General features: G+C 33.8%; 1 pseudogene; it reads right to left on the reverse strand.

Annotated features, from left to right (window-relative positions):
- Positions 1–14,487: 14,487 nt before the first annotated feature.
- Positions 14,488–50,234, reverse strand: LOC132024111 (small ribosomal subunit protein uS2-like; annotated as a pseudogene).
- Between the last annotated feature and the right edge of the window lie 21,855 nt (positions 50,235–72,089).

A 72,089-nucleotide genomic window follows, 5' to 3' on the forward strand; every position in this document is an offset into this window, starting at 1 on the left:
ATCTCTCCAAATCCCCTGTAAAAGATCAGCTAGATAATTCATGGGGCCCAGGACAAAGTGAAAATGCAGGATTCCTTTGTCAAAAATTATTAATAATTTCAAAAAGTGACAAAAAGACTCTACTATTCACAGGGCTCTGAGTGACTAGACAGGTTGCATGCCCATGTAGTTGGCCCTGTTCTTACATGAAGTTTTCCTTATTAACCAGGTTTTACATTTCCATTACACACAAACACACACACGACTTTCCTTACACATTACCCACCCTATAAAAGAGACATCTTTAGTGTTGGAAGATTGTTCATTTTACTGATGAAAGAAAGCAAAGCTGCATTCAAATTTATCATGTAAAGGGCACAGAATTTCAGAAAGTGATTACAGATCTTTATTCTCTCTTTATTCTAATTCAATCTCACACCTAGGTTCTTTAAGTTGTCATCTTTTTACAACACAGGCACTGAAATTTCCTTCATTTGGATCTATCTTTTCCTTTGTCTAAGGTCACTGTTTTAGTTGTAGAGCTCTTTTAATTCATAGTCAGCAGAAATTACCACTATGTTCAAATCTACTGTTTCTAGGAACACACGTCTTACTAATATCCTCTTCAAGACAGCTTTTCTTTTCAGTGACTGCATTTTTGTGTATTTTTGAGTTAACTTCTTGGGGAAGGAAATTGAAAGGGGCACACATTGATATTAATTACCGTTAATACTTTGTGAAATGGGGCACAGAACTACATGGAATCTGTAATAATCTCTTATGGTTTTCATTTTGATAGCTAATGGATATAGTCAGAGTAAATTATCCTAGTCTTTTAATGGGTTCTAATAAACCTAGAAAAATAAATAGCATATCAAAAGCAAAAAAAGGATTCCACTATCACCCTAGGGTGCAGAGAAAAATTGTTCCCATCATAATACCAAGATAAAGTAAAATTAAAACTATCTCTATTCAGTGCTCGCTTTGGCAGCACATGTACTAAAACTATATTCATCATGACAGTGTGTTCTAAAGAGAAAAATCTCAAAAAATATAAACAGTCCTACTAGAGTGAGTAACTTTATCAAGTTAGTAGGAAAAGTAACTTTTATATTACTGATGAAAAGTTAGTAATTAAAAAAAAGGCAAGATTTACTGTATTCCTAAAAGGCATGAAATAACTAGGTATAAACCCCCAAAATATGTACTATTTATGATGCTAAACTACAAAACACATATGAGTCACAGAAGACTTAAGCAAATGGAAGTACATAATCAGTTTATGGATTGCAGAGGATACCAAGAGTCAAATCTCCTCAAATGGATCTATAAATTCAACTCTGATTTTGTTAATCTTCTCTTCTTTTCTATACACTTTTCATTTATCTTATATATATATAATTTCCTTTTCTCTACTTGCCTTGGGTTCAGTTTGCTCTTTATTTTCTAATTTCTAAGACTGAAAAGACAGGTTATTGATTTGAAATCCTTCTTTTTTAATATAAGCATTTAGAGCTATAAATGTCAATTTGTACTCAGGTGTGTATATATATCTATATAATCCAATACTACTTTATACTTTATAATATAATAAATATAATAAGTATTATAATATAATAAGTATAATTATTATACTATATAATCCAATAAAACTTTATTTTGTCTCTTAAGAAGTTGTTTAAGGAAGGGGCACCTGGGTGGCTCAGTTGGTTACGCAATCGTCTTTGGCTCAGATTATGATCCCAGAGTCCTAAAATTGAGCCCCTTGTCTCCCCACTCAGCATGCAGTCTGCGTCTCCCTCTGTTCTTCACCTCTCTTGTGCTCCCTCTCTTTCATAATAAATATATATTTTTTAAAGTTGTAAAAGGCTCTTACAGTAACAACACAGTATTGCCCATGTACATGAGGAAAACCAGAATCAATTGAAACTGTTCTTGTAGAAACCCACAAATTGAATTTATTAAACAAAAAGCTTAAATGAGCTCTTATAAATATGCTCAAATAAGTAAGAAAATATATAAATGATGTCTTATGAAATAGAGAATATCAACAAAGAGATATAAACTATAAAAATAGAAATCCCAGAGCTGGAAAGTGTAATAACAAGAATGAAATATTAACTAGAGAAGCATAGAAATGGTTAAAACAGAAGACAGAATCAGTGAACTTGAAAACTGGTTAACTGTGATTATTCAATCTGAGGAAGAGGGGAAAGGAAGGAAGAAAACTGAATCGAACCTCAAGGATCTGTGGGACACCATCAAGTGTCTGATCACATGCAGAACAGGACCTTCATATGGAAAGGAGAAAGAGAAAGGGAAAGAATATTTTGAGAAGTCATGCCTGAAAACTTCACAAATTTGAAGAAGATACAATCAACTACCCATCCATGAACTTGAATAAGATAATCCAAAGAGATCCACACTTAGACATATCATAATCAAATGGTTAAAAACTAAAGGCAAAGATACTATCTTTTTTCCATTGGACATTCTTTCCTGCTTTATCAAAGACCAGTTGACCAGGGGGTTGAGGGTCCATTTCTGGGTTCTCTATTCTGTTACACTGATCTATGTGTCTGTTTTTGTGCCAGTACCATACTGTCTTCATGATTACAACTCTGTAATTAATACACCATGAAGTCCAGAATCATGATGCCTCCAGCTTTTTCTTTTTCAACATTACTTTGGTTATTAGGAGTCCTTTCTGGTTTCACACAAATTTTAGGATTATTTGTTCCAGCTCTGTAATTCAAAGGAGCACATACACCCCAATAATTATTGCAGCAATGTCCACAATCACCAAAATATGGAAAGAGCCCAGATGTCTTTCAACAGATGAATGGATAAAGAAGATGTGGTATATACATTCAATGGAATATTACTCAGCCATCAAAAAGAATGGAATCTTGCCATTTGTAATAGTGTGGATAGAACAAAAGGGTATTATATTAAGTGAAATACGTCAGTTAGAGAAAGAGAAATACTGTATGATTTCACTTTTATGTGGAATTAAAAAAATAAAACAAATGAACTTAGGGGAAGGGAGAAAAAAAATAAGATGAAAATAGAGAGGGAAGCAAAACACAAGAAATTCTTAACTCTAGGAAACAAATTGAGGATTGCTGGAGGAAAGGTGGGTGCGGCATGGGGTAACTGGGTAACAGGCATTAAGGAGGGCACTTGATGTAATGAGCACTGGGTGTTATATGCAACTGATAAATCACTAAATTCTACCCTGAAACTAATAATACAGTGTATGTTAACTAAATTGAATTCAAATTAAAAATTTTTTAAAAACCCCTAAAGGCAAAGAGAGAATCTTGAAAGTAGAGATAAGTGACTCCTCATCTCACACATACAAATGAGTCTTAATAACATTAACAGCTAATTTGTCATCAGAAATCTCTGATAATTTGTAGGACAGAAGCAGTGGGATGACATATGTAGAGTGTTGAGAGAAAAAGATGAACAATTCTATATCTGGCTGAACTCTCCTTCAAGGAGATATCAAGGCATTCCTAAATAACCAAAACTGAGAGAGTTCACTGCTATCATACCTGTCCTATAAGAAACAATAAAAGAAGTCCTTCAGGATGAAAGATAAATAAGTTAGACAAGGGCACCTGGGTAGTTCAGTCAGTTAAGCATCTGACTCTTGATTTTTGGCTTAGGTCATGATCTTGCAGTTGTGGGATGGAGCCCTGGCTCAGCTCTGTGCTCAGTGTGGAGCCTGCTTGAGATTCATTCTCCTTGTCCCTCTACCCTGCCTACTTGTGTACTTTTCTCTCTCTAAAGCAAATAAATAAAATCTTTAAATTGTATATATACATATATATATATACACACACATACATATACATACACATATATAATTATATATATATATATATATATATATATATATATATATATATATAATCTATATTAGATAGAGGCACCTGGGTGGCTCAGTCAGTTAAGCCTCTCTGACTCTTGATTTTGACTCAGGTCATGATCTCAGGCCTGTGAGGTCCAGCCCCATGTCAGGCTCCATGCTTAGTGTGGTTTGCTTGTTCTTCTCCCTACATTCCTTTCCTGCTCATGTGTGCTCTCTTGCTCTCATTTTCTCTCTCAAATAAATAAATAAATAGATAAAATCTTTTAAAAAAACTTTCTAAAAATATAGTAGATAGTACCTTGAATCCACTTAAAAAACTAAAGAATAATAGTAAAGGTAAAACAGCAAATAGTAATAGGCAAATATAAAATATAGCATAAATTATTTTTGTGTGTAAATTTTTTTCAATCTGATTTAAAAGACAACAGCATGAAGCAATAATTACATATCTACATTGATGGACACACAATGTATAAAGGTGTAATTTGTGATCATATCAGCAGCATAAGGGAAGGGGGAATATGGAGCTATATAGGAGCAAAGATTTTACATACTATTGAAGTTAGGTTGGCATTAATCCTAACTAGAGTATCATAAATTAGGATGGTAATTTTATTCCCTAGGGAAATGACTAAGCATAAAAAAAAACCCTCAATAATATATAATAAAATGAGGGAATTAAAAAGTACATTTAAAAATCTATTACAAAATAAGGAGGCAATGAAAGAAATGAACAAAAGTACATAGGATATATAGAAAAAGGGGGCACCTACATGGCTCAGTCAGTTTAGTGTCTGCCTTCAGCTCAGGTCATAATCCCAGGGTCCTAGAATCAAGCCCCGCATCAGGCTTCCTGCCCAGAGGGGGAGTCTGCTTCTCCCTCTCCATTTGCTCCTGCTCATGTGCTCTCTCTCACTCACTCTATCTTAATAAATCTTTATATATATATATATATATATATATATATATATAATACAGTTTTATTTCAAAATGTCTATATTTTTCCATAAGGTCACACTGGCCTTGATCATTTATGAAAATATTAATGTAGTTTAAACCCAGAATCTAGATTTTGAAGTGAGAACCTGATAGAAACTTTAAAAAGGAAGGGACAGCTAGATGGCTCCGTCAATTAAACATCCAACTCTTGATTTCAGAATTGGTCATGATCTCAGGGTAGTGAGACTGAGCCTCACATTGGGTTCTGAGCTCGTCATGGAGCCTGCTTTGGGTTATCTCTCTCCCTCTCCCTTTCCTCCATGCCTTAAAAATAAATAAATAAGAAACTTTAAAAGAGAAAAAGAAACAAGAGATAGTCTCTCTTTATAGGGCAGATGCTTGATAAGCTACGTACCTCAAGGTTCATTACATCTCATAAATACCAGAAGTAGTTTCAATTTTATTGGAAGTTTGGGGAAAACAGTTGAGGATAACAATTGGTCAACTGCAAGGGGCACACAAGAAATAGCAGGAATATTTAAGGAAAACAACTTATCTATTATGGTAAGTAAGAGTCTATTCATTATCTTTCCATACATGTGGTCTACCATGACAAATTCATCATAAACTATCGTTGCCTTAGGAACAAAATGAAATCAATATTATTGATTTAGAAGGACTCAGTTTGAACTGTGGAACTGTGAAGCTTCTGGTGAGTTTCTTCCTACGTTGAGCCTTCTCAACGTAGCCTACATTGGTGGCAGTGAGGTTATTAAAGCAGGTGAGTAAATGCTCATCTTATTTAATAACTTGGCACTCAAAATGCTGCTTTATTAACATTTTCCTTCTCAAATCTGAGATATATCTTCAGGTCTCAGCTTATTTTGGAATCCCAAGGCTGAGATCCATAGTAATTTTAATTTTCTAATTCATGACGGTGCATGGACACAGAACAACATAAGCTTCTTCCTCAATACTGTGGATTCATAACCTGTCCTCTACTCATTTTCACCCTAAATGTACTCTTCCTAAAACATAATACTATACATTGTGCCTTTCACTTTTCCTAGTTCAGGAGTGACACTTCAGTAATTGTCTGTCATCCACCACAATTTATTTTTGACCATTGACATAAGGGCCACTTTAAAGACTGATCTCAGCAATTATTTATTGAGGATGTTCTATATGCCAGTCATGCTAGATACTGAAAAGTTTGAGCAGACATGACCTCCACAGTTCCCAAGCAATTACAATTTAGACAGAGATACAAGTACGTGCACTGGTAAGTTTAATGTGGTCAATAAATGCACCTGATATAGATAATACAGGGAGCACACAGAAAAGGCATTTAACTGAAACTACTGGGTGGGGTTGGAGAAATCTCAGCAGTTATGAAAGCTTCCTAGAGGAAATGCCATCTAAGTTGAAGCTTGAAGTATGAATTGCAATTAACCAGATGGAATAAGTTATAAAAAATGCATAAACACAGGAAATAACATGCCTGAATGCCTGGAAGTAAGAGAAAATGTTAGATGTTAGAGGAACTGAATATAATTTTATGTGATATAGCATGGTGTGTGTGTGTGTGTGTGTGTGTGTTTCATGTCTAGTCTGGGAAGTATAAAGGTAAATAGAGACCAAGTCAAAATCATTGTTTTATTAAAAAAATCACTGTTGAACATTGCAACAAAATGTCTTATTATTGCTCAGAGACTTCCTTATGCTACACATCCCAAAAGTTTTTTTTATCAAATTTTAAGTACCACATTTAGTCTTGTTCCTTAACAACAGGATTCTAACACAGTCCCAGTCTCACCCTCTACAGGAAGCAAAACTTGAAAAAGGAAACACCCAGATGTTCATGTAAAAATAAAACAAAGAAAAGCAGAAAATTGGCAAGTACCTTCTGTTAACATACTATCTGCTCCTTACACATTACTAACTTGGCTTCTCTGAATACAGTATATTAAGAATAGAAAATGTTTTTGAAGGGTTTACTGTCAATTCAAATCATAGATTCAATTTCCAACAAGTTCAAGGACTAGAAAGTTCTGCTTAGTAGAAAAAGTTTAGTAAAACATATATACCTATATACATAATACATTATGAAATTATATGTGACATCTCTTATTTATTTTTTAAAAATCATTTTTAAGTACTATTATACTGTCAATTGGGTTATGGAACTAAATAAATGCTTGGATACACTTTTCTGGGTCCCCTTTATAAATCATTGTTTAAATGTCCCAACTTGCTTTTGGTGGGAAGAGTTACACTAATTTATTTGGATCTTTGTCTTCCTAAGAGGACTATGTCATTTTGACTTTATATATTCAAATAAGTATTTTTCTACTTTTTGCAATCTGGGAAAAGTCACATTTCAAATCTTTTTGTGATTTATCAGCACTTTGGGATTTTCATTTATTTATTTATAGAGAGAGAGAGAGAAAGAGAGAGCACAGAGTGAGAGTGCGAGGGAGAAGTAGACTCCACACTAAGCAGAGAGTCTAATGCAGAATTTGATCCCAGGACCCTGGAATCATGACGGGAGCCGAAGGCAGACAGTTAACTGACTGAGCCATCCAGGCACCCCAGGTTATTGCTGTTTCTTAAGGAAAACAAATCAACTATTTAGTAAACCTCTTAAAATGATAATACAGCTTTCAAAAAAGAGTCTAGCTATTCAATTTTGTAATTTAAGTTTATATTATAGAGGAATGTGGTAGGGACTAATAAAGTTGACTTATATTGTTTATTTAGTTCCCCAGACAAATTCAAGGTATAGGTTTACGGATATAAATTTTTTCTTTTTGCTCTATAGGATTGTTAGGAACTTAAATATGGGCTATTCTATTTTTAAACACTTCACTAAATATTTAATTATTATGGGTGGTTAAAAATGAAAGGATTTTTTTTTTGCCAATTTCTAGCTTCTGTAGTAGAGAAATACATAGAGAATTAAAACCAAAACCAAAATCAAAACCAAAAAACAAATACTGTCAAAGCCCATAAGGTAATGCCCCTTACCTTAAAATCTTTAATAATTTATGGTCAACGTGGACCTACCTTTTATAGTTGCCCTTCTTCCTCTGAATCCTTCATTTCTCACATTCTCTTTATTGCAATCACTTTTACACAGGAAAAAAAAAAAAAGTCTGTACTCTAAAACAGTGCTCAGTATTTCAAGTCCTTTCCCTGAAGACTTAGAAGTACTCATGATTTCAGAAAAAGAGATCAGAGATCACTTCCCAAAGTATTCACTAGGCCAGTAATTTAAGTAGAACACATTTCTCCCCTAAAATAGCTGGGAGGCAGTGCACTTCAGTAGGAAAACACCAGGCTAGTTGGTCAAGGCACATGAGATCTTATTTCAGGTCAAGAATAATAGAATTTGTATCTTTGTTTCAACACTTTTTTTTTTTCTATTTTTACTCTCATGGGCTTTATTGGTGGAAGAGTATATTTCTAGCTTGTTAAAATGATTTGAAAATGGTTTAGTAGAAGTATCTATAAATATTATAGTTTTCTTATAGATGAATTTGAACACATAGATGCTGAGAGTTTTATTCTTGTCCTGATTAATCTTTGGGCTTCCAGAATAACTATTTTCTACTGTTCTGAAGCATTCATTTCAGGCTTAGACTTTCTAACTTAATCAGTCATGAATATATGAGGGCTGTGGTTGACAAATGCATAGGCATTTTTATTTGCAAAGCACCAAAATGCATTCTTTCTTCATTAAGAAGGAATGTATTAATAGGACATTTAGAAAATCACTCAACTGATGGAGATATGGAAGTAAAGCTCAGAAGAAGGGCACTAGTACAGGGATGTAAAATTCATGCCATGAAATCAGTTCACCTAGGAAACCAGTGCCGCCAGTGGAGACTAAAACCAAGGGTTGTCTATTGTCACTGCTTTGCCTGGAAACTAGATGTGGCCACCACTGCTGCATCCTCCTGAATCCATTCTTTCTGCCTCTCTCATTACTGCCTCCTAATTTAGAGTCCTAGACAGTATAGACAAGTACTTGAGTCTGAGTGATGCTTGAAGACCTCTTGCTGAATTATGATGCCTGAAAATGAGGAAGCTGACATTTTTTCTCAATTAAGCAGCAGTCCTATTGCATAATTACAATTTAAAAACACATTGTGTCTTTAATTGTGGGCTGCTACTGACACGTTAGGGTACAAACTATGAAGGTATTGAAATGACAGTAGTTTGTAAGGCACTGAATGGCCTTTACATATGTCTATTGTATAATTTATATAATTAATATCAAGAAAATATGCAAATATGTAAGTTGTGTAAAGCAATGTGTTATAGAATATAAAATAGGAATGATATAATTTTAGCTCAATTAAGGTAACAAGTCCATAAGCTATAACACCTTTAGAAGAGAAAACACTGTTCATCCATTTTCCATGTTAAATTGATAAGCATGGTATTCTTTCTCCTTCATTAATATTTGCCTTAATAACAAATCATTTTAATAGATATGATGGTTAAATATAAAAATAGATGTCTTAGTCTATGTCCTATGAATATAATTCTACCCTTTCACTTAGATGGTGAAATATCTAACTTTTAGTCAAAATTTATCTACTGCTGGTAGCTTTTAATCATTAGATCATGATATATGTTGAACGTAAGTAAAAATTAAGGTGTGACATGCAGTTAACGGTACTTCTCTAATAAAGAATATGGCATCTTTTCTACAGCAAAATACTAACGAAAGAAATGGAGAGCTGAGAGACAGGGAGGGCACTGAAAGATTCAGTAAGGATGAAAGGGATTTTTCTGTTTTCCCATACACAAGAGAATGGAAAGAGATACAGAAAAGAATTATGGACAAAGAAACTGAATTCCTTTCCTGCTGATTTAAAAAAGACAGTGTGAGTGAGGATTGTGCCTGAGTCAGAAACAGGCTAGATGAGTAATTGTAATCTGTGTTTTCCAAGATATATAAGTAAGGAAAACCAGCCAAAGACAGATCACCATCACCTGGAGGAGGAAAATGGAAGATAATGGTTCCTCAAGCACTGAGAAGAAAAAGAAGTCCCGATCATTTGATTTTTATCTATAGATTTCTAGGAAAGATAAGACACTATAAAGAGGAATAAGTTCTCATTGAGGTTATTTTTGCCCCTCTATGGAAATAAAGTCCTAACAGATTAGATAAATGGATTCTGTGGGATGGAGTTACTTAAAATTTTTGAATGTCCAGATACACAGTTGACTCTACCTTAAATACTTATTATACAAACTTTCTGTTACTTAGAATTTTAATATGTTTTTACAAACAAACAAACAGACAAACAAACAAACAGCACATTGCATTTTCAGCCCTTCCCAGAAAGGCCCAGAAAAAGGAAAAAGAAACCTAAGGCAACAGGAATTCCACAAAATTAATTTACTAGATCATTTATCAGAACTTTTAAGTATGATGTTGTGACCATACTTTGTGGGTTAAGAGGATACCTCAAACTGAAGTTACAGCTCATTCACAACCTAAGAATCGCGAATGAAAGGCAATCAAACATGACATATGTTATCAAAGACCAGGACTTCCCCCAAGTAGGAAAGCAGGGATAGTGAAAACAGAACAGGTGAACTACTGGAACCAGAATTAGGCCTTAACAAAATACTTGCTATGCCCTAACCTGCTGAGGTCTATTTTCTTGTAGTCTGCAGTAAGCAACAGTTCTATGTTTTTCCCTAGTATTCTTTGGCAGCCCTTATGGCTGGTATTCAAGCTGTGATTACCAATAGGTACGTACTAGCAAAGTTTTTGCCTTGAGGAAGCTCGCAGTAAAAACCAGATCAGATGAAAGATATATTATGTGATGTGAATTTCTTTTTTCTTTTCTATTCGTGTTTCTGTTAGACTCCATCCACTAACATTTTGGTTACTAAATAGCTTAAAACTACTCAGATATGAACCCCTCACAGTCTCATCATCAGGAGCTTTTCTTTGCCCCTTTGAAGTATGTTGCTATTAGCAGGTATTACCTTTGACTAAGGAGTGAGATGATACTCTCATTCAGCATTTTGAGTCCCAGGCCATACTTGGAATCTTCAACCATTAACAAACCAGAGAATTTTATTTTATCTAAAATTGTTTTATCTTGTACCCTTTTCTCGCACTTGAAAAAAAAAATTAAAAACAAGAACAGACTTGAACTCCAAACAAAATCAGATGGCCAAACTGAACTGCTGCATTTTAGAGGGGACCACAATTTTACAAAAGTATGGCATGTAAAAGAAAGTTTAGAGTTCATATAACGTGTTTCAAAATGACCACAGCTATGTAATCCCCATTTAGGTCAAGATACAGAACACGAGTAGCATCCCAGAAGTATTAAAGATGGATCATACCAATATCAACCATGCTTTGATTTCTACCATCATAAATTAGTTTTGACTAATCTTGAACTTATACCAAATGTTCACTTTGATATCGGTTTCTTTCACTTAAAGTTATAACTTTAAGCTTTGAAGTTATTCATTTATGTTTTATTTGTTGCAACAATTTGTTTTTGCCATTACATAGTATTTCAGTGAATGAATATGTGAATATGCCACATTTTAATTATCCTTTTTACTAGTGAAGAACATTTGGGTATGAATTACTACAGGAAATTATTCAATTAACATTCTATTTTTTTTAAGATTTTATTTATTTATTTGACAGAGATCACAAATAGGAAGAGAGGCAGATGAGGGGGCAGGAAGCAGGCTCCCTGCTGAGCTGATTGCCGGATGTGGGGCTCAATCTCAGGACCCTGGGATCATGACCTGAGCCGAAGGCAGAGGCTTTAATCCACCAAGCCACCCAGGTGCCCCTCAATTAACATTTTTGTATATGTCTTTTGCTGCACATATGTAATTCACACAAAGTATGCAGATGTCAGTTTTAGTTGGCTTTGATAAACAGGTTTCCCAAGTAACTGCATTGATCATGCCAGAACAAGATGAGAGATCAGTTGTTTTCATTTTTATGTAAATTCTACTATTCTAATATTTTTTGTACTGCCCACTTTTACCAAACTTTTTTAAATAAAAGACATTTTTAAACAAACTGCACAGTTTGAATGTGTATGAGTGGATTACCAAAGGAAAAGTCTTTTAGATAAGACTGAACAAAAATAGAGTAATTGTCGAACAGTAAATAAGTACTGTCAATCTTTGATGAACTTTGTAGCCAGAAATAGCCCTAGCTGAAAAGTAGGAAAAAACTCAGAGAGAAGAAGACAGCCCTGATATAAGTCACAGTGTATTCTCCTTGTCTTATAGAAAACAATGGTCAGTAAGGGATTTAACATTTCATATGAAACTTAAGATAGTAATTATGGCCTTGGTTGCTGTTTGTAGTACAATGAGATGCCCAGAAATATAATCTATAATTCTACATTTACTCTATGACAGATATAAAAAATAGTTTCCTGTTATGTTTTTCCACGAAGCCTGACTATTGTCCTTCTAAGAAAAGACAAACAATGCCTATTCTATATTATCAATGAACATTCTGACTGTTTTAAATTATCAAAAGTGAGAAATAATTGAGAAAAGAGAAAATTTGAATTTATCTCAAATTTACAGAAGATGAACAGATGTTATAATAAAACTATAATAACAGGGAAAATCCTTGATATATTAAGAAATATTAGCGTTTAATATTACATTACACTTTGGCAGTATATAACTAGGATTTATAAGAAATAAATCAACTATTGGTTTATAAAAAACTATTTTGAATATACATTAATATTTGTAAATATATATTTTTATTTGAAATCTATATAAAATTTTTACTTTTCTACATACAAAATTGAGATATCATATAACACCTCCTATTTAAGATATGACTAAGCTGAGAAAAAAGAGAAGATCCTCCATTTTTTTTAATTTTTTATTTTTTATAAACATATATTTTTATCCCCAGGGGTACAGGTCTGTGAATCACCAGGTTTACACACTTCACAGCACTCACCAAAGCACATACCCAAGATCCTCCATTTTAAAGAGAATATATTTATGTTCTACTTAAGGATATTATTGATGCAACATAATAGCATAACAAGACTCTCCTTTGAGAGAACAGCAGTTATGAATAGTGAGAATAGTTAAAGGTTACAGTTTTATTAAAGGGGGTGCACATTAGGTAGACAAGTCTCTGGGCTGGGATTTGAAGCACTGACTTCTATTTGTATGTTAGAAATTATTTTATTTTGTGACCTTGAACAAGCTGCTTAAATTCACTGTCTCATAATTTTCCATAAGCATATTGAGTTTAGTAGTACTTGTTCTTCCATTCTGAAGATTGATTGCAATGCTCTTTCAGAAGAGTGATTGTATATTAATCTCATTAGTGATATTTTTCATATTTCATGTCTTTTCCATGGAATACTTACATGAAAATAGTTCAAGAAGGCTTTTAAGGATAGATCTAATACTAATGTTCTTTGGTTATCATAAATGATAAGAGTTGATGTTCACCTTAGAACTTGTATAACTAATAATCGGATCAGCTATGAATGATTTAAATAGCAATTCTGCTCATTAAATTAAACAGTTCATTTCTCAAATTTTATGCTTCATAGTAATTGTTTTTCTGCCTAATCAATCCTGTCATCAACTGAGCAATTAACTTGCCTGTGGATATTTTGGGTGTTGATCTGACATGAGCATTAGGTTTCCTTCTAAAAGATTAAATATTATAGTTTTTTAAAAAATAATTTATATTTCTGCAATTATGATTCTTCATAAGGAATCAATAACAGCAACGACCTGACCACTTATTTGGAGAGATTTCCATAAAGTAGCCTATTTAATGCTATTCTCCTTTATAAAAGAATAAAACATTGCTTCATTAATATTATACTAAGTATCAATCTTAGAATATTCTTTTTTTTTTTAAAGATTTTATTTATTTATTTGACACAGAGAGAGAGAGACAGCGAGAGAGGAAACACAAGCAGAGGGAGTGGGAGAGGGAGAAGCAGGCAGGCTTCTTACTGAGCAGGGAGCCCAATGCAGGGCTGGATCCCAGGACTCTGGGATCAGGACCTGAGCTGAAGGCAGATGCTTAACAACTGAGCCACCCAGGCACCCCTAATCTTAGAATATTCTTAACACAAGTTAAACATTTAGGAAGTCACATGTTTTGCTGTAAAAAAGTGTGAGGCTGAAAGATAACAACCCTGGTTGGCTACAGGTTCAGTTATAATCTTGTTCACTGTTGCTTAAATTTGAAACATCGATAGAAACAGTAATAGAATATTTGAATATGAAATTTGAAACATTAATAGAAACAGTAATAGACTAGTAATAACAGTAACAAACTAATAGTAATAGACAGTTATAGTCTAGACTAACAATAGACTAACAATACTAACAGACTAACTAATAATAATAGACTAACAGTAATAGACGAACAATAATAACAGTAATAGACTAACAATGCTTATTTCTCAGGACTCGACAATATTTATATACAAATTGTCCAAATTGGTCTAAGAGGAGAATGTTTTCTTTACAATTCTAATTTCAAAATTTGAAGAATTATTTATGTAGAAGATAGAGTCTGAAATGAAATTCAGGTCTCTTTCTTTCTTTTTTTTAATTTAAAGAAACTATTTAGTTTCTGTCAACCTATTTCCATTTTGTTGCCTCTGTGGAAGAGAAGCTTAAGACCACTCAGTGGTTGTTTGCACCCATTCAGTGGCCAGAGCAGTGGGAGCTGCCGACCAGTCTTCAGTGGCAGGCTGAGCACTCCAGTCTTCAGGAGGGAACTGCTGAATAGGCATAGAGGTTACATGCATGCCTTCAGACCTGCCTTCAGGTTGGGTAGAATGGAACTCAGGAGCTGGAGCAGTCCATTCATCCTGAAATTCCTCCTTGGTCACAATCTTTTCAGCAGCAGCTTACTCTTCTTTTTCAAACTCTTCATGATTTCTGGTGTGACCGCCCATGGGTGTTCATGGGAAATGGTGCCAGGCATGCTCAGAACTTCTCAGGCCTCCATCAATATCAGATCCATTGAGTGAGCTCTGTTTTTGTTGCAAGGGATGGCAATACCCACACAGCACAGTCCATGTTACACAGAGCGATGGTAGGCAGGTTAACACAAAACACCCCTGTGAGAGGCCGGTGGTCAGCCCTGAGGTCAGTAACCACCAGAAGTCTTGGCTCCCAGACAGCTGTCTAAATCTGGCTAGGGAAGGTTCCAGAAGTGAAGCAGCCAGCAATGGGAGTGGCTCCAGTAGCAGCAGGAAACTTCAGCACAGCTGGCTGGCCAGTATTCCTGGATGATATGACACTGGCATCAGCTGGATTTCCAATGTCAACAATGGCATGAACTTCCAGCAGAAGCATCTCCTGCATTCTCTTTAGATTTATGATGCAGGTACCATCACTTTTCCTTTTGCAGATGCGCTGTTCCATTTGAAAGTCAAGGTTCATGCCACTTAAGTGGGTTCCTGCTGCAAGTAATTTGAGGGCATCCTTCTCCTTCATTTGCAGGACATCAAAGGCTCCCGATATTGTGAAGGCTGTAACTTAAAATTACAACAGGAAATGCAGAGCGCTGCGTGGACCCCTCTCTGGGTAGCACAGAAAGTTCAGGTCTATTATGGATTTTTTGTACATTGTTAATGGTATTTAATCACATTCATTTAACTTTCTTTTGAAGAGGAGTATCACCTAGTTTATTTCTCTAATGTGTTGCACACTATGTGAGAATAAATAACTAAAACTTTTTGAATGGAAAATGAATAGATGGATGTATTTATAGGTTTGCTTACAGCAGATATATTCTCAAGTCACAAAGAACCAACTTTATCATTTATTTCATATTACCATCATATTTTGAATTTTCTAATATGCCTTCAATTAGCATATTCTATTAAATTAAGAAAGAAAAGGAGTCACAATCTTTAAAATAAGATATCCACAGGAGAATTATTTCTTAATTTCCACTTCACACCTCCTAATTTCAGGTACTCATATATTAAGCACTTACTATATTCTACATATTTTAAAAAGTTATTTCATTTAATCCTCAAAGCAACTGAGGATATTATACAAAAGCTTTTTGTTGTTGTTGTTGAGAAGAAAGAGGGAATTAAGCCAAATCACAAATCACATGACAGGCAAGTGGCATAGACCAAATTAAACTTCAAAGTCATTTTATTTCAAAATATGTAAGGCTATTTTTATTTTCCTTAACTATCTTTCTATTTCTTCCCTCTATTTTTTAGGATTGTGAAATAGTCTCCAATTTTGGATTGACAATCTCAGCAAATTTGCTATATCATTTGTCTTTTAAAAATCAGGAGAAAGACAAGAAAGAGACAAGACTGCAAAGGAATATGGATAGAGCTAAATGGAATTATAATAAATTTGCACATTAATCTCAGCACATTGACAAAGGACATTGTTCCCTGTCACTATTCAGGTCTTTGGCTAAATGTTCCATAGAGTCTTTCTGGGTTATTCTATGCAACACATGTCCTCTCACTCTGTCTTGATTAAATATATTTATTCTCTTCATAGTATTACTAATATTTGAAATGTTATTATTGACATGTTTGTTTATTGTCTGTCTTGCCTCCAAAAAGTGGCTCTTGAGGGCTTGATTTTTGTGTCTTTTGTTCACCATTATTTCTCCAGTGCCTTGGACAATATTTGATAGAATTAAGTTGGACCAGTAATACTTGTTTAGTCATATTAAATGAATGATTACTTACTTACTTTCAGAATCAAGCTATGTGTTTTAAGGAAGCTGCATAAGGTCTCTCTGGTGGTTTTCCCTTTTATTAAAAAAGGGAGTAACTACCTCACAGTGAGTTGTAAGGATTACATAAAATATAGTAAACTATTGTGAACTGTAGTATATGTCCCTCAGGAGACCTCAAAAAAATGTTTGTTGCTATGGTCACGTAAAACATTTGATAAAACAATTCAGTGAAATAGATGATTTATTTATGAAAAACATGCATATTTATGCACAAATTTAAATAGTGGAGAATTAAGGACAAAAGAAGGCAAACTAGTTGTTGATAACTATATAGTCAAAAAAGTGATTGCATCTCAGTCTTGAACTCATATTTCTTAACTGAATCTCTCAACATGCTTATTGAGGCATGGGTGTGACTAGAGACTATTTATACACAAACTTTTTGGTAAAGGTAGTAGGTAATACAAATCACTATGGAACTCGGCTAAACTCACCAGTTCATTTCACTTTAAACAGCCAATAGTCATTAAGCAGAATGGATTTAAAGCAATGACCTAGAAATCAAAGGCAGTGTATAACCTATTACAAATCCCTTGAGCTATCCAGCCTGCCAACAATTTTTAAACACTCTTCTGATTTTGAAGTTGCTATGTCATAAAATAACATTTGGAAAATTGAAGAAGAAAATAATGTAGAGTGTATATACACTGTGAAACTTTAAATTTCGCTATTTCACTGTAATTACCAGAGAGGAGCAATGGTAACTTAGTAAAATCCAATTACATTTTTTTCCCCCAGCCAGGAGATTAGAGAGAGAGAAGTTGTAGAGAGAAAATGGTCTGTGTTTTCCCTATGACTAAAATTTTCCTTTTTCTATATCCTATTTAGGTCCTTCTCCTTCTCTATTTTTCAGTGCTACCATGTATCCTTACAGTTGATTATCAATTAACATGTAAGTAATTGTATGATGATGATAACGATACTGCGGCTTTCCCTCTCTTTCTCAGGCAGCCCTTTAGATAAATTATAAGCGATCGATTCTTGCTGAAGTGAATAGATGGCCTAGTTTTGCTGCAATATCCAAGTTTTTTTTTTCCCCTGCAGTCAATTCCCAGTGTCCTAGTGATTTATCTACCTTTGCTAAATTTCGTGTTCATGTTCTTTTTACCAGTGGCATGGAATTTTAATTAGCTTTTGATAAAATATATAAGGATACCTTCTAAACTAGGAATGGAGAAAAACTGCATTTTTTCTACCTCTGTATGTCAAGATTTCTGCAAGCTAGTAGAAGCTAAAAGGCATTAATAGTTTGTGCTTTTTTAACTAACGATATATAGGACTCAATGTATGACAGGGCCTTGGTTATATCGTGGGAAATCCCAAGTCCTGTTAGGTTTCTCAGTGGAATACAATGTGTTCAGGAACAACTGAATGTCTGTTTATCATTATTTTTACCATTTCATTTTAAAATAATTTTAAACTTAGAGAAAATTTATAAAAATTGTAAAAAATAACTGATTTATTTTACAGACTTATTAATTTTCTACACTTGTCCACATTTGCTTTACCTTCTCTGTAGGAAATCATACTGTAGTTTTATAAGCCCACAATACTTCAGCATGCATTTCCTAAGACCAAATTATTTAATCACGTAGCCAAAGCCATAATACAGTAACCAAATTCAAGAAACATAGCATGGACATACCTTTTGCATACTTTGCGTTGTATAGTCTAATTTCATCAATTGTCACAGTGTTTTGCTTTATAGCTATTTATTTTCTAGTATAAGATTTGGTCTAGGATCAGAAACTGTATTTAGCTATCATGTCTATTTAGTTTCCTTCAACCTGGAGCAGTTCATTACGTTTTCTTTCTTTCGTGTCATTAAAGAATATAACCAATAATTTTGTAGAATATTCCTCAACTTAGGTATTACTGTCTTCCTATGAATAGGTTCACCAGTATGTATTATGGGCTGTGACACTACATAAGTGATGTTATATATGTTTCAGAATACCATATCTAGTAGCATATAATCTCTGTTTGTCTTGTATTGATGATGTTAATTTTGATAGTTTGGTGAATTAATCTATTATTGCCTAATGGTGAGGCACAAAATTAGCAGCTTAAAGAATACCCAAATTTACTGTATGATGGTTTCACTAGGTCAGAGAAACAGGGGTGGCTCAGCGGGTGTTCTAGTTCATAACCAAGATGGGAACCACAGTTGAAGCTGTGGTATCATTTCAAGGTTTAACTATAAAAGGATCTGCTTCAAATCTCATATGACTCTAGGCAGAATTCAGACCCTTACAGGCCATAGGACTGTCCCTTCTGCCTATTGGTCTGAAGCTTCCCTCAATTCCATGGGCTTCTCAATAGGGCAGCTCAGAATATAGCTGCTTGCTTCCTCAAAACCAGCAAGGGAGAAAGTCTACTAGCAAGATGGTACAGACTTACATAGTATTATCTTGCAAGGGGCATCTCGTTATCTTTGCTGTATTCTATTGATTTAAGTAACAGTTCCTGCCCATATTCAATGAAATGAGTTTAGAGCAGACCAACTACCAGAAAGAGGAAGCCATCTAAGATTCTGCCCTCCTCACTGCAAGAATTACTATGGTATTTTCTGATTCCTTTACCACTCACTTAGTTACTGGTTTTTATTTTGTTACTTCTACATTTATGGGGGGGGGGGGGTTGAGATGATGTAATATACTATTCCACAACAACCCTTCTACTCCATAGTTCTAGTACCCATCAAGAATTCCTACCAGAATGTAACTTACTACATTAATTCTGAAATAGGAATTTTCTAATTCATAATCCATTCTATATTTATTAGAATTCTATTATCAGGAAAGGACTTATTCTATAACATATTTATTTGTTTGTCTACTATAATCAACATGTGTCATTTTTCTTTAACTGTCGTTAATATTTTCCCTTTATATGATTTTCTGATATTTAATTATGATGTCCCTTTATTTGATTTTCTAAATTCTATATTCACTGTGTTTTCTTGAACTGCTTGAGTTTGTCAGACTTTATTTTATTCAAACTTGGAAAATTCTGGCCATCATTTTACTTCAATGCTTTTTCTGCCCCCACCTCAAGTATCAGTGGCTCTCATTAATTTATTATTTTAGGTTATTGGAATAAAAGGATTAAAGTATGACAGCATATACATAAACATGGTGAAGAGAATAGGTTCAAACTTAAATTATCATCAGCTTAATGTAGACTGTTACATGCAGAAGAGGTTATATAAAAACTTAATGATAACTATATATTGAAAACCATTAACAAGTATGCAAAGAATAAATACAAAGAAATGTATCACTAAAGAAAATCAGCAAACCATGAAAGAAAGAAAAGAAAGGATAAGAAAAATAATCTTCAGAAACCATATAATTCACCATCAACAAATAATAAAATGACAATAAATACATATCTATCAATAATTACTAATAGACTAAATGCTCCAATCAAAAGACAGGGTGACAGAAAATAAAAAAAAAACAAGACCTATCTGTATGCTAGCTTCAGGAGACTCATTTTAGACCTAAAGATACCTGCAGATTGAAAGTGAGGGGCTGGAGAAACATCTAAAATGCTAATGGATATCAAATATAAGCTGGAGTAGCAATACTTCTATCAGAAAAAGTAGACTTTAAAATAAAGACTGTAACAAGAGGCAAAGGAGGACACTATATAATCATAGAGGGGACAATCCAACAGGAAGATATAACAATTGTAACTAAGCACTCAACATGGAAGCATCAAAATACATAAAACAGTTAATAATGGACATATAGTATTTAATCAATAATAATAAAATAACAGTAGGGGACTTTAACACTCCACACGTCAATGGACAGATCACATAAACAGAAAATCAGCAAAGAAACAAAACCTTTGAATGAAACACTGGAACAGATGGACTTAGTTAAGATATAGTCAGAACATTCCATCCTAAAACAACAGAATATGCATTCTTTTCAAGTGCAAACAAAACATTCCCCAGAATAGATCACATATTAAGCCCATAAAAATAAGCCTCAAGCAAATAAGAAGATAAGTGATACTATGCATATTTTCTGACCACAATGCTGAAGTCAACCACACACACACACACACACACACACACACACACACCACAAAAAAAATTTTAAATGAATAATAAAAAGAAAAAAAAAATAAAAACGCCCCCAAATCTGGGAAAACCACAAATACATGAAGGTTAAATAACATGCTATTAAAGAATGAATAGGTCAACCAAGAAATAAGAGAAGAAATTAAGAATTAAAATAAGAGAAGAAATTATGAAAATGAAAACATAACAGTCCAAAACCCCTGGGATACAACAAATGTGGTTCTAAGAAGGGAGTTTATAGCAATACAGACCTACCTCAAGAAGCAGGAAAAATCTCAAATAAACAACCTTACTTTATATCTAAAGGAGCTAGAAAAATAATAACAGAAAAAACCTAAAACCAGCAGAAGAAAGGAAATAATAAAGATTAGAGCAGAAAGAAGTGATATAGAAAGTAAAAAACCCAATAAAACAATGAAACCAGGAACTGGTTCTTAGAAAAAAAAATCACTAAAATTGTTAAACTTCTAGTGAGACTTCTCAAGAAAAAAGAGAAAGGACTCAAATAAATAAAATCACAAAAGAGAGAGGAGAAATAACAACCAAACCCACAGAAATACAATTATAAGAGAATATTCTGAAAAACTACATGCCAACAAATTAGACAGCTTGGAAGAAATGCATAAATTCTTAGAAACATAAACTACCAAAACTGAAACAGAAAGAGATGGAAACTTGAAGAGACCTATAAAAAGAAAAGAAATTGAATCAGTAGTGATGCCTGGGTGGCTCAGTCAGTTAAGCAGCTGTCCTCAGCTCAGGTTATGATCCTAGGGTCCTGGGATCGAGTACCACATTGGGCTCATTGCTCGGTGGGGAGTCTGCTTCCCCCCCACCCCTCCCCTTGCTTGTGCTCTGTCTCTCTCTAATAAATTAATACATAAAATCTTTAATAAAAAGAAATCGAATCAGTAATTTAGAAAATTGCCAATAAATGAAAGTCCAGGACCAAATGGCTTAACAGATAAATTCCGCCAAATGTTAAAAAAGAGATAAACTTACTCTCCTCAAACTATTCCAAAAAAAAAAAAAAAAAACCAAAACAAAACAGAAAAGGTAGGAAAACACCAAAGTTCATTCTATGAGGCCAGAATTACTGTCATACCAAAATCAGATGGAGACTACTAAAAACAAACAAACAAACAAAACTATAGGTCAATATCCCTGAGGAACAGGATGCGAAAAAAAAAATACTAACAAACCCAATCCAACAATACATTAAAAAAAAAAAAAATCATGGTAAGTGTGATTTATTTCTGAGAGGGGAACTACCAAGCACTGATCAAAGAAAGTGTAGTCAGAAAATATTATATCTAAGGGTGCTGGGGTGGCTCAATTGGTTAACCATCCCACTCTTGTTTTGGGCTCAGGTCATGATCTCAGGGTTTTAGAAAGGAGCTCCACGTTAGGAGTCTTCTTGAGAGTCTCTTTCCCACTCCCTCAAACAAATAAACAAACAAACAAAATAAGTAAAATCTTTAAAATGTTATATCTATGTTGTGAATTTTGGCTCAACATTACTAAATTAAGTGTTATTGTGGATTTTTCTGGGTCAATTTTCCCAAGTTCATTTTTTTTAATGTAAGAACATTTTTCATGTGTTGTAATTTAAAACATTTGTTTTCTTTTTTCTTATCTTCTAATTATACATATAATCTGTACATACAGATAATATATATATACACATATATGTATATATATATACATAGGTGTATACACACACACACACACATATATATCAGGGGTTTTGTTTGCTTTGTTTTTTTCTTACTGTTCATTTTAGTCACTTTTGATCTTATCCTTTTAAGGATGTAATTTTTATTCTCTTGGCTATTTTTCCCATCATCCTTCAAAGCCCCTTACTAAATTATTTCAATCTATATTCTCTTGGACATTTTGTGATTTATTTTTCATTTTAATAGTGAGATTGGCTTATTTAAATCAATTTTTCTCTTAAGTTCAATCAACTCTCCTTAAATTGCATTCTGCATTTTTTAAACCAAATTCATTCTTAATTTTTGAATTCAGATTTCATCATTTGTTTAATATTTGTCTGTACTTGCTTGAGGATTTGGAGTGTTTTTTTTATAATTCTCTTTCATTTTGAAATCATTCTGTTGTGAGAAAGGATAATCAGCTGATTTACATTCTCTGTATGCTTAACACAGTAGCTTCATATCCGGTTGGTCAGACTTTTTCCTATTTCTGGTATCCCATCATGTCTTCTATCTACTCTTGCCATTTCTCTATGAAGAACCAATTGTCTCTATATATCTGCTTTTCTCCTAGGGAAAAAAAAAATGCTTCTTTGAGGGTGTCACTTCTGGTCCATGTCTCTTTGAACCCCCTTTTATATAGTTAATATTGTGACTTGTTAAGACCTAGATGTGTGATCAGTACTTTGAAGTTACAGACTTTCTCTTCCTATGGGTGATTTTATCTGTGCTTTGTCTAAGACCTCCAATTCCCTTCTCTTTTGCAGAGTCTCTTGAGTCTCCTCTCTCTCATTCCTTTCATGCACAGTATCTGTACTAATGATATCTGGTTGTTTATTTCTTTATGAATAATTTCACCTGTGAAAATCTCTGGCTCCTAGTACTGGTAAGTTGTGAAGCAAGTGCTTTTATTTCATGTTTCTTTTGTTTTATCTTGTTTCTTCATATTATGCTTATCTGGGAGGATGTGTTGAGAAATTGAGGTTTAGGCAGCTGCTATTATCCTAGAGCAACCCTATTTATTCTTCAAGTAATTCAGCAGTGCTAACTGGTGGGATAAAAGTGCAATCATAAAATAATATAAGCTAATATGATTGATGATATACCTTGTTCCAAATAATATTACGAGAACTTTCCATTTTTTTTTCCACTTAATTCTTGTGATACTCTAAGATAAACATCATTTATATTTTCATTTTAAAGATAAGAAAACTAAGGTTTTAATAGTAAGTGGCAGGGCTGATATTTCAACTAAGCTCTATTTTTCTACAATGCAGATACTCTTTTCACAATATATCAACATATAGATTTTGTTCTCAGTTTCACTATGCGAGTATGTTGAGCAAACTTCTTCTTTTTTTTTTTTTAAGATTTTATTTATTTATTTGAGATAGAGAGGGAGAGGGGGGAAAAAGAGAAGAGAGCAAGAATAGGGGGTAGGGGCAGACAGAGAGGAAGAAGCTTGGAGCCTGATGTGGGGTTTAATCCTAGGACTCTGGGATTAAGAAATGAGCTGAAGGCAGACACTTAATAGACTAAGCCATGCAGGCAGACCCTTGAGCAAACTTCTTAAACTATCTCAGTGTCTCAGCTTTCTAAAAATAATAGTTATATCATAAAGTAAGAGATTCTACCTCACTGGGATTGTTGAAATTATTACATTTATATAAATCATCTAGTTTGTTGCCTGGTAAACCATAGGAACTTAAAGAACAGCAGCTTGCTATTACTCAGCCATTGGGTGTAATTCAGAATGCAGTGATTTATGCCACTGGGAGGAAGTCAGATGTGTACACTGACTATGGTGGGTTTAGCTAAAGGGTTTGGAAAAAGCTTAAAATCTAAGACAAAGGAAGGCAGACTGTTAAAGAAGGGTGAATTTGAGAAGTGCTCTCACAACATAAAACACAGGAAAACCAAGCAAGAATGAGGATCACAAGCAGAAGAAAAAAACTGGGGTCTCACTGCTTCATCTTCATGGGACATATGAGCATATGACAGTGGCTAGGAGGTCAATACTCAGAAGGTCTACCCGGTTCCAATATTGAAGAGTAACTGAAAATTTTTCCTCTTTTATTTTATTTATTTATTTATTTATTTTCAGAAAAACAGTATTCATTATTTTTTCACCATACCCAGTGCTCCATGCCATCCAGAGAACGGTGTGGAGATTCCTCTTTTATTTTTTAACTGATCCTGATGGAATTCATTGCTTCAGTTGAGGGACCTCATATATTTCTGAAATTCCATTTAATATATTTACAATTATAATAACTCAGTGGCTAGTGCACATCACATGTTAAAAATTTGTGAGTAACTTTGGGGCCAATGTAATCTGTATTCTCTTTAGATTACTTGGTCTAAACTGTCGCTTATAATTTTTAAAGATGGAGGATTACTTTTGACAATTCGATTTTAAAACTACATTATGTCCATATTTCACAATAAACACTAGGTTAGAACTGGGTACACAGTGTGCATCTGTAGCAATTGTTTCATAATAAGGTTTCCAATTTAAAAAATTCTAAGAGGAATCTGTAAGAAATTAAGATTTTTAAAAGATACAATTTAATGGACTATTTATTCAATCTCACATTAATAAGCCCAGTGCGTTTTTAAATACACATTATCTATGTTCCTGCACATACTCATTTTGATCATTCTAATTAAATATAATTAAATTGAATGATGTGTATAGCTAGGCACCATCTGCCAATTCCTGATGTTGATTCACAACTTATTAACACTTCTTGAATTAAATGCAGAGGCAGCTTTATTAGAAAGAGTGTTAAAGTCAGCAAAACTAGGATCAGATCCTGACACTGCACTTTTTCCTAAATAAAAAAATGCAGTTGATTAAATCTCTCTGTGCTTTGCCTTCCTGTTTGGAAATAGTAATAATAATATGAACCCATGCTATTGATGTGAGAAACAGAAACAAAGTATCTATCATGAAATCTGGGTAAGGCAGTTTAGATTTATAAATTTTTAAATATGAACACATTATTTCACCAAGATATTTGCAAAAACAAAACAAAAAAAACAACACTGAATTGTGTCCCTCCTAAATTCTATGTTGAAGTCCCAACCCTCAGTATTTCAGAATGTAACCACATTTAGATATAAGGTCTTTAAAGAGGTGACTGAGATAAATGAGACAATTAGGGTGGGGCCCTAATACAATATGGCTCGTGTCTTTAGAAGAAGAGGAAGAAACATTGAGGGCAAAAGTGCAAACCTGGAGGACCATGTGAACATGTTGCAAGAGAAAGGCCATTTGCAAGTTAAAAGAGAAATCTCAGGAGAAACAAAATTTGCAGACAACTTGATCTTGGATTTCAGCCTCAAGAACCATGAAAAACAAATTTCTATTGGTTTAGTCACCCTGTTTGTAGTATTGTGTAATGGCAGCCCTAGCAAACTAATTTGATATTTCATTTTTTCCCATTTACTTCCATATAATAAAACAAAAATGCACAGAGCAAACAGTATAGAACACATCTTTTTTAGACTGTAATATTTTTAGTTACATAAAGAAGTGTTATCACACTGATAAAGCTTCTCTTACCAATATTTCCTGAGTTCCTTTGCCCCATCTTTCCCAGAGCAATCGCTGTGAGTAATTGCTCATTAAGAGTTGTGCAAAGGGCAAATCAAAGCATCACTATTAAAAGGAGCTCTTGCTTTAGCTGAACACTGACCTGATGTAAAGTTCACATGTGCATCTGGGAAAGAATTAATGGGAAGAAAAGCTGACAAAATGCAAGCAACAAATCACTTTTTATTTTTTTGCTACTCTCACTTGTTTAGAATCATATGGATGAATGCAACATACTACAAAGAGTAAAGGCCAGTACCCTCTTTTAAGATGTATTTGTTCACTGCAATGCTTTTGTAGCATCTGCTTCCACTGTGGCTTTCCTGAGTATCTTATTTCTTAAACCATCTTTTGCTATCTCAGAGTCTGCTGGACTTCAAGTTGTAACGGGTTAAAAGCATGAGTAGGCAAAATCAATCATTGTCTTTTTTACTTTATTCTGCTCTTCCATCAAGTATCTAGTTCTTTTCCTAAGACCCTGTACTAATCATTTTATACATTAAAATAACTTATATCATCATTTCAAAGTACCCATTTTGATACATGGAAATAATTTCCATTTTCTGTTTATTAAATTAGTCATGGGATTGCAAACTTCAGAAAATAACACAAAACTATTTCTCTAAAACTCAATGCTTAAAATCTAAGTTGTTGGCAGGAAGTAAATTCTATATTAAGTTTCTCTTCCAGAAATTGCAAAGGCTTAAATTCAAGAATGAATCAAGGACCAGAGTTTCTTATTCCCTACACCCCCCACCCCCATGTACCCTATATTGCCATTGTCCCATAACCTAGGGCTTCTTTTTGTTCATTTTATTACCATCACCTAGTGCTTCTTTCTCAAATTCCAACAGCTCCTTATCCTCCTGTCTTACTTTGTTTTACGTCCCCATACAGTATGCTTATGTGATGCATCATCATTTATCAAATCTCTGATTATCTTCCAACCCTGTTATCTGAATGGCAGACAACTTTTTCCTTCAGATTTTCTATTTCTGGGGCACTTGGGTGGCTCAGTGGGTTAAAGCTTCTGCCTTTGGCTCAGGTCATGATCCCAGGGTCCTGGGATCGAGCCCTGCTCTCAGGCTCTCTACTCAGTGGGGAGCCTGCTTCCCCCTCTCTCTCTGCCTGCCTCTCTACTTGTGATCTCTGTCTGTCAAATAGATAAATAAAATCTTAAAAAAATTTTTTTTTATTTCTTTAATGCCTGGAACATAACTAGAGATGGCTTTTTTTTTTTTAAGATTTTATTTATTTATTTGAGAGAAAGTAAGAGAGCATAAAAGAGCACAAGGGAGAGCACAAGTGGCGGAGGTGGGGCGCAGAGGAAGAGGGAGAAGCAGACTCCCCACTGAGCAGGGAGCCCCATGTAGGGCTCCATTTAAGTCCAGGATCATGAACTAAGTTGAAGGCAGATGCTTAGCTAACTGAGCCACCCAGGTACCTCAAGATGGGTTTTTTTGCCTGAAAGAAATTGTACTTATGTGAAAACAAGGGCAACAAGTATTAGCAAATGTTGATCACTTGAGCTTGTACAAGTATTGCAGTCTTGTCTGTGTTAGCTGAGCTAAGCTAATATCAACTTGACTAAGTTGGTACCACTTCTCTTTATGGTTCCCTTGTGTTTTGAACTATATTAACTTGGCTCAGGTAAAACATAATTTCTGAGAATACCTACTCTGATTCTAGGTTAACATTAGTCAAATTTAAAAAAAAAAAAGAAAAGAAAATGAAAACCAAAGAAAATAATGAGATTTGGGATATGTTAAGTGAATTAGGCACTATACTTAGAATGTGTCATTGTTAGAGGCAGAGTGAGATATCCCAGCAGCTTCCAGCTTATCCTTGTTTTTATCTAATACAGGTCTATCTATTCTTCCCAATTTTTGGCCATGATGGCCAACAGCAACCCAAAGCCCAAATACTTGGCTATGAAATTATGGAAGCTATAATAGCTTATAGCAAGGCAAAAATTCCCCCCCCCCAAAAAAAAAAAAGAAAAGAAAAGAAGAAATATTGGGATGGACACAAACTTGCTACAAGAGTGAAAATAATGACATAAGGGAACATAAGGAATATAAAGTGTTTCATATATTACTTTTAATTCCATTGAAGAATTTGGAGAAATAAGATGGTAAGCTTAGGCTTTTAATTCTCTACTCAGATTCTGGCAATAATCCACAACACTTTCATGACTTCTCTGAAAGATACCATTGTCTCCTACAACCACAAATCTCAAACAGATTTGTAGGTATGGTTTCTAATTTTCTCAAAACTAAACACATGAACTTTAATCCTACAGGTCTCTGTAGGATTAATCCACAACATATAGTCACAGTCTTACAGAATCTAATGTTAAATTTAAGGCTTTGACTAGGAGGGAACCCCTGTAACTTGTTATGCAGTCATTCAGGCATTTTCCAGGAAAGCTGAGGATTCTGAAGACTTACATCATTTGACCCTCCTTTGACAGTACAAGTAACATTTTTACCACATCAGAGGTGAATAAAGAATGTACGATGAACTCTACTAAGGTAATCCTTTATGGGTTGCTGACCCTTCTAATCTGTACTACCCATATCACTTCTTATTGCTTCTAAGCTGGAAAAAAAAAAGTTTCTAGTTTTATGTAGTGGTGAAAAGTTAAGCCCCACTGATACTTACAGGAATGTGGAAGTGAATAAGATACCTAATGGGATTGAGTATTTGGGTAAGAAGATTTCTGGGCAGAAGCTCAAAAGTGTCCACTGGATTCAGGAAGGCTATCTCTTTATCTATCTACCATCTGATATAGAAAAATGAACAATTAAGAAATAAAAATTTCTGATAGAATCTAGAGAATATATTTTCATGTAAGGACCCGCTGGGTTTGAAACTGTTTGTTTTCACATGGGTTTCAAAATAAGAAATGGCCTGAGAGAAAAGATCAAATCCAGGGCTCTGTCAGTAAAAGATGGTCTGGGGGTTAACATCCCAAGGGTGTGGCTATAATACTCAATTGTAAGACTTCGGGAAGATTTATTATGGTGCCTCATAAATGCTCTCAGCTAGACACAAAGATTTCTGTGAGCATTCTTCACAGACCTTTTCTTTTAGAAGGTTTCTAAAAATCTCTTGAAGTATTATCACTTTGCATCTTTACTGTCAGCTCAAGGGAGAGGGGAACTTGTCTCAAAGAGATTTGTAGGTATGGTTTCTGTCTATTGGAGTGGATTGTAATCTGATACACAGAAAGTCTGCAAGGATTTCAGAGAAGTTATGCACTTCGCAAAGTATACAGTTCAAAATGCAAAGAGGTCTTGGAGTCTCCAGCTTCCTATATGAACAATCAGGCTGGGAAAACTAAAGCATTAGGAAAAATGGATTATTTTTCAGAGAAAATGGTTACAGTTAAGAGTGCAGTGGGCAGAACTCAGTTGAGGAGTACCAAGGAGTAGAAATAGAGCCTCATCAGTGGAGCAAGAGTGACTGCCAACCCATACTTGCCTGTATTTTATCTTTGCTATGGCCAGGGACTGCTATGTGCCTCGCATTTGACATTCCCCCGCCCTTTGTTGTTGTTGTTTGTTTGTTCAGTTCTCCTGAGCCAGTTTCACAATTTTATCCTGTGTATGTGGATTACAAATAATTTGTCATTTTAGTTCACAGGTTTTCAGAATAAGAGAAACTCAGGAAACCACATCTATACCCTGGCCTTGTTCAAATGAAAATATATTAAGCCTTAAGATTGGGACCAGATGTCACTGTAGAATAAGGCTTTTAGGACTCTTGGGTCTGAGTGTATTTTCATGTGAGAAGACTATTACTCCTCAGGGGTCAGAAGGTCGATTGTGGTTGCCAATTTCCAAAGACAGTCTGTAGCTTGCAATAACAAATAGAATATGATAGAATTGGCATTGTGTAATTTCCAGTCCTTGCCTTTAGGAGGACTGACAGCTTCTGCTTCTCCTCCCATGGAATTCTGGCTTTTGGGAACCCGGATTTTCCACGCAGAAAGTATAACTACTCTGCTGAAGAGATCATGTGTAGAGACCTATGTAAAAGCTATGTGGAAAGGATAGGCACTGTGATTACATGATCATGAAGAAAGACTCAATCATTCTAGCATCTTAGCTGAGCCTAAGAAGATTCCAGCACGAGCTGGGGCCTTCATTCAACTTCAGAAAAAACTTTAACTGAAGCGCCCAAAAGAACTGCCAAGTTGAACCCATCAACCAACAAAGCAGATAATAAAATGAATGACGTGTTAATCCACTAAGTTTATATAAAACTAGATACAAAAATAGATAAAAATAGATAAAACACATAAAGGAGAGTTATGTAAAATATTAGATAAAATATATATATAAATAGATAGCTGTGTCTTTTTATCTGCTGAGATAGTAAATAGAAGTGTCTGCATTTATATTTTATTTCTGAGCATACATCAACACTCTTCCCTGACCCTAACTTATCCTGCTTAATAGATAACATTTTCATCATGGTGGTCAAAATTTTCAGTATTAAAGTGAAATTCAGTCATAAATAATGCCTCTAATCTCCACCGAGTATGCTGAGCCTTTGAGATTCATGCAAAACCAGTTCAATAGGTTAGAGATTTGCTCTAAGGTCATTGCCCTTAGATATTAATGCATAAAAGGTTTAAGGTTTTACAGCTTCTTGAACATAAAGAGCTTTTGTATTTCTTTCCCCATCAAAAACTATTTCTTTAGCATATGTTTTAAAAGTGTGAAATATCGGGGCGCCTGGGTGGCTCAGTGGGTTAAGCCGCTGCCTTCGGCTCAGGTCATGATCTCAGGGTCCTGGGATCGAGTCCCGCATCGGGCTCCCTGCTGAGCAGGGAGCCTGCTTCCTTCTCTCTCTCTCTCTCTGCCTGCCTCTCAGTGTACTTGTGGTTTCTCTCTGTCAGATAAATAAATAAAATCTTTAAAAAAAAAAAAAGTGTGAAATATTTGGAACATTTCAAAGCTTTTAATTAATCTAGTTTCAAATTTTCCTCCAAATGTTTATCATTAATGCTAAACACTGAAACAAGGATGGAAAAGAGGTATTATTTTGTTCCATTATTTTGTTTCTCTAATAACAGACATTGTTAACTAACCATGGTATTGTTTTCCATGGAGCTCAGATATGACTGTAGAAACCTTCATAACATATTTCTCAAAGCAACTACTATTAGTATATTGGATTCAGTATTGTAATATAAAACATATTTGCCATACTTATACCAAAGATATTTCCACTGATATCAGAAAAAAGAAAATTATGTATGTTTCAACAGTATTATCTCATACTGTTCTTGAAATACCAGCAAATGCAACAGAGTAAAAATTATCACGAGACAAAGAGAATGCTAAAGAATCAAAACTTAGAGGTAATATGATTGTATACTTTGTACTCCAATATGTTAATTGAGAAAAAATGAAATTTGGGAAGGAATTCAAGTTAGAAGACACCATGCAAATAAATCTTTAGATACCAACAGTTTCCTATATTCCTTTAATAAAAAGAAGTATATTAAAATGATCTCAATTTATAAAAATACTAACAGGAAATGGATAAGAACCAAGGAAGAAAAATTTTAAATTTTATTCTGAGATATAGAAGAACAGAATGAAGTAAAAGCATATTAAAGAGCTAGATGGAAAGATCAATATCACAAAAATAATAATACTTCAAATCAGTTTATTATATTAATGTGATTATCATAAAGTAATAATGAAAATTATTTTTAGTACCTAAAACATAATTCAAATTAAGTTCTGGGATAATCAAGAATTTTTAATGTTTTAACAAGCTACATAAATTAAGATTGTGTAATACAGACACAAAAACAGTCAGGCAGAGAAAAAAGCAGAATAGAAAATCTGAAAACAAAGCCAAGGATAATGAACATGGCAATTCATATTTATAGGGAAAGTATGGATTATCTCACAGTTGGTACAGGGATAACCAGTTAAGTACTAGATAAATAAAGTTATATTTATACTAACATTATGTACAAAAAAAATGCCACTTGAAATCTATGTAAAAGAAACAAAGCCCCATGAAAAACAGACATTTCTTTGTATGGGAAAATGTGTAGATGATCTTAAGGTGATCTCAAAAATTTATAAGTAAAAGCAGAGGAAAACATTTAGATATTTTATTTCTGAAGTAAGCACATCTTCTTAAGTCTACTAGCTCTCAACAACTCCCCTTTCTCTTTTAAGTACCTCTTTCTGTGCTAGGTTCACAGAGATGGGAACCTAATCATCATATTGAATAAGCATGCTGTATTTTGTTGTGTTTCTGTCAGTTTCTAGAATAATGCTCTGCAAATATAGATACTTGATGGATATTTGTTAATTAAGGTCTGTCTAAGCAGGATTGTGCATCTTATTTCTCCCAGGAATCTAGAAATTCAACTTGGAACATGTAAAGAAAATGATAAGATGTCATATACTTCTCTGAAAACACAAGAGGCACTTAATCCCCAGAAGTAAGGAAAACATAGAAGATTCAGAGTCCAGATGTTTAATATCCCAAAGTGGAGAAATTATCAAAAAACTATAGTGCATTCATACAATATATAACTCTGCATTCAATAAAGAACACATTTTCAAAGCATACTTAAGAACAAGGTAGAAAAAGTACACTATATGAAAGCTAAGGACAAAAGACTACAGTAACATTTACTTTTTGAACAAAAATAAAATCTTCAATTTTTTACCATTATTAATCTACTAGATAAAAGTTCAAAATAGTAATAGTAACAACGTACTTCTGATTATAGAATAAGAATAGGTGAGATGAATGACAGAATTTTTTTAAAGGATAGGAGGGAGTAATTGGGAATATTTTTACAAAATAACTGTACTATTAGTGAAATAATAGTGTTAATTGAAAATGGATTTTTTTAATGACTCATTTAGTAACTCCAAATTTTAGTTTTATCCCATCCTAAAGTAATACATGGCTCTACCTCACAGTTTTCATAAAACCATGTACAAGAATGTGTTATTTTAAGCTATAACTGTTCTGTCAATTTAAGTTCTTCTTATCAATTGATATAGTAATATACATAGTCAGCACCTAGATTCATTTTTTAAAACATTTACTACCCCCTTCACCCATTCTCCACCCCCAACACACTCTAATTCCTGCCTCTGGCAACTACCAATCTTTTTTGTTATCTATTAAGCTTTTTTTTTTTTTTAAGATTTTATTTATTTATTTGACAGACAGAGATCACAAGTAGGCAGAGAGGCAGGCAGAGAGAGAGAAAGGAAAGCAGGCTCTCTGCTGAGCAAAGATCCTGATGCGGGGCTTGATCCCAGGACCCTGGGATCATGACCTGAGCTGAAGGCAGTGGCTTAACCCACTGAGCCACCCACGTGCTTTTTTTTTTTTTTTTTAAGATTTTATTTTTTTATTCAAGGGCTAAGTTCTTTTCTTTCAGAGGGCTGATTAGAATTCCATATACTCCCACCTACCTAACGTTCAATTAGAATACATCACCTATGGCAGAAAATGTCTTTAAAATATAATATTAAATTAAAAACTCTTGCAAAGTTATCTGAAAAAAGAATCACCTAGATTTTTATGGCTATTTTTCCTAATCATTTCCCAAAATTAATGCTATAGGATTTTTAAAACAAAGTTTTCTTAAAACACCTCATTGAGCTTTCATAGAAATCATTCCTTATTTTCACAGATATATTTTAGTTTTTCCATAATAGTTAATGAAACCATATATTTGTATTAAGAAGTGTAATAAAAAAATAACACCTACTCTGTAATCAAACTTAACTAGTTTTGTATACTTTTATAACTCAACTGGTGGAATAGAAATGTCCAGGTTAGTGAAAAGTAGCCCACTAGCCATGAGTGTTTGGTGTTTGGCATAGCAGAGAAGTCTTTATGTGTAGTAACTGATAGAATCAGTTAACCTTTCTCTCAGGTAAGGGCAGAACTGAAAGAAAAACTATACACTGTGAAGCTATATTCGGTTTATGGCCTATCAAATGTACCCAGTTCGGGTATGCAGAGTTTTAAATATGTGTAACACTAAGTTACTGAATAAACTCAGTAGAGTACAAACAAGAAGTTGCTTTATTCCTAGCTTTTTCTTTTTTTTTTTTTTAAGATTTTATTAATTTATTTGACAGAGAGATCACAAGTAGGCAGAGAGGCAGGCAGAGAGAGAGGAAGAAGCAGGCTCCCCATGGAGCAGAGAGCCTGATGTGGGGCTTGATCCCAGGACCCTGGGATCATGACCTGAGCTGAAGGCAGAGGCCTTAACCCACTAACCCAGGCGCCCCTATTCCTAGCTTTTTAAAAATTTTATATCCTAAAAATAATGTACATACAAAAATATATAAAACATAATTGCACAATTTCACAAATATTATAAAGAGAAACCCATATAACCATCACCTGGGGCAAGAAATTCCTAGCTTATCTTACCAATCACAAGACTTCCTGTCCCACAAAGGTAACCACTGCCCTTTCATGATCACCATTTGTTTTCTTTAGTTTTCACAACTTTTTATGACTAATTTTCCTTTATTAAGAAACATAGTTTACTTTTGCTTGTTTTTAAAATTTATAAACATGGAATCTGTCCTCCTTTTTTCTTTAACTATATATGTGTTAGGTATAACCAGATGGTTGCATGTAGTGCCAGAGCCCTATCTTTTCTTAATATTCTCTCCAGTAAATATATATATATATATATATATATATATATATATATATATATACGCACTTAGTGATTATTATCCTTATATTTGGTACTATGGTCACAACATGGAATAGAAGTCCCCTTGAACATTTGGTTTCATCTGCCTCTTTAAGTGTGTTCAAATACATATAAAGAGACACACTAGTTAAACAAAATAAACCTTAAGATTCTGTGACTGTACTTACCATCTCATTTCAATCATTTGTAACTAAATTTTGAAATATAAATTGTTTGGTGTTCATAGCAACATAATAATTCAGTAATAAGTAACTGAAGAATAACATTACATGGCAAATAGGCAACTATTTGCCTATTTCAATTATTCAATTAACTATTCAATTATTCAACTATTCAATTACTATTCAGTTATTTCAATAAGCAATGTAGGGTCTAGAAGGAAGAATAAAAGCATTAATATAACCTTGATATTAATGTTAACTTTCTTGGCTTTTGTAGCTCAGGTGTACTCATATCTCCAATTATTTTGAAGATTTTACTTTCTCACTATAAACTAACACACTAAAAGCAAAAAAATAAAAAAGTTTACTTTTTGTTTTTAGTCTTAAGATTAAAAATTCACTAATGTTAAACTATAGGTAAAATCATAATATTAATTAATATTGGAACTTCTACAACAATACTTATAAATGTTTCTGATTTTTAATTTCACATATTAGAAGCTTTTTTGAAATATGCACCATTATTGAGAGTTATTTAATAAAGTTATTTGCCTAAAGATTTTATAAGCCAAGCTTGAATTTAACCTTTACTTAATTATAAAATATTTAAGTGTTCTATATTTAATGTTATGACAAGCATATATAATTCTGAGTTTAAAACCTATCAAACTTCAATGTAGATCGCTGACCCCTTAATTTATGTCAGAGATGAAATTAATATTAATACAATCTATTGAGGATTTTTATGCTAATATACTCCTATTAATATTTATTAGTTACCTAAATTGAAGGATTATCTCATTAATTGGCTACCTCTGTAGTATACAGCAACTAGTTTCATCTACTGACCCAAGTTATCCAAATAGAAAAAAATATATATCTTAAAGTCTTTCTCTAAACTATATCTCTACACTCTAAGTATTTCTTGATAACTTATTATATACTAGTTTTGGTGAAATTACAAGTTTTTGAGATTGGAACTGGAGCAATTTAGCATATTCTGCTTGAATTCCACAATCAACAATTGATACGAACCTAGAAAGTTAATTTTAAAAAATGCATTATAATTATTCTCTAAGCTGCTTAATGAAGTGCAAAAATGGCAGGTTTAGAGAATCTTTAATTTCAAAACTAAAGTACTCCAGAACTTTAGAATCACTCCACTTTCACCTCACTTATAGCTCTCATTTTCAAAAGTAGTTTAATAAGGCAGTCCCTGCATTTCTCAGGAAGATGAAATAGTGTCTAATCAGTTATTTTGAAAAAAAGTGATTATAATTACCTCAGGATAAAATGGCTCTCCAGGAAGTAAATTTTGAAATGATTGCAACTGAACACATTTGAAATTATCATTTTTACTAAATCTAAGAAATAGAGCTTCTTAGGCACGGGTAAGTCACATAGAATGATTAGCTCTAAGTTGTGGAATTTTCCTAGTTAGAGTACAATTTATCATTTTGCAAAACTAAGGGAAGGTGATTATGCTTACTTATTACGCACTGCACAAATACATATTTGCCCCCACAACAGAAGTACTAAAGTAATTTACACAAATAAATCATATGAGAACTTAAAACAAGAAGAAAATACATGAAAAAAAATGGCACACTTACATGAAAATAAATTGGGAAATAATTATACCCAAGATTACACTGATGTGAGTCATAGTTTCAGGATTTTTTAATATTGTTCAGTTTTTTAGCAGGTAATCTTTCGTTATTTGGTTGAAACTTATTTTTCTACATTTGTTGAATGTACCCTCATCCTATATTCCATAAAGCTTCAAATAAATTTATGTACACTGTACATATTACCCACCATTCCTCAATACCATGGAGGTTTGCTACTTTACATATTCTCCACTGCACAATATAGTACTGTTCAAGATGGCAAAAAATGCAAATGACTATGACCTAGCTGTTAAAAGACTATTAAACACTGTGATATTACTTCTTTAAGTTATTAAAATAGAAACATGTTCACGATGTTTGATAATTTAAAAATAGCTCAAGGAATGTGTTAACTATTATCCTAATTTGGTGTGTATTAGAGGATACACAGAAATCCATCAAAATATACAGACACTACAAGATTAGAATTTTTTGGAAGAAAATTGTATTTTTTGTTTATAATTTTCTGTACTGTTGACTTGTTAATAACACATTTTAGTTTTAAAATAAAAAATAAAACTAACTTAATTTTAAAAATTTCTCAGACAGGTATTTTTAATTATATTTACTGGTATATTGATTAAAACAGTTAAGTTTTATCAAAAAGGTTATTTTAATATAAATGAAAATTATATATAACATGTTTTATAGAGGCTTCAAATCCATTTGCTTTCAGACTTTCTTAAAGAACAAAAATATTTTAAATTTTGTATCTGTATTTGCATATCTTGTAAGAAATCCCTTCTCTCTTAATTTTCATTGGTTTGCTTTTTTTTTTTTTTTAATTTTTTATTTTTTATAAACATATATTTTTATCCCCAGGGGTACAGGCGCCACTCTGGAAAACAGCATGGAGGTTCCTCAAAATGTTGAAAATAGAACTGCCCTATGACCCAGCAATTGGTTTGCTTTTTTATTCTGAAATTTTTTCATGCTTTCCCTCTATAAAACAGATTGATTTTATGGCTCTATTTTTTTTCTTTCATAGATAAGAAGTAAATTTCCTGCATTCAGTTTTTAAAATGATTTTGTTATAATTTCTCTTTTTTTTCTGGCATTAATCTACTTAACGGGGCAATTCTTAGAGATGGATTCACTAACTCTGAAATGTTCTACACATTATTAAAATTGGTTGTATTAATTATAATAAAATTTAAAAAGCAATACTTACTGAGTCAAAATTACAAGTTAATAAAGTACAAATTCTATAACAAATACACATTAAGTAAGCAAAACTTCTGACAGTAAACCTATAAAAAATTACAGCAAGGAGAGCCCTGAAGTAAGTATCACTCATAGGAAATAACAGGAAACCATTCTAATTAAGTAAAGTTCTATATGCTATCTACTGAAAAGCAGACTACCAGAAAATTCAACTTTATGGTGAAAATTTGCAGATTATACATTTCCCTAACAGAATTGTACTTTACCAGATATTGTTTATATGATAAATATTTATAAATAATTATTCATCTTCTATGTATTTGGTCCAAAATTTTTGTTTGTTAATCTCTTGATTCAAATTCTCAATATATTCTGTTGAAATGTACAACCTGTAGTTTGAACTACAATTTGGGAAAGGCTTATGATTTGTGATCTTTAATTTTTGCCTTCAACATAAACTTTAAATTGATGGTATATTCTTAGGTATTTTGCAATTCTTTTCTACACAATTTGCTTCATCTCTCCTTCTCTTCCTGTTATTTGTACACTTGTCATCTCATTCAATTCACCTCTTTGAGTTTTTTGTTTCTATTTGTAGAAATCATATCTTTTTGCATTCTATTGAGGATGGGAATAGTTTAAGGGAATATTCCACTGGATGCTACAGTAGGTAAGTTTTAGAAGTATGCTTTTGCATAAAGGTCTTAAGGTATTTTTCATTTCCCATTGTTGCAATTTTTAATGGCCTATTTTTATTTATTTATTTATTTTCTTTGTTAGAATTCACTCAAAGCCAGTATATGACGAAAGGCAAGGGTGTGGTTTGACTTTGATGTCCCTCTGAATCTCTTTCATAGATCTGGAATTAAAAACATATTAATGAAACTGCTTACTTTTCAATTCCAATTTAGAATGGGCTTTTACCAAAGGCAGTTATGTTATTTCCTAGCAGCGAGTTCAGAATTTCTGTATTTTGGAGCAATTATTTGAAAATTCTCAAATTCTCATATTTGTTTAGGATGTTTTATTTCTCTTTCACTGCTTAAAAAGTAATCTACTTCACATAATGCAATTAACTATTAACATTCCAGTTTTGTTTTTGGAGAGCTGCATTATTTAAGTGAGTGTGGAGAAAAAGTTGAAGACAAAAAGAACACTTCGGTTTTCTCAGAGAAGTACCAGCCTCGGACTACAGTGAAGGCCTAGAAATGATCTGTTCTGCTCAAATCTTGAATTTATAATGCAGGGAAGGGCAAAGAATGAGGATAGGTGGGGTGGGGGAGCAGATCTGGTAGAAATAATAATAATTTTTTAGCAAGGCATTTTCTCTTTTTCGGGAGGTTCCAAGAGAGAGGGCTTTCTACCTGATTCTATCAGTCCCTTTTTAGCAATTGATTCAGAATTATGGATACGGGATCAACAGGTTTTACAACCGTTTCATGTCTTTATAAGTATTTAAGGGGAAACTTGGCAAATCAGAAACTATTAGGGACTACTAGTCTTTTAAAAAAGCATTTCAGAAGTTTCAGAATTATTGTAAAGAGAGCACACAGAGTTGCTGTATACTCCACATCCAGTAGTCCCATCAATTACATCTTTCATAGGATGGTACATTAGTTACAATTAATTAACAAAAATTATACTTTATGTTTTTTAAAGATTTTATTTATTTATTTGAGAGAGAATGAGTGAGAGAGAGCATGAGAGAGGAGAAGGTCAGAGGAAGAAGCAGACTTCCCAAGGAGCTGGGAGCCCGATTCAGGACTTGATCCTGGAGGTCCAGCATCATGACCTGAACCCAAGGCAGTCGCTCAACCAACTGAGCCACCAAGGCGCCCCAAATTAATACTTTATTATTAACAAAAGTTTGCATTTTACTCAGATTTCCTTGGATTTTCATTAATGTCATTTTTATGTCCTAGAATCCCATCCAGGAAATCGTATTTCTTTGTCATGTCTCCTAAACCTCCTCTTAGCTGTGATAGTATCTCAGATTTTCCTTGTCTGTCTTTCTTTTCTTTTCTCTTCTCTTCTCTTCTCTTTTTCTTTCTTTCTTTCTTTCTTTCTTTCTTTCTTTCTTTCTTTCTTTCTTTCTTTCTTTCTTTCTTTCAAATGACCTTGACAGTTCTAAGGAGTACTCGTCAGGTAATTTGTAAACATGTCTTGCATTGAGTTTTGTCTGCTATTCGTCTCGTGATTAGACTGGAGTAATGTTTTGGGAAAGAAGATCACAGAGATCGAGTGCCATCCTCATCACATGTCAAGAGTGTCAATATGACTTTCGCTGTTGATGTTAACCTTGATCACCTGGTCTGACTAGTACTCACATTTCTCTCTTGTCAGATTTACAGCTAATTTCCCCTCTCCCTTTTCATCCTGTATTCTTTGGAAGAAAGTCATTATTCCCACTTAAAAAGTAAGAAATTATACTTCACCTCCTTAAGAATGGAATACCTACATAAATTATTTAGAAAGTTTCTGCATGGGAGATTGGTCTTCTCCATTTATCTACTCATGTCAGTAAGGACTCATGGGTATTTATTTTAAATTTTCAGTTTAAAATTCAATAGCATTTTTCTTATTTACTGTTTAGATTGGTCCAGCTTTTACCTTTGGGAGCTCTTTCAGTTGGCTCTTGGATACCACTGACACATGCTCATTGTAACTATTATTTTTAGTGCATTCTTACTTTCTGTCACTACCAGATGCTGCAGGCTCATCTTGTGTAATTCCTGCCCCACTATCCATTGTAAAATCAATGATTTCTCTAAGGGGCCCTTGGAGAATATGTTGGAGTATAGTGTTTGAATCCAAGATCCAGATTCTGTGTATGTTCATTGTTACTAAGTGGTCATTGCTTCTAGGTCCTCTCAGCTGACAAAGCAAGGAGATACATTTGTGTATACCAACCCATGTACATGTACCAACCCTCCACTTTCCACACATATACCTATATTAAGTTAAACATGCTTCCATACTGATGTTTCCAACTCTAATCCATTACCACATGGAACATTCTAGCCTACTCCTGTCTCTTATCTATAACCTCTCTCCAACAATGAGGCACCTGACTCCTACCACTTGCATTCTTTTACTTAATTGTTCAAGTCTAATATACATGTACAGTGATTTCTGAACTATTAATCAATCCATGCTCCCACAAAGAACAACTTTATCGACAATATTACAATGGTCATATAAAGTTCCTTTGTCTTTAGTCTTATAGATTCCATTCATTTCAAACTTTACTTAAGTCAGTACCTTTGTTCCCTTCAGTGATGTTGTTTTATACATTGTATTATATTTAGATTGTTTTGAAACATCCTGCATTCCATCCTGAGATTCCCCAACCTTCTTTTCTTTTTAATGGTGATTTTAAAAAAAATACTTATTTATTTGACAGAGAGGAAGAGAGCAGAGAAGAGGCCGTGGCAGACAGAGGGAAAGGGAGAAGCAGGTTGTGGGGCTCAATCCCAGGACCTTGGGGTCCAGACCTGAGCTGAAGGCAACCACTTAACTGACTAAGCCACCCAGGTGCTCCAAGACTCACAGTATTTTTATTGATTTTTAAAATTTACACACATCAAGGTTTATTTAAAGTTGTAAAATTACGTGTAAAGTTCTATGGTTCTTGACAAGTGTCTAATGTCTTGTAATCACTACTACAGTATCATACAGTATGATTTCACCGTTTAAAAATCCCTGGGCTTTACTTCTTCAGCCTCCTTACCACCTCTAACTCCCTGGAAATAAGTCTCATATCTCTTTTACTCCTCTATTTCTTCCTTACTGATTTATTTTGCGTTAAATGAGTATATTCTGATGTAGCATTCTAAATCTGTAGTGATTTTTCACTAAATCTTTTGAGTCCTTATTGGTTGCTATAGGGTTTATCATATATAATTTAACTTAGCAGAATCAGCTTCAGGTCTATATAGTTCAGATATGCTATTTATTTAGTCAGTTGTGGCAGTTTCATGTTTTTAGGAATTTCATCTATGTTATCTAATGTGTTGTCATAAAATCTATTTTTTGTTTCAGTTAGGCCTGTAGTGATATTCTTTCATTCCTGGTTTGTAATTATGATTGAATCATTAATAGAAGGCAAGTTTGAGTTAATATTGATTTTTTTTTTCCTGCAAATGTCTTAAAGATGTAAACTAGGATTACTGAATGATGGGGGAACAAGCAGTGTATTGGTTAGACTCTGCTTTCAACACTGAGAGGCAAGCATCAGTTGTCTGAGCCAGGTTAAAAAAATGCTCTTTTCAATGAATTAATACTGAAAACCTCTATTTTACTATAAAATTAGAGTCAGGTAAAGCAACATTGTTATATCTCTAAGGCAAATATTAAGAAATATTATTGATACTTAGGTAATGAATTTTTAATAAAATGATAATAACTGCTTTCTAACAAATGAAATCATTTAAAAATCATTGTATCTATGACTTCTGCTGCAATGAATTACAATGAATTTTATCAGAGTATCCAAGGTAGAGAAATAAACATAAAGAAAATGTAACCTTCTTCAAAGCTTCAAGAAAAATGTGAGGTTTTGTGAAGATGTATACATGCCTCTCCACATACATGGATACACACACACACACACACACACCCTCTGACTAAGTAGTTAGCTTGGCAGAGCTGCTGGTAGAAGTAGTTGTGATGTGTTCCACCTATCTGTGTCTCTCTGATTTGCTTGTCTTAGGGTTGCAAAATGGCCTAGAGTTGGAATATTTAACATAGATGTCAGAAAGCACAAAGAACTTAAAGGTGGTGGCACAGACAGAGTGAATATGTTACCTTAAGTATACAAAACAGGATTACATTAGATTATCCAGATTCTTTTAAAAGTTACCAATTTTATTAGAGATACAAAGAATATTTTTGGAAGATAAAGATTATAAGGAGTATTATGGATATCTAGTCCATTTCTTGACTGCAATCAGAAACAGTTGGAAATATTATTTAAACTGAAAGTTAATTTAGTTTATATAAGCAATTTTAATATTGTAGAGAATGAACAAAGTCAAAATCAATGTCATTGCAAGGTCAGAGTTGTTTTAGATCAGGTACCAACTGCTTCTGTACACAAAAATAACTAATAACATGTGATGTTCCAACCACCAGAGATTCTACCACAAAGCATTTAAAATTGTATGTTTAGTTATCCCCTAGACTGGAGTGACTAAAAATTGATGTTAATATCCCTATTTAATATTCCCTCTTTAAAAGCTAAGAGTATAATATAACTTAGCAGAATCAAGTACTCCAAGTTAAGAATTATGAGTTAGGAAAGCAAATAGCACATCATTTTCTATATGGAATTAAATCAACTAGTTAAAGTAGAAGTCTAAATGAAAAGATAAGGTCAAACTATAAAAGGGGAAAAGCATGGTATCTATAATCAATTTGATCCAGATTCAGTAAGCTTTAGTTTCTCTACCTGTAAAATGGTATAATAATAACTACCTTATGGTTATTACAAGGACCAAATCAGGTATTTGCTAAGTCCCTAGCATCTAATATTCAGTGTATGAAACATATCATTGTTTTTTCAAACTACCTAATATTCCAGTTATTTCTTTATAATGATGATGATGATACTGATGATGATGACAATGGCAATACTGTAATGCACCTTAACATTTACTGAGTGCTATTATACATCTTATACTACTAATTATATACATGACATACACTATTGGTATTATATACCAGATGGAGGGGAAAGTGATTCTTTTATTACACATCATTGTAATACCTTACTTTATAAGTAAGGAAATTTAAGTTCCAAAAAGCTAAGTAAGTCACCTAAGGTAATGCAGCTAGTAAGAAGTAAAGCCAAAATGTGAACTGAGGCAGACTGACAACCACTTATAGCCTCTCTTTGAAGGGCATGCAATAGAGAATGCTTTATAATAACCATTGTCCTAGAAATACAAACTTAAAATACGGTGGTTCTATGCACTGTTATACTCCATATATGCCACAATAAAGAAACAGAATTTGTGAATTAAGTTAATTTGTAAATTAAATCAATTCAATCATACCTCTGAGAATCTGAAAAGGCCAATTACATCTTTTCTATGTGGTATAACAAGTATATCAGCAGCTTAAATCACACTGTTTTATTAATTAATTAATTAATTGATTATTAGCAGAGTTGGTATGTACCATTAAGATAATGCATAGTACTAACAACCCCATCCCCACCTCTTACCTTGAAAAAATATCTATAGGTGTTTAAAATGTATTAATAATTTCCTATATCCTATTATTCAGATTATGAACTTTGCCAATGTCATTGTGCATTATGAAATTAAAGTGCTATTGGATGACACTCTAAAAGAGATGTACACTTGATATGGATTACCACCAATTATATTTAGTATACACTCATTCTTTTTTTATGTTACCTTGGCAGTTCCACAATACAGTTAAAATGCCCCTAAGGAAAAAAAAATCGCTTTATTAATAAAAGGTAGACCACCTGATACTCTACTTTATGATGAAACCCACAATTATATTATGCTTCCATATACTGTGCACCTATAACTTCAGTGATACTAATATTATTGTGTACTTGACAGACTCTTCAACATATGTTTCCCTCGTCACTTGAATATGAGAAGTATTGGGGGCTTATGGTCTCCAGAAGTACTTTCTAAATTGTCTCTCTTGCTGCCACCTGATGTCCTACAATTTATTCTTGTTTCCAGTTCTCAGTTTACCTTTTTTTTTAATTAATTTTTTATTTTTTATAAACATATATTTTTATCCCCAGGGGTACAGGTCTGTGAATCACCAGGTTTACACACTTCACAGCACTCACCAAAGCACATACCCTCCCCAATGTCCATAATCCCACCCCCTTCTCCCAAACCCCCTCCCCCCAGCAACCCTCAGTTTGTTTTGTGAGATTAAGAGTCACTTATGGTTTGTCTCCCTCCCAATCCCATCTTGTTTCATTTATTCTTCTCGTACCCACTTAAGCCCCCATGTTGCATCACCACTTCCTCATATCAGGGAGATCATATGATAGTTGTCTTTCTCTGCTTGACTTATTTCGCTAAGCATGATATGCTCTAGTTCCATCCATGTTGTCGCAAATGGCAAGATTTCATTTCTTTTGATGGCTGCATAGTATTCCATTGTGTATATATACCACATCTTCTTGATCCATTCATCTGTTGATGGACATCTAGGTTCTTTCCATAGTTTGGCTATTGTGGACATTGCTACAACTTATACAGGAATTCAGTAAAGTGTCAGGATATAAAATCAATGCACAGAAATCAGTTGCATTTCTCTACACCAACAGCAAGACAGAAGAAAGAGAAATTAAGGAGTCAATCCCATTTACAATTGCACCCAAAACCATAAGATACCTAGGAATAAACCTAACCAAAGAGACACAGAATCTATACTCATAAAAATATAAAGTACTCATGAAAAAATTGAGGAAGACACAAAGAAATGGAAAAATGTTCCATGCTCCTGGATTGGAAGAATAAGTATTGTGAAAATGTCTATGCTACCTAAAGCAATCTACACATTTAATGCAATTCCTATCAAAGTACCATCCATCTTTTTCAAAGAAATGGAACAAATAATTCTAAAATTTATATGGAACCAGAAAAGACCTCGAATAGCCAAAGGGATATTGAAAAAGAAAGCCAACGTTGGTGGCATCACAATTCCGGACTTCAAGCTCTATTACAAAGCTGTCATCATCAAGACAGCATGGTACTGGCACAAAAACAGACACATAGATCAATGGAACAGAATAGAGAGCCCAGAAATAGACCCTCAACTCTATGGTCAACTCATCTTCGACAAAGCAGGAAAGAATGTCCAATGGAAAAAAGACAGCCTCTTCAATAAATGGTGCTGGGAAAATTGGATAGCCACATGCAGAAAAATGAAATTGGACCATTTCCTTACACCACACACAAAAATAGACTCAAAATGGATGAAGGACCTCAATGTGCGAAAGGAATCCATCAAAATCCTTGAGGAGAACACAGGCAGCAACCTCTTTGACCTCTGCCGCAGCAACATCTTCCTAGGAACAACTCAGTTTACCTTTGACGTTAGTTCTTTTTGCAGTATCTTCAGTGACCTCAAGGCTAGCCTATCTGCATTTGATTCTCTGGCTTTCTTGTTCTCAATTCTATTGAGCTTCACCTCCAATCTTAAGTCATCTCCTCGTACAGTTTACTTGGTAAGTCATCATAACCTGTAAGTTTTCCATGAATTAATTCTTCAATACTACCTTAATATCTTACTATCCTACTATCTAACAATACTGTAAACTTTCAATTTGATTTCTGTTATTCCCTCCACTGATTCATCAAATCCTTTGAGAGAATGCTCTTTTTATCCTATGACAGTAACTTTTAAATATAATTTCTACTTACTAAATCTTAACTAACATATTTCCTGGATTTTATGCTGGAATTTTTTTTAAGTGCTTCAGGCACTTTGCTGTTTTTTGTTCTAAAATTTACTTCTCCTTAAATAAACAGAGCATTTTATGACTCTGATATCTTTCCAAAAGCAAGGGAAATGAGATTCTTTGCCAATATCAGAGTGCACCTGGTTACCATCAGACCCTACTGAATGTATGTTAGATTAAATGGTTAGTTGATATAAACTTACATTACCAGCTCAGTACTGTACCAACTCCAACGGATTTGGAGCCATAGATGGTCTTAACACAAGATGTTTGATAAGGGTTCTATGCTTGATGATGGTTTTGTATGTAATATATAAGGAGTCAATTTTGCACATCCTGGAATTTCTGGACCAGGCATTACATCAGTTACAAATTCTGTCTATGCTTCACTTCATTTCCATTGTTATAGGATAGCAGTACTGCCAAATCAAAGACAATCTCTTTACTGCTGTTTGCCTTAGATTAGCTGTTGCTGCATTACATTTAGCCTCCTAAGAAAAACTGTTTTTAAATGTTGGTGCTCTAGGCAGGTAATAGAGAACTTCTATTGGCTTACTGTCTCCTTCAGTACTTAGTCCTTACAATCTGGGACATTAATGAGGTTTTGTATATCTAGCATTTTCTCTCCTTCTTTAGAAGTAACTACAAGTCAGCACATTTTGTACTTTTATTTTCTATAAGTAAAAGATTCTGGCATATGGATGAATAGTCTTCTAAGTTTAAGGGTAATTTGTGATCTTCCTTGATTCTTATATTTCTGATATTAATTTCAATACTGATCAGGGTATGGTAGGAATGAATTAGTTTCCTATCAATATTGTATGCAGAAGTTTCTTAAATATTTTGGTAAAGATAACCTTACAATTAATTCCAATTTCTACAATTATCTTTGCTTCTGACTTTAACAAAGAAGTAAATCCTGAAACAATCTATGGCTTACCAAGTTTAATTAAATGAAAATATTCATTGTGATGATATATTTGTTGAAAAGAAAACTAAAGTTCTTATTCAATAAATGTTTTTAATTTTTCACAATAAAATATCATTTCATTCAAGTGCTTTTTTCTAGCGGCCTTCAATTTTCATGTTGAATTTAGTCTAATGGCAACTAAGAATTGGCAAGAAAGCCCTGTAGCAATTCTGATATTTAAATTCAGATATACACATATATACAAGTATAATTAAATTAGGGAAACTGGAATAAGATGTGGATTGTATCAATATGAATATCCTGGTTGTGATCCTGCACTACATTTTTTCAATTTGTTACTACTAGGAGAAACTAGGTAAAGGATACATAGAATACTCTCTGTATTATTGCTTATAAGTGTATGGGGATTTATACATATAATTTATAGTTATCTTAAATAAAAAAAATTAAGTTTTAGAAGTCAAAATAAAACTTGTTCTAATATGAAAAAGTAACACTCATTTAAACTACAATTTTGTTTATAAAGATTTATATACATATATAAATATATAATGTTCTAGAAATGGCTCACTTTTATATCATCTTTTAATATCATTTCTGATATTCTAAACTAAGTACTAAACTTCCCAAAATGATTTCCCTTAAAATTAAGAAAATATTTTATTTCTATAAATAAATTCATAACATTTATAAATTTACAAATTTATAAATTTCTATTTTTATGTATTTGAAGACATAAAACTTGAAAACAGTGAGCTTGAATGTTATGAATCATATCCTTATTGGATCTAGAATAGTTAAGACTTGTTCTCTCTATTAAACTCATTCATAAATGTCTACTTATGAAGCTGAATGGTATTACTTTCACAGTTATGTCTATCTAGGTATTTTTTCTATTCTTAGCAACAAACATTATTGATTTCTCACATAATCCCTACTAAGATTATATGTTTCTATATTTTTTGATAAATTGTCAGCCATTAAATGAGGAATTTAAATAGATGAATGAGACTAGATTCTAAAAGTTAAAACTACCATAGCTTTAATAGTTCTCTTTGTGTATGTTTTAAAAGAGATCAATTATAGACATATTGACTATCTTACCAAATTAATACCAAATTAGATGTATTAGATTAATATTGATTACCACATGTATCCACCAAGAAATAAATACCAAAGTAGAACTGAATAATTTGCAGAGAGTATAATAAAGCATTCCTGTAGGGTGTAAAGAAATCATAAGGTATTGCAGTAATTTGGGCTGCAGTAGTGAGGCTGAGGCTCCCTGTTAGGCAGTAAAGACAGAAGGTAGGGCAGCCCCCTAACTGGAAAGCAGCCAGTCCTAGATGAGCTGCCAGAGAAGTGCCAGAGGCACATGAACTGTGATCTTATCCCCTTCCCCATATTGACATTTTTTAATGGTGCCCCCCTTTGGCCAAATCCAATAGGGAGTCAGAAGATAAGAGAACCAGCCAATTCAATCAATGCAGGTCAGTTTTCTGGGGCAGTCAAATGAGAAAGATGAAGAATGAATCTTAAAGGGCAAATGAAAGATAGCATAGCATATTTTGTACATAAGGGAACAGTAATACCTTATTCTCTAGAGTTCTAAAGCCATCTGCTAATGACCATTTTAAACCTGTGCGCAATACTTAAAACAACAACAACAACAACAACAAAAAACAAACTATACTAACCAGGTTGGGCAAATCCAATTTCAGTAAACTTGTGGTATCTACTCTCCCTATCTTTCCCCTCTTGCCCAACACAATAAAATAATGCAATCATAGTATGTGCATAGAATGTTCCCAATTCACTGATCCAAGGAAACTTTGTTAAACACCTTCTATGTGCCTGGAATCATGTTAGGCATTGAAATACAAAGATGAATAGGCCTAGGTTTCTGAGTCCATATATCCTAACTATTACAGTATTTCAAATTCTTTCAGTTTCTGTATCTTCCCCTTCCCATGGCAGTCAATCTACTTTTATAAGGGTACCAGTCTACACCCTTGATCCATATATTGCACTTTTAATCTACTCCCTTTCTAAACTATGTTTGTATTAAGTACTGTCCTCTTGGCTATTTCGGCAAATTAGACAGTGACAGAGGAACGTGTAGAAACAAATTCATGTGGTAGACCGGTGAATTCCAGATAAATCTGTGTGTATTTTCTTTGAAGTCTAAAAATAAGAGAGAGTAGAAATCTAAGGTCTTCCTGATTTTGTCAATATAAGTAAGCTTCTCTGTGTTCTCCTTTCTACTTCTTTTAGTTTTTTCCTTTTCGGACTGCAGTCACTGCTTATGGTCACCCTATTTGTGTCACCTTTTCTCTATGTTTGTCCTTGTTATTTCTGTTATTTCCATGTAATTTTGTTATTTTTAAAGTCAGTTATTCCTTCATGTGGCATTTGTTCAACTACTCATCTTATAGGGGTCCCAGAGAAACTAGCATAGAGATGGAAATCGTTTCTAGACAGTAGGAATTAGGTGGGGGTGCTGGCATCTAGTAATATCCCTTTCTATGAACCTGTCTATTGTGTGCAGGGGTACATAAACTGTTCTCTTAAAATATTTTGTTTATTTATTTGACAGAGATCACGAGTAGGCAGAGAAGCAGAGAGAGAGGAGGAAGCAGGCTCCCCATGGAGCAGAGAGCCCGACATGGGGCTCGATCCCAGGACTCTGGGATCATGACCCCAGCCGAAGGCAGAAGCCTTAACCCACAGAGCCACCCCATAAACTGTTTTAATTGCAGCATCAGTAGGATAATTTCAGATGACAGGATTGATCATTTTGGACTTGTTAAGCCTACGAAATGAATTGGGAAGATGAGCTCTAAATTTTAATTTCCATGGTAATTTACCAGTCTGTTTATTACTCCTGCTGCCTTCGTTACTCACTGGCTATAGTGATTTTACTAAAATTCCGAATAAACACATTATACTTCTGCATAATCATATCCCCATCTTCTTCAGGGTAAAATCCAGACTGGTCACAGACAATCCTTCTAAACTCATTTCCTTGTTTGTCCCTAGATTTATGCATCATGATATACCAAATTAAATGTAAGATCGTATGATTTCCATCCATGTTCATAATCTTGTGACTTTTCACATGTCCTCTGGCTTAGCTAGAATATCTTCTCTAAGACCAGTTGCCTAAAACCAACATAAATTTCAAGGATGAGTTAAGCCTTCCCTGCTAAGAACAGCCTCTATTTTCTAAACATGTTGCAATGGCTTTTTCCTTTCATGTCCTCATTGTAGTCCACACATACATCTTTTTGCAATACTTCATCTTTCTGCACAGATCTTTGTATACCTTATACTACACTCTATACTACCTGTACAGAATTCTTTTGGCTTGGTTTCATTTTTTTTTCCTTAAAGATGGGAATTCTCTTTTTATCTTTGTGGCTCTCATAGAACCTTGAAATTACTAGGCACCAAATAAATATTTGCTGAATAATTATATTTGCTAGTTAGTTTCTGGAACATCCAGAAAAATGGTATCGATAAAAAGGATAATAATTCTGCCTCCCAATCACTATTCACAGGGAAATTATGTGCATAGTTTATATATTCCAGTTATTTTATTGAAAAATTAGCTGAGGTAGAAGAAGCATGAATAATTTAGATTCAATTATTCTAGCATATTATGCCTTCTCAAGGAAGGAAATGAAAGAGAATGTAGAAGAAACAAAGCAAACCTCATTGGGAATTTTGTATTGATTCTTCTTTTTGTATAAGATTATTTACATGACTATTTCATGTAGTTTATATAAAACTATATCTGGTCATAGAAAGAATAATAATTTAAACACAAAGTTTCACATCTTTGTTCTAATTCTAAAAGCATAATGAAAGTCATAAATCAGTAATTTGCCAGCTATGAGATATATGCCCTTATTTCCCCTGTTAAAATATTTTCTGTCTCTTGCTTAAATTAATAACACCTGCTTTCAAAGCTCATAGAACTTCTATTTCAGAGATATTTCTAGTTTTCTCTTAAGAATTATAATGATTGGGAAAACGGATGTACAGCCATCAGATTAAGGAGCACATTTCTCGAAGTAAAGTAGAAGAGTCTATTTTTATGAATAATTTTCCCATAGTTGATTCTTGGAGAAATCACAATAATGTCGAGCTAAAAATAGATAAAGATAAAAGAAATAATGTACAACTTTCTATGTTGAACTGTCTAATATAATTGTGGAATTATAAAAACTTGTTATAAATCATATTATCTATTCCCCACTATGTTCCACTATATCCCAAAGATGAATAGTGAATTAACTCAATAAAAATGTGAACAGTATATATAAAACATTAAGGAATAAAAGAAAAATAAATTATTTTTTACACCATCTTGGTAATGGAAACATAAGAGGCAAACTGCAGAGTGGGAGAAAATATCTGAAAATTCTTATTCAAAATACACAAATAACAAAAGGTAAAATTGACATGCTAATTTATAATTGGTTAAAAACCTTAAATAGACACTACACAAATGAGAATATTCACATGGACAATAAGTATATCCAAAAATGCTTAATATAATTATGCAGCTGAGAAATATAATTTAAAACCACAGTGAGATAAAACTATGTACCTGCACCCTGGTCTATATATCTAATCTTCAGTGTATATATAATCGTGAATATATACATTAGTAAAATTAATTCAGTTATATCTTTAAAATGCAGGCATTTTGGGGCACCAGGGTGTCAGAGTGGGTTAATCCTCTACCTTTGGCTCAGGTCATGTACTCCGGGTCCTGGGATGGAGTCCCTCATCGGGCTCTCTGCTCAGTGGGGAGCCTGCTTTCCCCTTTCTTTCTGCTTGCCTCTCTGTCTACTTGGATCTCTCTTTCTCTCTGTCAAGTAAATAAGTAAAATCTTAATAAATAAATAAATAAATAAATAAATAAAATGCAGACATTTTAATAGTCAAAATTATACCTCAGTATAAAAAGGTAAAAGATGTAAATCAGAAGGACTTGGGTCATCAGAGAAATAAATGTATGCTGAAGATCTCGGACTCTCATTCTGGAAGGTTTTGTGATAATTTGTAGGGGGCAGCAAGCCATTTGTATTAAAATTCATTTTATTCATTTGCCCTTCAATGCCTCCCTTGTATTTTCCAGTTTTAAACAAAAGTTTTCCTTTTGATGTTAAGGAAGTGTGCTTGGGTACAGGTTGGGCATGGAATTAAAGGAAACAGAATGACAGTTTGGCAGATTGTCTTGAGCAAGGCAGGAAGAAAGCAAGTAGGACGGAAGGAAGGAAGGCACAAGGAGGAAATGGAGAGAAAGAGGGGAGGAAAAGAAAACAGAAAATGTTAACTTATTTATTCTTTCTACTTTGGCAAATTTATGTTAATGAGTGCTTTGAATTTGGACTTAATTGTCTATAATACATGGTTTGGACACAAAATCAAACTTAGTTACTACCTGTCTGTTTGGAGCTATGGGACATTCTGCACATTTGGTTCTCTATTTTGATACTAATATATCAATTTTATAATGTCCATGTTAATTCTAAGATCTGTTCACTATTTTTTTTTTTTAAGATTTTTATTTATTTATTTATTTGAGAGAGAGAGGGAGAGCATGAACAGGGTGGGGGGCCAGAGAGAGAGAGGGAGAAGCAGACTCCCTGCTGAGCAGAGTGTCCAATGTGGGACTTTGATCCCTGGACCACCAAGGCACCCTTAAGATCTCTTCATTAATATAAGATTTGGGGATAAGAAAGTTATCTATATTTCATTAAAGAAAATAGAGCAGACTCTGTTTTAATGTCTAAGGTCTTCATATTTCATCTTTAGGCATATATTTAAACTAACAATAAAGTGAAATACAATTTAATAATTATTACACAAATAAAAATAAAAAGCAATGTTAGATAAACTTTAGAAAGGAAAATATTACCAAAACACCACATACTATATTTTATTCCTATCCTTTCTGATAGTTCACTAGTTGGACACTAAATGAGAATCAAAAACACACTGGACCACAAAAGAACATGCATTTACATACTGTGTTTAGTTTCTGTGGTGACTACGTTATAAAATAATTATACCACAACCACCTAAAATCAAGAGCCAAAATATGCACATGAAAACTAGCATTACGCTACAAAAAAATCACATGCATTTGAACTATTAAAAGTTCTCTTTAACTATGGATAACTTTGAAATATCATCAGTAACTTCAACTACTGTATTATAAATTTTTTTAAAAATAAGAGATATGTTAACTGTTTCATGACATTAGTGGATGTCAATATTGAGATTGCCCTTCTTTCAAAGTGCTCTAATCATCCTTAATCTTTGATTAACATTATACCATCTGCTCCATGTAGTTAGCCTTTCTTTCCCTTTGTTTTCTTGCTCTTAAACTAATGAGAAAGCAGTCTTCTCTGGGTTTTCAGAATATATTGCAATCCTCTGGTGTGAGCCTTATCCTTCCAGACACTATTATTGTAAATTCATGGCATCCTGTGCTGTTTGTCACATGACCATGGGAACTGGGCTGTTTAGAGATTTCTGAGAATATCCAAAATTCTCCTTTTAACTATACCCCACCTCCTTGTTTTCACATTTGGATTAGTTTTGACTACAGCCAAAATCAGGCAGTTTAAAGCCTCTCTCATCTTTCTGGAGCTGTCATCTTTCAAGTTCTACAGGATAGATCTTTTCCTGGAACTACTGAACTCTGCTCTTTTCAGATGCCCTATTTGACCCAGGCTTTTACCATATCATCAGCACAAAGTTGATTTATCAATTTCTCTGAGGATTCCTGTCATTTTTGTTTAACCCACTTTATCTATTTTGGTTTCAATTAACATACAAGATATGAACACCTCTGCTGGGTTTCTGTATCATCTGAGATATACCTTTATTTTAACAAATTTTCTCGGCTAGTTTTTTTTTCTTTCTTTTTTTTCTTTTCCCCTTCTGTCTTTTTCCCCAGATCTTGACAATAAATTCCAACTTATATACCACTGACATTAATTTTCCAACATGAATTCCCCCTCCATTTTTCTTCTTCTACCTCACTTATAATACTTAGTCTCTAGTGTAGTGACCTATTTAGAAACTGTCCCTGCTCCTCTTCCCCCAGTGGATTTACTTGGAGACAAGTCCGAGAAACCAGCTTCAGGTAACAAAGCCCAGATACAAAGGTGGGTCAGGCCAGGTGGAGATATCAGATCAGTGCCTCCCTGGTTACCAAGGAGTATGGGCCCTGCCCTTGGGGAGCCTTTTTGGCGCCAATCCCAACCAAGGTGAAATAGGCTGGTTCAAATGTCTACTAGGGTAAGTTGTAACTCAATTGGTCACCTAGCATCACTGTGGAGTTTCCTGTGTGTGTTACAATCTCATTGGCCACCAGTGTGTGGCCAGGCCTGGCCACAGGGCCTTTGCCCTTAAAAGCTAGTCTGTGAAATAGAGAAGGGTCATCCTCTCTTGTAAGAGGTGTGGCCCCGAACTTTCGGTTAGTTTCTTGATGCTTGGCGTGAAACAAAGCTTTGCTTGACCTTCGCCTTGTATCAGTCTCGCTCCTTTAATCACGGACCCATTATTGGGGCATAACATCTAGCAGCTTATCAAAACTACCACTGAAAATGTTCCTACTAGTTTATGGCTCTAGTGGTTTTTGTTCCAGAGAAGATTTTGGTTCCCATTTCTCTGATGCATCTCAGTGTCCAGATCTCAGAGTGAGTTTGCTATGAAACTTAAGTTCTTTTATGGTCCCAAGTGAGGTCAGTGATTTCAGTTTGTTCAGCTTTGTCTTGTAAAAATGGGAGCGACATTTTCTAACCTCTTTACATTTCAAGTTTAAACCTGAGATCTTTGCTTTGATTTTTAATATGCTTGGTTAATTTTGAGACCTTCTGTACCTCACTTATTTTTTCAGTCATTCTTTTGCTTAAACATTTAATATACAGTTATTTCATACATAGTACTTGGATTACTTGGTGTCTAAATATGTTTTTGTGGAATTTAATTTTAGAGAATTAAGTATAGAGTTACGTTAAAGTTGCTTTCCTCTGGAACCACCTTGCTGTTCCTTGTTCCATCTTGAGGTGCAAGCTTGCACCTCAGATTTTTGGAGTTGCTTTCTTTACCTTCTAATTTTTCTTCACGTTAAAATGGTTCTCTTCTCTATCATCTTTTCTGGTCTTTATCCTCATTTTTTAAATTACCTCTTTATATGTACAATGTGGAGGGGAGAGTAGTAAAGAATAGGTTCAAACTTAAGCAGCCATCAACTCATATAGACTGTTATATGCATAATGGTAATCACATATCAAAAACCAGTAACAGATATGCAAAAAACAAAGAGAAAGGAATCTAAATATATACAAAAGAAAGCAAACAGACCATCAGAGAAGAGTGTAAGAGAAGGGAATAGATAATTACAAAAACAACCATAAAACAAGTAACAAAATGGCAATAAGTACATACAGATCAATAATTACTTTGAAAGTAAAATAGATTAAACACTCCAATCAAAAGACATAGGGTGAAGAATGGCTAAAAAAGTAACACCTATCTATATGCTACCTACAAGAGACTCATCTGAGACCTAAAGACACATGCAGATTGAAAATGACAGGAGAGAGAAGCATTTATCACGCTAATGAAAGTGAAAAGAAACTTGGGATAGCAATATTTTTAACAGACAAAATAGGCTTTAAAACAAAGACTGTAACAAGAGACAAAGAAAGATACTGTATAATCATAAAGGGAACAATCTAACAAGAAGATACAATTGTAAATATTTATGCACCCAACACTGGAGCACTCAAATGCATAAAGTAGCTATTAACAAATGGAAGTAATCAATAGTAATACAATAATAATACGGGACTTTAAAATCCTACTTACATCAATGGGAAGGTCATCCAAATAGGAAATCTATGAGGAATCAGTGGCTTTGAATAATACATTGGACCAGATGGATCTAACAGATACATTCAGAGCATTCATCCTAAAGCAGCAGAATACACATTGTTTTCAAGAGCACAAAGCATTCTCCAGAATAGATCACGTTAGACCAGAATAGATCACATGTTAGAAGTTGTTAGTCTCAACAACTTCAAAAAGATCAAATTCATACCATGTATCTTTTCTCACCACAAACTAAAAATCAACCACAAGAAAAAATCTGGAAAGGACACAAATACATGGAGATTAAATGACGTGATACTGAATAATGAATGGGTCAACCAAGAAATCAGAGGAAATTAGAAAAATACATGAAGATAAATGAAAATTAAAACACAATTGTCCAAAATCTGTTAAGATGAAGAAAAGCTGCTCTAAGAGGGAAGTTCATACCAATACAAACCTACCTTAAAAAGCGAGAAAAATAGGGCGCCTGGGTGGCTCAGTGGGTTAAGCCGCTGCCTTTGGCTCAGGTCATGATCTCAGGGTCCTGAGATCGAGTCCCGCATCGGGCTCTCTGCTCAGCAGGGAGCCTGCTTCCCTCTCTCTCTCTCTGCCTGCCTCACCATCTACTTGTGATTTCTCTCTGTCAAATAAATAAATAAAATCTTAAAAAAAAAACACGAGAAAAATTTCACATTAAACAACCTAAACTTACACATAAAGAAGCTAGAAAAAGAACAAACCTCAAAACCAGTAGAAGAAAATACTAAAGATTACAGCAACAATAAATAAAATAGAAACTAAAAAAATTAGAACAGATCAATGAAACCATTTTTTCTCTGATATTTTATCTGAAAATATCAATAAAATTGATAGGCCCCTGGCCAGGCTCATTAAAAAAAAAAAAAAAAGAGAGAGAGAGAGAGAAGAGAGAAAAAAAGAGGACTCAAATTCAAAAATGAAAGAGGAGAAATGACAACTGACATAACAGAAATACAAAGGATTATAAGAGAATATTATGAATAATTATAGGCCAAAAAACTGGATAACCTAGAAGAAATGGATAAATTCCTAGAAACACATAACCTTCCAAAATTGAATTAGGAAAAAAATAGAAAATTTGAACAGAGTAATCATCAGTAATGAAATTCAAGCAGTAATAAAAAAAAAACTCCAACAAACAGAAGTCTAGGACCAGATAGCTTCACCGGTGAATTCTACTAAACATTTAAAGAAGAGTTAATACTTATTCTTCTCAAACTATTCGAAAAAGCAGAAGAGAAAAAACGAGCTGTCAGATTCATTCTATGAGGCCATCATTACCTTGATGCCAAAACAATATAATGACACCACAAAAAAGGAGAACTATACACCAATATCTCTGATGAACAGATAGAAAAATCTTCAACAAAATATTAGCAAACTGAATCCAACAATACATTTAAAAATCATTCACCATGATCAAGTATGATTTATTCCTGAGATGCAAGGGTAGTTCAATATTCACAAATCAATCAAATGTGATACATGAACAAGAGAAAAAATACAAACTATACAATCATTTCAATAGAAGCAGGAAAAAAAAGCATTTGACAAAGTATGACATCCATTCATTATAAAAACCCTCGACAAAGTAGGTTTAGTGGGAACATAACTCAATGTCATAAAGGCCATAAAAAAACCCACACAGCTAGCATTATATTCAATGGTGAAAAGTTGAGAACTTTTCCCCTAAGATCAGGAACAAGACAAGGATGTCTACTCTCACCATTTTTATATGGTGAGAAGCCCTAGTCCAGAGTTTACATTAGGGTACACTCCTAGTGTTTTATATTCTATGGGTTTGACAAATATATAATGACATGTATCTACCATACAGTATTATACAAAATAGTTTCACTGCCCTAAAATTCTTCTGTTCATTACATGAACTTTTAATTTGACCTTTTCTCCTGACTCACAATGTTATAAATGTTTTGGATTATTGAGCTAAAGGAGCAAAACAAGGCTCAAATTCAGACTCTGCTCTCCAACCTAAATTGAGCATCCTGTCACTAGCCTGTATCTATGAAGGCAACACCTTTTTCCACGATGGAAAGGTAGTGCTTTCCTGTCCAACTTGAATGCACAATTTTAAGAAAAGCACTTACAATGTGCTTTACCATAAAAAGATAACCCTATATCACAGTACAATAGAATTATCTAAAATAATATATTGTTGAATTTATTGCAAAATTTGTCTTCAAATAATTGCAATATATTTGTTATGGGACAACATTTGATACTGCCTATGTGAGCAAAGAAAGAATTACGAAACCTGTGTCAGTTATATTTTGACACAGTAATTGTAATAACAAAAACCATAAAACATCAGAGGTATACAGTTGGTACATACATACTCCTCCTGTATATAGAGGCCGAGGCTGGGCTTTGCAGATTCAAACTGGCCCTGCAACATGAGTCTTTCATTCCCCTTCTGGGCTGGTAAACAAGTCCAGGTGTTTTCTTATCAAGAGATTGCAAAGGTGTAAGAAGGCATATAGGAACACACAAGTGATCTTCACATTACAACTGCAGTGCCTCCACTGGCCAAAGCAAGTCATGAAAAAATCCAATGGGAGGGTGCTGTAAAGTTGCATGACAAATGGCACAGGTACAGGGAAAGGAGAAGGACTGAGGCGATAATGCATACTTAAGTCGCATAAGTGTATGTCAAAAGATTTAAGTAGTACATCCAAGGGTATGCAGAATGCAGTCTATAGATGCATTTACAAGGCTTTGAAATAATGATCGCCTGTAAAAATGCTTTGTCCAGCCCTGGGAAGTTTGTCCAATTGTCTACTTCATTTCCTTCTTGTGAAGGGATAACCTGACTCTCCCCCGGCCCCATAAAAAGGATTTCAAAAGTATCCACAACAGTAACAAAAAGGTTTTGATGTTGAGGCATAATTTTATTCCCCTGAATAATGTAGGCCAAGCCATGCAGAAACTAATCTTTCTCTGAAAGTGAGTTTTCATTTTCTCTCAAACAAAAGAAAACAAAACACCCATTCTAAATCTAATCAAGTATTTAAAGACAGAGTTTGTGGAAAGGAAAAAAAAAAACATTTGTTTAGTAGAGGACAAGTGCATATTCTCTTTTCATTTCTTTACAAAACTTCTTAAAAATGCTTGGGCTCTGGTGGTAAAATTTTCATTTCAACAAATAAGATGGTTTGAGTATCTCTCAGTTAACACTTGTCAGTATCAAAGCATAAAATTTACAGAGATATTTGGGCTTACTTCTGTATAAAAACAGCAAAATCATATGTATTGAAAAGCATCCCTGGGGCTACATCTGTGGTCAGAGAACCAAGATTTTCATTCCAGGTTGTTTTTCTAAGAAAAATATATTTACCCCTTTTTAAATTTTTTTTTTAAAAGATTTTATTTACTTATTAGAGAGACATCACAAGTAGGCAGAGAGGGGGAAGCAGGCTCCTTGCTGAGCAGAGAGCCCAATGTGGGGCTCCATCCCAGGACCCTGAGATCATGACCTGAGCTGAAGGCAGAAGCTTTAACCACTGAGCCACCCAGATGCCCCTGTTTACCTTCTCTAAAGAGGAGCTGTCCATTAACAATTCTTAAGTGGCTCAACAATTAGGAAATCTACTCTGCTGGTATCAGCAAGTGTATACAACAGTACACAATCAAATTAGCTGCTGGCTGAACTGAAAACTAATAGTAAAATTATTCAATTGCACGGTGAAAGTAAAGGTAAGAGATGAACTTTTTTTTTTTTTAACCCCATAGGTCGCTTCAAAATATGAAATATAAGGCAGATGTGGTATAGGGTTGATAGAATCACTGCTGAAAGAATCTGTTTCAACTATCTTCCCCTGCTTCAAGTCATAAAACAGCTCAACCATTCCCAGAAAACTTGTCTCATCAATATGCCACCAATTGTGTCTAATTTCTTTTGCTTGGCAATACAATGATAATACTTTTCAAGTAACTATGGAGGCAATGCTTTTAGTTTTATGTTATTGTTTGATCAGTTTCATATGATTCTACCCTTTTATATTTCAACATTCCTCATAATAAAACACTCAGCAGGGAAATAAAACGATATATAGGATGGAAACACTTAAGGCGGTTCTGTAGTTTTTTTGGCTTCTTGCTCTCATTAGCAAGAGGTTTGACACAAGAAGCATTGTGACTTTTGTGACCTAATAACATTGGTATTAAAAATAAAACTGGGGCGACTGGGTGGCTCAGTGGGTTAAAGCCTCTGCCTTCGGCTGGGGTCATGGTCCTGGGGTCCTGGGATCAAGCCCCGCGTTGGGCTTTCTGCTCTGCAGAAAGTCTGCTTCCTCCGTTCTCTCCCTGCCTGCCTGACTACTTATGATCTCTGTCAAATAAATAAATAAAATCTTTAAAAAAAAAAAAACCAAAGTTTTGTAAATTATGGCATTCATATATCTTCTTAGAAACTTTCTGCTAAAGCTAGACTTGTTGTAAAAGTAAATAAAGATATTCATAGTCTTAATAGCAAGGCACAGTCCCTTTGATTTCATTTAAGGGAAAGCATAGGATTCATACATGATACTGATAATGATAATCTGTTACATGACAGCATGATCCTAAATTGTTACTTTATTTATGATGCAAATCACCCATCATTTATTTAGAGTGAAGCTCTGGAATATTAACATATCTTTACAAAAAACTGATAATATTTTTCAAAGGATAAGAGAAAATTATGGATCTAAAAATAATGTGTTTTCAATTGCATTGGGCTTATGGGAGACTGGAAGCCTTAACCTAATAGTTATCTACTTCTCCAACCTCATTTTACCAACCAGATATATCACATTGAATGCTGGCCCAACAACTTACTGAGTGGACATCTTAGGCTATTACTTAACTATTTGGAAAATCAGTTTTCTCACATTTAAAATGGGAATGAATTCTGTTATTATGAATTAAACGATATGATATATGTCATATATAAATATATATGAATCCTAATTATTTGTTACATTAATTAAATGGCATGATATATATACATAGTATGCATAATATATATAGCACGCTATATAGCATATATGTATATATAGTATATATACTCTTTCAAATCACATGCAAACACATGAACACACTGCTTTAAATGGTATCAGATACCTAGAAAGCATGCAATAAATTATATCTATCCCCTACAATAAGACCATGACATAGTATGGAAATTCTAGAAAGATTTGGTATATAATTACTATCATTATTTTATTATGTCCTCCTGTACTTCAGTGATATTAATCCACTTTCAGTTTTATGAGCACATGGTACTCATTTTGGTTTCTGACACTTTCTACACCTTTTTTTTTTTTTTTCTTTTTGGAATGTCTTTTCTATTTTTTTTTCTACCTAGTAATTAGCTCTTCTGCTGCAATAACTCTTATCTACTGTCATCTAACTTAACTTTCCTTGATCAATCTCTGAAACCTGAGTTGTTTTTAAAATACTGACTTTATTTCTAAAGTAATGTGTTTGACCACTACTATAGGTGCTTTAAATGTTGTCTACTGTGGCTATCCTTCACTAGAGTATCAGCTCACTGAAGGAAAGTATTGGGGATTGTTCATCTATTTTTCTCAAAGAAATAGCAAGCTGTATTATGATTTAAAAATGGCTGTTTTCATTACTTCTTTTTGCAAATCAACACTATTGTCTCTAATGCATTCAATATTCTCTGTCCAGCATCTAATATTTATCTTGAAGCCATACTAGAATTAATGAGATGCACAGGGAAGAGCATGGTCTCTGACCCTACATTTCAAGCTTCATTTCTCGGTATCTATAATATTTAATGGTAGATGAGGAAATAATTTGACTGAATATCACTGCTTGAATAGCAATTCAAGCTATTGTGCATTATATGTTTCTCTGAAAGTAAAAGACACATTATATTCCATTTAGGACTATTAGGATGATTGTCTCTCTTTGGAGAGATTATGAATGTTCTGTCACACATATAATTTGAATAGCTTAAAGTGCAATTTGTTTTCAGGCTGGGGATTTAATACTATGGTGATCCTTAGAAAACCAACTTATATTCCTAAACAATTTTTGGTTGTAAATCATACATTTTTATAAAGTTGCTAATTATATGATTACTATTCATTTTCACACCCAATATACAGACAAATTCCTTTTAATCCTGAAGAAGATACATGAAAACAAATCACTTAATTGACAATGAGTTTGGTGAAAATTTGAATAATCTGGAGAGACAAATATTCATTCTATTTTCAAAGATCTCCCCCAAAACATGTATTTTGCTTTACTCTTTCCTTACTAAATGTGGATAATCATATTACATATATACCCATGAAATTATAATCCTTCATGTCCCTCATATTGAGGACAGGGCTTTTATGTCATCTTCACTCATCTTTCACTACTAAATCCGTTCTTCCCACTGGTGGGTCATAAAAGTCTTCACACTGGTTTAACATACCCTTATATGAAGATGGAATGCAGAAAAACCAAAGATCCTAATTGCCTTAGAGATATGTATTGATTTGGTTGAGCTTGTTTTTCCAGATTCAAGATGAATCATTGGATGTAATTTCTGAGCATGAATTCTAAGCTTTATTTTACCCTAAGTTGTATGAAGAAGTCAGTATTGGAATTTTTAGTAAGTGAAAACATTTCTGAAACATATCTTTCAAGAACTAATATTCTTTCTTTCTTACTTTCTTTTATTTTTTTAAAGATTTTACTTATTTATTTGACATAGAGAGAGAGATCACAAGTAGGCAGAGAGGTAGGCAGAAGAGAGAGAGAAGGAGAAGCAGGCTCCCTGCTGAGCAGAGAGCCCAATGCAGGGGCTCGATCCCAGGACCCTTACTTAGATCATGACCTGAGCTGAAGGCAGAGGCTTAACCCACTGAGCTACCCAGGCGCCCCACTAATATTCTTTCTGATAATGGGATTGATTTAGATTTACAATGGAAAGATGCTCATTGTTAGCTTTTCTTATGTGTTTCTACATTTTACTTTAATTTTTAAATTATGTTAAAATATACATAACATAAAATGTACCATCATAACTATTTATAAGTGCACAGTTCCATGACACTAAGTTCAACATTGACATTGTTGAACAACCATCATCAACATCCACCTTCAGAACTCTTTTCATATTGCAAAACTTAAGTTCTATAGCCATTAAACAAAAATTTCCATTCACTCCTCCCTCCAGCCCATTCTATTTTCTGCCTCTATAAATCTGACTACACTTGATGCCTCATATAAGTGGAATCATACAGCATTTGTCCTTTTGTAACTGGTTTATTGTACTTAGCATAATGTCCTTAAGATCCGTCCATGTTACAGTATGTGTGATTCTGTGATTATAGATTATTCTATATTTGCACTGTGCAATATGATAGGCATTAGTCACATGTGGCTGTTGAACATCTGAAATATGGCTAGTGTGACTTAGGACCTGAAATTTAAATTTAAAAATTTTTAAATTAATTTAAGTTTGAATTGTCACATAGCGACTAATAGCTACTTTGTTAGTACAATCTATATAATCTGCACCAATTATTTCCCTGGCTTATCGATTATAGATATGATTTTTATTGCTTTGATATATTATGGTTTAGCTCATATATATCCTTCTATTTAGCCACTATCACTTTTTTAACCACTATTACTTTTTCAAATTAAATTTTCTCTCAGTTATCTTTGTGATTTTAAAATAATGCACCAATGAAACAAGATGGGATTGGGAGGGAGACAACCCATAAGAGACTCTTAATTTCAGGAAACCGAGGGTTGCTGGAGGGGAGGGGGGTGAAATGGATGAGGTGGTTGGGTGATGGACATTGGGGAGGGTATGTGCTATCGTGAGTGCTGTGAATTGTTTAAGACTGATGAATTCACAGTCCTGCACCCCTGAAGCAAATAATACATTATATGTTAATTAAAAAAATAATGCATCAATTCTTTACATCCTTTTTTAACAATTATAAAAAAACCTATGGAATGGTATCCCCACTTTGCCTTTTCTTAGAACTTTCTGCCTTTTCATTTTTAATCTCATCAAAGTTTATAACAATTATACTTGCTTCTGTAATTATAATTCACATTTCATTTTTTGGACCTACCAAATATTATTGACTATAAATCCTAACGATCACTGTGTTTGTCTCTCTCTCTCTCTCTCTTTTTTTTTTTTATACTGACCTTTATTTGATTTCTCTAGAGTTTTTAAATCAGTTTATTTCTTCCTGGAACTATTTAAATGTATTATTTTGTAGTTTTTCCAAATTCTTCATTTAATCAAATCTCCTGTAAGGTTTTTGTTTCAGAGACCTCCCTGCAATAGCTTCAGTCTAGACTCATTGTTCTCTAGATATGTTGAGCAGTATTGAATTGGCCTTTCCATTTTCCTCTTTCCAGAATTCTTTACATTGCCTTCTATATCCTATGTTTCTACTTCTTTCTTTTTAATTTGAAGTGGTTTATCAAGTACCTTCCCAAGAAAGAATGGGTATGCCATAGGCAAACCTTCTAAGTCACTGCTTATTTTAAAATGTCTTCTTTTTGGGGTGCCTGGGTGACTCTTTCAGTTGAGCATCAGACTCTTGATTGCAGCTCAGGTCATGATTCATGATCCTAACTAGGTCCTGAGATCAAGCCCTACTTTGGGCTCTGTCCTCAGTGGGGAGTCTATTTGAGGATTCTCTCTCTTCTCCCTCTGTCCCTTCCCCCAAGTGCATGCTCTCTCTCCCTCTCTCTCTCAAATAAATAAATCTTGAAAAATAAAATATTTGAAATAAAATGTCATCTTTTTTATGCTAAAACATATACACTGAATTACAAATTTGGCTTGATATAGAATTCTGGGCCAAAAAAATTTTCCCCACAGAACACTGAAGCCATTGCTTGCTTGTAGTCTTGTGGGACTATACTTTTGGGAAGCTATGTGCTTCCCATATGTGTCCTCTCTTTTTAGGTGACCATTGGTTTTACCTGAAATATTTTAGTGTCTACTTTTTTTATACTTTGTTTTTCTGAATGATGTAGACTTTATATTAGAAGTCCTTCATTTTGGAGATGAGTATTTGGGAAGAAATAAACACTTCTTTGGGATATATATTTTTTGTTTTTGTTTGGGATGCTTTGTCCCATTTGTTTGGAATCCCCTTCACACTCAACTAGAGACCCCATTTTTTCTTGTAAGTCATGCTAGCTACATCACACCAAACTTCTTTAAAACATCCATTCATAAGCTGTGGTACTTTTTGGACATTTCATTGAGACTATGGTCAATTTCACTATATGATGTATCTATTTCTAAAGAGTACAGTCCTTTTAAAAATCTATTTCCGATAATAAAATGGTAATAACTTTTCTGAGATTATTTCAATAAATAAATATGCATACCAAAGGAAGCTAAGTTGAATTCAACATTGCTGTATACTTTAATCACCTTGTTAATTATATAGTCCACTCTTTCTTTTTTTTTTCTCTTTTTTTTTTTTTAAGATTTTATTTATTTATTTGACAGACAGAGATCACAAGCAGGCAGAGAGACAGGCAGAGAGAGAGGAGGAAGCAGGCTCCCTGCTGAGCAGAGAGCCCGATATGGGACTCTATCCCAAGACCCTGAGATCATGACCTGAGCCGAAGGCAGCGGCTTAACCCACTGAGCCACCCAGGCACCCCTAGTCCACTCTTTCTTATTTTTTTCTTAGGAGTAGCACTCCTTGGGGTATGGTAATGTCTAATATTCAAAAAGGAATATAGCAATGAAAAGTATTTAAATTTTGGATCCTGGAATAATGGAATTTAGGACTTATGGGCCAAACCACGCCCTAAGCAATATTTCTCTCATACATTAAATTGAAATTCCCATCAGTTACTGAAGATATTTTATGGATATTCAGATTAATTATCTTGACTACTTAATGGTATCTGATAGTTCCTTTCTCCCATGGTTTAGCTCAGTAGGGGCTATCTCCTGTTATACCAACTCCCAAAGTGGCAATTCACTGTTAATATTCATCAGTGATTATGCAAAAGATATTTAATTATTTAACTCTTTTTTAAAAATTGCAATGTCTTCACCTTTGGACCCAGGCATATTTTCTTGAGGTGAGGTTTATAACAATTCATGATTAATAAGTGGCTCTATGCTCAAAATAACCTCAGAAAATAACCTAATTATCTTATTTGGTATTTAGTAAATAATTAGGAAATTTACCCAAAGAATAGAATCTAGGCCTACTAAGTCCCAATTTTTATTTTTACTTCCTCAACTAAAATGTCCTATGATAAAGAGGATATAGGTTCTTTCATAAACTAAATGAGCAAAAGGATCCTAGAGAGGTAAGAAAATTGAGATATTTTTCTTAAGTTAGAAAATTACTCAAGTCTTGGTTTAGGAAAGAAAGGTCAATGAAGATCAACTACATCATCATTCTCCCTAAGGTATAATGTCAAGTTCTTAAAAACAGTGAGTTTAAAGTTTCTTGGGTAATTTCAAACTTCTAATGTAATATTTTTCTTCACTTATGGTAATTTATTCCAGTTATTTCTACTTCATCTCATCAGCAGCTCCAACCAATTCAAAACTGAAATGCTCTTCTAGATGTGTCTCTTTTGATTTTAGTGTCTGTCAATAGAATTTTCATAAGGTAAAAATCCTGGTGGGAAGGGAAGCACACATGACAATAATCTGATAGTCTAGCTAGATTTGAATTTGCTCAAAACAAAATCAGTGTCAACTAATTTTTCACTTGACCTGGAGGATTCTAGCAATTTATTTTCCCCTTAGGTTTGGGTCTTACTAAGATTCAACATATCAAGTATCATTTAGTTCCTTTAATTTTTATCTTGAAATTTTTCAGTATAAGGCATAAAATTAGGCCCTTATCTAAGAGGCTATATTTTCCTTAAACTCTTAGGTTCAAGTTCCCACTGAAAGGATAGATTTTTCAAAAAATGAGAAACCTAACTTGTATTCAAGAAAAAAAAAAAAAAGAATGTGTTCTGAATGTTTAGCCTATCAAGTTTTTTCCTGTCCACCCATTTATCACTAAAAATCACTGTATTTCTATTCTTTATATTGATTAGGTTTCTTTATGTTTCATTCTGATGGCAAATAAGGCCTGACTTTTCATCTTTTCATTATTTTCTCAGTAAAGTATTCCCTTGTGATTAATTAGCTCTGAATTATGTTTGAATCTCTTTCCATGTGCATCACATTGATGGAATTTCTTTCCTGTAGGAAGCTTCTGTTGGGAAACAAGAACTGAGCTCAGAATAAAACTTCAAAATTAATTAAAATGTATGGCTTGTCTCAGGGGCAATAGCAGCATGGTATACCCAAGAAGAGTTCATTATTATAGTTTCTATTTTTCTTTTTCTAGACTGTTCATGGTCAAATAGGATTAAGAAAGATATAAATAATTCTGCCAGTTTTTAAGATACTAAAATAGATTAGTTTTCATTATAAAAAGAAATAAATAATGGCATGTTTTCCCACTTGTTTTGGAAGATGTAATTTTGTTATCCATTTAGCTGTTGTCACTTTTTTTTTTCTAAAACAAAGGAAAACATTGCGATAATAGTTAGCTAATGACAAATAGTTAACTAACAAGTACCCCCAGAGTATTTTCAATAAAGTGGGGGGTAAGGAAGGGAAAAATGAAACAAGATGGGATCAGAAGGGAGACAACCATAAGAGACCCTTAATCTTAAAACACAAACTGAGGATTGCTGGGGGTGGGGAGATAGAGATAGGGTGGTTGGGTTATGGATATTGGGGAGGGTATGTGCTATGGCGAGTGCTGTGAAATGTGTAAGCCTGATGATTCATAGACCTGTACCCCTGGGGCAAATAATGCATTATATGTTAATAAAAATAATTTTTAAAAAACTAAAAAAAAATAAAAGTGAATTTTTTCACTGGAATTGTTAAAAGCAAAGTCATTGCTACCTGTGAATGTGCAGGTAGTGAGTGCAAGTGCATGTCTGTATGTGTGCTTAAAAGGCAAAACTTAACCCATGTGTAGCCTAATCATTCACTGTCCCCCAACATATGCTGCTTTCTGGGTAGTATGATCAAGTCTCTACTGTAGTGATTCATAGATGTAAGTGTGTCAGCTGTATTATATATGTGGTTCATGTGTGCTGTGGTAGTAAGAGTGTTAGGAAATACCCAGCAAGTAGATGAACAGCTTGTAAGCACTGGGAAACAGAGCCCACAAATGTTTTAGGGCATCAAGGTGATTTCCCCTAATTAAGACACTATCAGAATACCAACCGTCCCCAAAAAGGTGAAGTCTGAGAAATCTATTGTTCAGATGAGAGATGTGTTAATTATTGGAATTTAAAAGATATCCTTGGACTCTTGTCTAGCACTTAAAGTACTACCGAAGAATTACATAAGCAGGATTATTCTATCCGTAGGCACTGACTGCAATTTCTATACCTTTTAGAATAAATCTGGATGACTTTTTAGCTCTCCTTTTTCTTCTTTTCTTTTAAGATTTATTTGTTTGAGAGAGAAAGAGGGAGAGTGCGAGTACACCCATGCAAGGGGGAAGGAGAGTGAGAGGGAGAGAGAATCTCAAGATGACTCCATGCTGAGCATGGAGCCTGATGCAGGACTCAATCTCACAACCCTGAGATTAAGACCTGAGCTGAAACCAAGAGTCAGACAGTTAACCAACTGCACTATAGGCACCACTCTATCTCTACCTTTTCTACTGACCAGGGGAAGCTCCAGGACCTAAGCTCTGTAATATAGTCAGGCCCTAATCAAATTGGTCCATTAACTGTAAAGAACCCCAAAAATGGGTCTCCTCAGTGTTGTTGGTTTTTGTTGTTGTTTTCAAAAACCACCAACACAAAATGTCTGTGGCCCCAACTACATGACTGTTTTGTAAAACATGCTTTCTTTTCATTTAAAGAAATCAACTCAAAGCTATGTATATCTCAAACAAACAGAAATAAACATACATGCATATATACACTAAAATGAAAGTTAAGTGAAAAATTGTGCTTCATTTAACCTTATATAAAAGGCTATATGTTGAAGTCTTGAGACATATTGGGAGTGCTTTGTGAATAACAAGAGGATATTTGTCAGTCCACTGACCCCCTACATTCTGGTGATGTAAGTATGAGACATTTACTGAGCAATTCGCTTGTGCTTTACCATCACTGGCAATACTATGTCCTATACTAGCCAAAGGAAAAAGTCTTTTTCTGTTTGATGTTTTTCTCGGTATGTAATGTTATGTGAGCCTCAGAGACATTGAGATGGGCGTAGTGGAATGTGATTTAATCAGCTCTCATTAAGGCCACCATTTATAAAATAAAAGTAAATTGAAAAAGTAAAAGTTAAAAGTTGCATCAAAAAAATTTGGAAATGTAGCACAGTAAATTATTAAGTGATGTGTTTAGATAATGATACTACTGCTTACTTCTTCTGGTTTCATTTTAAAATTTTAATAATACTCATGTGTCATTTTAAATATAAAAATTATTTTTAAAGCAATATTTCTTGTTGATAATAATAGAAAATATTTTTGACAATGGCAAAACATCAAAGGATGTAAAACCTCAGAGGAAAAATATTTCATGCTTCGGTTTTGAAGAGCTGAATTCTTTTTATAATAGGGTTCATTCATTTACTTGTCAAAAGTCAGTTGGAGTTAAGTTTTAAAAGGAACATGATACTACATGGAGCCATTCTTATAGAGATAGCTATTAAATATTTAATAGCATATGAAAACTGCCTTTGCAATAGGATTCTCACAGCAAGATTAATCTGAGGTTAGAGTACAATATGCCTGAACACAGTTCTTTAATAATGAAAAAATTTATTCATATTCTAATCAGAAAATCATCCTGCATGGTTACATTTGCAATGCAGGAGCTAATAGGCTGTTTTGTTGTTTGGCTAAACTGCATATACTTCCATTTGAAAGTAACTTTTCTAAATATGCTGAGTTCTGTTTGTTTATATGAGCTTTGAGGATGGTCAGTGTTATGGTTGTCAACAGAAAACTCTCATGTAGCATGACCCCTAGGGATTTAAGATTACAGAATTAAAGAGATTTTATTGACTTCATCTTGTTTTTAATAACCATTGATATCATGAATTTTCAAGTTCACTCTTGACTCAGTGATTCTTGTATGAAGATTTCATAAGCTAGTCTTCATGTTTCCAGTACTCCATCATACTCTCCTGACCAAATACAAGTTATATGGCTTGGGAGGAGAACGAGATGGGGGAACATGGAAAGAATGTTATCAGCAAAGGAAAAATAAATCAAGTGCTGAAACTCTATCTTTGGTTCTGAGAATAATCCTTTGAAAGTCTCCTTAAAATTTTTTTATTGTTATTAATAAGCATTCTCAATTCCATAAACATCTAGGCTTTATTATGTATCTTGGACTCTGTGAACTTTCTCCCTGACCATTATTATTAGTTCAGAAAGCAAACACAGGAGTTGCATATGTCAAACACATGACCTGTGGTCACTGACAAATCAGAGGTATTTTGTTATTGTTGTTTTTTAAAGATTTTATTTATTTTACAGAGAGAGAGAGAAAGAGGCAGAGAGGCAGGCAGAGAGAGGGATAAGCAGGCTCCCCACTGAGCTCTAAGATCATGACCTGAGCTGAAGGCAGAGGTTTAACCCACTGAGCCACTCAGGTGCCCTGAATCAGAGGTTTTTTGAAGTAGTTCAGGTGTCTTGTTAAGGAAATTCAAGCTGAAGACTGCTCATTACCTAATTCTCTATCATATAGGACTCCCAATTCTTACTATTTATATGAAAAACCCTAAATATTTTCCCAAATCCAACAAAGCTATTTTTAAAATATTATGTCTTATTCAAATCCTCTTATAAAACTTGTACTGCTCTGCCTTATTAAAAAAATATCCCAATCAACTCTAAATTCACCAACTCCCCATTTAAAGCAGAATAGCCATGGTTTAAGGGAAGAAGAAAAGAAAAGGATAAAAATTGAGGAGGGCAAGTGCTAGTTATTTTTCATTTACCTCCTTCCTCAAGAATCCATTATTTACTTTCTCTTTTCTGATGTGTGAAATGAAGACCAAGCCCTCTATAATATTACTTCATTCAGACTTCCTTTACAGTTAGCTTCAGTCCATGGAAATTATAAGTAAATATCAGAAGGTGGGAGGGGAGAGAAATTGAGATATTTCTTACGTGCTCCCTTCCTGTGTTTGGACATTGATTGTATGTCGCTAGACCTACAGGGACTATCGGGAGGCCTCTCTTGTCAAAATTCCATCTCGCTTAGTAACTTCAGTAACCCTATTTCCCCTTTGGTTTCTTCATTCCTGGAATGGTAGTATCTTCTCTCTTACTATGAATGTCTGAATCCATCCTGATGGATCTGTGATGCTCACTCTTGAAATAAACTTCTCTTTACAGTTTCTAAAGTTACATTTGTTTTACAAACTAAAATGTTGTGTTGCTTTTTTAGTTTTCAGTGTTATTATGAATTTTCCTAGCTTACTGTGTCTCTGTGGGTATTACTGAAGTTATTTTAGGGATGTTGGCCAGGTGCCGGTTTAAATCTTACATATTTAATTTGAAAAGAGTCTTTTCCCTCCACATTTAAAACCAGTGTCTGGAATGCAATTATGTCGACATCATTCCTCTACTTATGATACTTAAATGGCCTGTTGTTGCCCATAGGATAAAGCTGAATTTCTTTTACAACTGTACTTCTTCAAGTATGGTAGACAGACCTTTGGTCTTCTTAAAGATCCTTTCAAGAGATCTGGGGGGTTAAAACTAGTTCGTAGTAATGCAAAGACAGTATTCACCTGTTTTATTGCCCTGACATTTACACTGGTGGTTCAACAAAGTGGATGCTGGTGCAAACTGCTGGTGCCTTAGCATGAATCATAGCAATAGTGGCAAACTGAAGTATAATCACTGTTTTCTTCACCACAGGAGCTTGCCAAAACAACAACAGCAAAAAAGCGAATTTCACTTAAGAA

The sequence above is a fragment of the Mustela nigripes genome, chromosome 9, assembly GCF_022355385.1.
Source record: "Mustela nigripes isolate SB6536 chromosome 9, MUSNIG.SB6536, whole genome shotgun sequence".
Taxonomy (NCBI): Eukaryota; Metazoa; Chordata; class Mammalia; order Carnivora; family Mustelidae; genus Mustela; species Mustela nigripes.